The sequence below is a fragment of the Plodia interpunctella genome, chromosome 8 (assembly GCF_027563975.2).
Source record: "Plodia interpunctella isolate USDA-ARS_2022_Savannah chromosome 8, ilPloInte3.2, whole genome shotgun sequence".
Lineage (NCBI taxonomy): Eukaryota > Metazoa > Arthropoda > Insecta > Lepidoptera > Pyralidae > Plodia > Plodia interpunctella.
The window spans coordinates 7,933,046-8,005,134 of NC_071301.1; the positions used below are offsets into that span (position 1 = coordinate 7,933,046).

The window sequence follows — 72,089 nt, forward strand, 5'->3', positions numbered from 1 at the left end:
ATTGACATTCTTAAACAACAGCGCCAAACACATGTTTGTCTCTATTCATTGCTAGTTTATTCGAAAACTTGGAAGCAATTCTGTCCCACTTTGCTCGTAAATCATTGAAGTACTCCTGTTGCTTGCTACCGAACTTAAATCGTTCGTTTTATGATTCTTTTGTTTAAAACTTTTATTGGCTCGGACCGAACCGAAAACTAATTTATTCAGGATCTCAACGGTCGCAGCCTTGAAACTTGCCTACTTCCGAACCAGTCCATTTATTTTTTTCTTTGTTTTACGATATTTTCGGACTTTGTGTTAACTGCCTACTTGTATTCAATAAGTGCCTTTTGAGGACATCTGTTTGGTAAAAGGCCCTGGTTTACCGACTCCCCTTAAAATATAAATTATGAAGCAATAAAGTAGGTACCTACCTAATTTTGAAAAACACATGCGTAACCTAAAAATCTCTTCAAAATGTCTTACTGTATGTAAAATGCACCGTCATAATATTTCGAAAATTATTTTATTGCGTTTAATAGCTTGGTGTTTTATGTTATAAAATTTACCAATTATAACCAGACGCATGTGGCACAGAGTAAAAAAAGCGTTTAATTAAATTGGAATGTTGAAAATTTGTCACTGACCAAAATTTTATCACTGTTCTATGGACACTAATAAAATTTTATGTGACAATTGCTCAATGTCTAAACCTTCCAGCAGTGTTATTTGAAGTGACTTTATGTTATAACTTCAACGTGATGCTCTGGAGCTATTTAAAACGTGTCTAATGACTTTTTAAAGTTATTAAGGTAAATTACCGTGGTGTTAGCGGATCGATGTTGTGTTTAAAGGGGAGTCTACACTTAGATTCAGTTGTTCTAACATTTGATTTAGAAAAAAGACTGTGTCTGTGGATACAAATTTTTTTACACTTTTATAACTATTTTCTCCATTTAAATCCATTGCTTGTCAATTTATTCCGTACCTTAAATTACAATATGTTTGTTGTGCTATTTCTTTGAAATTCTAAAAGACTCAATAAAATGGAGCTATTGTGTCAATGATATTTTAGGAACAAGTACTAATTTGTACCTTAGCACTAAAGCAATATATTAATGAATCTCAGCCTGTCTATTTTTTTTTAATTACACAGCGTCAGCAATTAACACACTCGAAAAGAAAGAAATAATTATATAGCGTACCATTTTTTCAACCGTTCGGGTACACCATATTGTAATTTTTTTCTATATCGAAAGCTAGTGAGAATGCCAGATATCTAAAAACACTATCTTAGATTTTTTTTATTACTTACATACATACCGCACACGACTTTATCTTTTACATAAAGGGCCAATAGTCGCGAGACTTGAACGTTTTTTCTTTAATTTAAAAGGTGATTCCGTCTATGCTCCACTTTATCGAATAGTGATGGGTAGGCGTTTCAACCCGGTTGCTATATAGCTCCTGTGCAGTCGATTAGTGATGATTTATACACGTTTTTGGTGTTCTGACTACAAGATCCGGTTACAGTTTTGATACTTTCAACATAGTTAATTCTTTTTACGGTGGCTATGGTCTGACAAATGTTGATGCCGAAAATCGTGTGAAGATTGCCGAAAATATTGGAGAAGAAAAAATAAGGAACTGGTAACTCGCATTGTAGTTTGCTCACAATACTATATATAAAAAAAGGAAAAGTTTATATGAATCACAAGCTTCCAATCCCAATAGTAGGTACTAGACAAACCTGCTAGTAAGTAGGTACTATATTTGAGTGGAAGTAAGATCTGGAAGCTAATAAAGTATTCTGAGCTGCTTTTGACTTGATTGTATCAAATAACTAGTAACCGATGAAATACGATGAACAGCACTAAAATCTACACAAATTCGTTGTAAATTTGCCGCTATAACAACTATATAAAGGTCTATGCGGTAAACTGTACTTAAGTTATAATATTTAATAGATTAATAGGTTAAAAATACTATAATTACATTTCGATCAATAGAGAAATTTTAAAACAAAGTTTCTCTGAACTAAAAACAGACCAATTTATTACCTGTCATGAAAATATTATCTACAACATACAAACTAGATAATAATTGAATCAATCCGGAGATAAGTCTTTAATGATTGAACCGAATACGCTAGTTTTAATCCAAACGATCATTTATAACTCAGAAAACACAAGATCACATGGAGAGTGAAAAAAAAAGTCTTTATCGATGATCGTTTAGAAGTTTTAGGCCGCTCTGCGTTCGAAATGGTTATTTAATGTGAAAAAATTAAAATCTTTTTTTATTTGGCGGTTCCGGTTATGACTGGCTTAATTACTGGTTTACTATGATTTATTATATAATGTAGGAATATTTTTTTAGTCCCTCCAATGACGTATGACTACGGTCTGGAGAACAGGTTGGCTTGCCGCCGGCGTACGACGGATCCCGATGCCACAGATTATGCTAGTCGAGTCGATATACCTGTATTCGATAATACAACAATAAATATAATAAATTTTTGTAATACCTAGATCAGCTTTTTAGTAATTACTTTAAATAATTGTATCTAGTGTATAAGAATGCCGACACAATTGTTTATAAATGGTCAATCAAACTGATACTACGGAGCCACTGCAAATTATTAAATCTTCAATCTTTTCTCCGCAAACATACACGAATCTACACGAATCTATGTAATTTAATATTATATAATAATTGTAGAATCACATGTTGTAGTAATAATTGAGTTTATATAGTGTTCGATGGTAGCGCAATTAATATCTATTGTTTTTGCCAACCTTTATACATATATTTTATTATATTTGCGCCGATCCCAAATGATGGGAATTGGTAAGGACGATGATATGATGGCATATATTTGATGAAATGAAATGATTTTCAATAGGCAACGAGGCAAAATTTTAATTTGATGTACTTAATTTTGAAGAATCACACAAATTAAAAATCACTAGTGATAGCAATAATTACTTTAAAAATTGACATCTATAACAAAAAGAATTCACATTTTTGGGAGATATTTGCTCTTATTTGTTAATATTGTTACATACTTTATTCAGAACAGTTGTGATTGTATTCAAAACTATGTGCCATCTATATGGGCATGTAAAACTTAATCTATGCTTTGCGTAGAATGGCTCCTCTGTGCTCTGCGCCCGCGCACCGGTTATAAATAATACCATAATGACAAGGAATTACCGTGCTTCGCTGCGGCACTAGACATTCTCCATAGCTCATTATAACCAACGTCCAAACATACCATTTTGAAATATCTATTATTTGATAGCTGTCTTCATACGCCTTACCAAACTGGTAAAATGCTTGGTCTATGTCAACTAATTTTATGAAGTCATTTCAAGTTATCTCTAGAACCCCTATGTACTACCATAGTTGCAGCCATGTATGAAGCGATGATTAGCTGGTTCCATTATGTCGTCAGGCTATTGAGATCGCGAAATATTTGGACTAGTCCCAAAAACTGTATTTAAGTGGGTTTATTGACATGGTAGTGGTTGGAGCGGTCCGAAAGGACCAATATATTTTTTTTGGAATGGGTTAGGTCCTTTTTTATGAGGAAAATTATTTTCACTTTTCCCCCGTGATATTAATAAAAAAACTCTATAGAAGACGTGTAATTCTAGTCTTCTCTCCAAAGGAGTGTATCGACCGATTTTAAAAAGTTTGTATGATTAGTTCCGCTGTCCAATGAATTATGATACTGTTATTGGGTGATTAGGATATTATATCTGAGTCTATGTATTAAATTATAACTAATATTATTAATGCGAAAGTAAATTTGTTTGTTACCTCTTCACGCTTTATCTACTCAACCAATATTTTTGAAATTTTGCACACATATAGTTTGAAGTATGAAGAAGGACATAGGATACTTGTCATCTCATAAAAATAATTGTTTCTATGGGAAATTTACGCGGGCGAAGCCGCAGGCAAAATCAAGTTAATAATAAAATGTAGTTGTTGTTGGTAGTTCAAGGGAAGGTACTTGACCTAACCTAAACCTAATAAAATATATGAACGGCGAAATCGATGTACTTTGAAATGCATAAGAAGCTGTTCAACAATTACCGATTGTTCTTAGTCGAGAGATCGCGTTACCATTACTGTAGGATTTATCGACGCACGCGCATTAATACAATGTTCTTAAGCACGAGTCGTTAATTACAAACAAACATGACCGTGTTATGAATATGATAGTCTAAGAGCTAGTTTCAAGTATACATTATTATTTTCTTTCTGTCTAAAGTGTATTTGATTGTTGTTTTTTTTTTTTTAATGTGTCTACAATTATTTTGACTCAGAAATTGCATTACGCCCAAATGTTTTGTTATTTCTCAAGGTCAATCAATATCTTTGATCGCAGAAAATGTCAGCCAATTGATTTTAATCTGTCTACCGAAATCTACTACTAAACTAAAATAAACAAAAAAAAAAGGTAATAAATGTAGGTACAGTTTGATAAAAATGTTATTTCCATGGATATACATACTTTTGTATTTATTATTATTATTCAGTTTTCTTGAATTTCAATAATAATTCATTTTATTCTCTTAAAACCTAAAGATCTACACATCTTTAGGTTTTAAGAGATAGATTGAAATCACCAAAATAATTTTGTACATGAAAAAATGATATAACAATGAATTTCATTAGCCATTTTATTGTCTGATGATGTACTGGCCTCCATTTTTATTTAAATTGTAAAATATCGATAGACAAAAATAGCGGTTATCAAATTTTTACTCTGAAAATGCAAACGAGCTCCTAGTCTAACATTTGACGTCGGTGCTTCTGTTCCAAAGGGCGATTGTCCATTACATCGTAATATTTTCAGCATGTGTTCCAGGTAATATCGAATTCCACCATGTGCGATCGCCAATATATCGCGATAACAATACCATATTCAGATACCACATGGTCATGATGATGGAATGTGATTTTCAAAGAAATTGTCATCAAGAACTTGACTGAGTTACTTCTTCATAGTCGTATTCCTCATGGCTGAGGGTCGTGCTCATTACGTGGAATGAAACACACACAACAACTTTCTTTGCATTATTAATGTAGTGGTTTGCCATTGCTTTCTCCATTTCACACACAAGTTAATAATAATCAACCAGTGTGCAGGTTTCCTCACGATGTTTTCCTTCACCGGAAGCAAGTGGTGGTCTATGAAAACTACTATATATGAGTCAGATTGATATATAAACTCATGTGGCACGAGTAGGATTCGAACCTGTGACCTTTCGATCCACAGGCGGGCGTCTTAACCATTACACCACCATCGCTTCTGAGTTACACATCACGCGTAACGTAAAAAGAAATATCCCAAAATTCCCCCATACTATTAATTAGTACCACTCATCCAAACTAGTGTCGCTAGTACCATTAATGGTAATTTCAGTGTACCATTATTAGGGTCAGCCTCAGTTAAAATTTATATTGTTTCGCTAGTAGGTACTAATGTTATTAGAGACCTATGAAGCTTGCTTCGGTACATATAGCTAGCATACAGTTACTTTAAAATAAAATACTTGACTTTATTTTTATTTTCGAAACATTTCACCACTAGTTCAAGGTCAGGTCAAAATGGAAAATGATCTTTATTAGATTTGAAGAATATGTAAGCAGGAATAGTCGGGAGCACAGTAAAACACGTCTGGTCACTACGGAATTTATTACGGAGACGAGTGCCTTCCAAAAATGACAATCTTGAAAGCTAATTGTTACAGCTACCCACTTATACATATGTTACAAGATTGACCTGGGTCTTGGATGTTTATCTATATATATGTATTTCTTATAGAATAAATTATCGCTGATTTATTTTGGGACTAACTCAATCTGTGTGATTTTCCCTATATGTTTAGTTTATAGAGGGCTTTATGATTCTTTTCAGGTTGGATCTTTGAAGTAAGAATTTTGTTATAAATCTTAGTGTCAACAGCTTTACCCGTTAACCCGTAATCACACTCAAATATACCAATATGTCACAATGAATTCTAAGGATTATTTGAAGTGTAAGGGTATAAAATGGTGTAAGCATTTGCACTTTGAAAACTTTATGAAGTTTGTATCAATAATGTCCTGTTAAAGTACATAATAATGAAGGCATATTGCAAGTTGACGTCTTTCAACAAAGAAATTTGTGTCGAAATACAGAAAATGCTATTAAATTTCAAAAGATTAGCACATGTTTAAGGGAAATGATCAAATATGGTCAGGTATATCTATTTAAACTAAATGGGTATTAGGATAGTAAATCCCGATATGGTATACAGCCAACTTAGAGGCTATTAAGGTGTTACAGCGTGTATCAAAGTGTTATTGTGGATGGAAGTACTATAATATGTCATTTGTATGGGTTAGCCCTTTTACATAGTGTTAGAAAGACAAGACCTGCATAGATTAGGCGTGGGTTGCACCAGTCAACTTTGACGTTAACTTTAACCTGACCGAGGTTTAGATAAAATGGCGTTGACTTTGCATTGTTCTGAACAGGTTAAGGTTAACTTAACGTCAAAGTTGACTGGTGCAACCCACCCCAAGCTTTTGTGTGTATTTTTGCATGCGGAAAATTTCAGCTTGGTTTGGCAGCTAGAAAAAGTCGCTACAGTCGCTGACAAATACAACGTGATCAATCAAAATTCCTTAGCAAAATATTTTATCAAAATAACAATTAATTAATTAGTTGCTGCACTAAATATTGCTAATTGGCAGCAATAGTATTTCAAAGGAAGGTTGACGTCAGGCAAGCGGTAGTAAAATCACAGCCGAATCTTTCAAAAAGTAAGGGTTTCTTTCTATATGCTTATCCCGAGCTTTACAGCGTCACAGCCCAGAATGCAGCCGGCAAAACGCGAAGATCATATTCTCTTGCTTTCGTGGCGTATCGTTTGCAATCGAGAATGAAAATTTTGGCCAAAACCTAGTTTGGGTAACCGCAGCACAAATGTAGGTCACTATAAAACGCCACATTTCAGTGAACGGTTGAAAAACTTTAGAAACTAACTTCTCAACATTATCCTTAATCTAGATACCTAATGATGTCGTCTGAGAATATGTGGTTATTGTGGCGATGCCCGTTATGATGCGGTCGCTTGCAATTTACAGCACTTTACATTCTGCAAAGCTCGTAATGGCGTGTTAGATACCGTTTATATAAGGAAATGGACTGTTTTATGAATATTATGGCGGAATATTAAAGCTGCTAATGTTTATATAGTCCATTTTCTAAATCATTGTCCTGGGCTAGATGTATCCGAAGACGTAATTTACAGTGCTGTAAACCACATGTAAAGCTACCTCTTATTCCGCGGTAATAACGGCTAATTTGCAATGAATTTCAATTAGGTTGATGTGTTGTCGTCTACTGTAATTCCATTGAAATATGGAGATAAAAATAATTTTAAATATAGCTACAAATATTATTAGAGAATACTTTTTGTTATTGAGTCAAATTGAAAATAATATCTATTCTTTTTTACCAATATGTGACGTTATTAATAAAGTAGGTAGGTATGTTGAGCAAAATGAGTAGAAAAGATAATCAGGTTATTAATTAAAACATCAAACAATTCATTAGAACTCAGTAATCAACATTATTTTGCCACAATTTCGTCGAACAAATAACAAGAATTGAATTATTCGTAATCGTGCTACTTGCAACTTACCAAGAAAATACGAAGTTATGAGAGTTCAGTGAATTTGTTACGGTGTTTCAAAATTTGTTGCATGTTTTTTTTTAAATCATTTAATTTTATATATTTATATATAAAATTAAATGATTTAAAAAAAAAATTAAGAATTTATTTAATATGTTATTAAAAATAATTTTATTTAAAATTTGCTGTTTAAAACGAAACAGAAGATTTGTCTGTGATTTACAACCGGCCTGGCTGACGTCCACCCTATCAGAATGCTATTGCTACTTCTCTCTCTTCTAAAATTTGGGAGAATATTGAATATTCTAGAAACATATTATGCCGCGATTAGATTTTATGCACATAATCCAAATTCGGATATATTTTAATTCAAAATAGGCGTTTCTTATCAACACAATGGACGAGAATGGACTACTGGACTGGGTAAAAAATTTAATACATAAAGATATTTAAATACGCAAACGAAAAATTAAATGTTATTTTAATTGATATGTTTTAATAATTAAGAATAAGGAAAGAATTTTAACTCCAAAAATCGTGACGTCATAGCACATCATTGTCATACGAGTACAAGCTCCATATATGTTTTTTTTTTGTTTTTGACATTAGGTAAAAGGACTAATTGGAATGTAGTCAATTTTAAGCGTCAAAATTCTACGTATTCGACAGCTAAGCAAAACTGTAGACATTGTCACACATATAAAAGTTAGCAGTCAGTGAGTTAGTACCTATCCCATAACACAAGTCTCGAACTTACTTTGGGGTTAGTTCAATTTGTGTGATTTGTCCTAATATATTTATATTTTGCAATGTAACTGTAAAGAATTGTACTTGTAATTGAATGTACTTGTAAAGTATTCTCAAAACATGACGATGTTATGACTATCGAATGTTACACTAATCACATTCCATTACATTTGGCCAAGTATCGACTTACCAAAGCAATCGTTGAAACCGATCTGGGGACCACACAAACAGTACAATAGAAATTATTTTAAAACATATTGATACAGCATACTTGCCCAATATGCAATTATAAGTATACTAGCCGCCCGTCCCGACTTCGCTCGGGTAAAACATATTAAATTATACACCTTCCAGAAATCACACTAGCTTTTGGTGAAAATCGCATGAAAATCCGTGCACCAGTTTTTGAGTTTATCGCGAACAGGCAGACGCGGCAGAGGATTTGTTTTATAATGTAAGGATAAGGATGTATATAAACTGTTGGTACCTAATAAAATAAATAGGATTTAATGTAATCTTGGGCTTTCTAGTACGTTACTTATTTATTCTTTTATTCTTTTACTTTATGTGTGGTCGGTACAGCACGTGGTGGTAGATGTAAGTATAACTAAAAATATGAAATTGTGGAAAGAACGGATATATTGCGCCTCTCCTAGTTATTGAATAAGGTAAGGCACATGATGGTGAGTGATACTACATATATAGAGAAAGTGTTTGTTAGTTTATTTGTAAATTCTGATGATACTACACATGGCAATGAAATTTCAAAAACAAAGAAAATTGAAAACCGGTTGTGTAGATCCAAAACTACTGAACCGATTTCTAAAATTCTTTACCTACATTCTCTTCATAATCGTATTCCTCATGGCTGAGGGTCGTGGTCATTAAATTAAACACACATAACAACTTTTTTGGCATTAGTATTGGAGTGGTTTGCCGTTACCTTCTCCATTTCATACACAATATAATCAACTGCAGGTTTCCTCACGATGTTTTCCTTCACCGGAAGCAAATGGTGGTTGATGAATAACACTATACATGAGTCAGATGGGTATACAAACTTATGTGACACGAGTAGGATTCGAACCTGGGACCTTTCGATCCTCAGGCGGGCGTCTTAACCATTACACCACCGCTTCCTACATTACAATATTCATTTGCTACATTATTCTCGGTTAACGTAGGTTAACGTTTTTTTTATCTCGATATTCCCACGGGAGCGAAGATTTGGGACGCTTTTAGGATATATTCAACATAAAACTTTTAAGGTAAAGCTTGTAAAATAAAATAATATTACAGGATTTCAATTTTTCTATTTTTTTATGTCCAGGACAGAGAAAAGACTCCGGGTGTAATGTTTAAGAAAATGTATGTATAGAGGATAATATAAATAAATAAATATAAATAAATATAAATAAATATACAAGGACAAATCACACAGATTGAGCAAGCCCCAAAGTAAGTTCGAGACTTGTGTTATGGGATACTAACTCAACGATACTATATTTTATAACAAATACATATATAGATAAACATCCAAGCCCCGGGCCAATCAGAAAAAGATCATTTTCCATTATGACCCGACCGGAGATCGAACCCGGGACCTCTCGGTCCAGTGGCAAGAACTTTACCACTGCGCCACTGAGGTCGTCAATATAATAATACGAGAAATCTTTGAGACTGACTCGAAAAAGCTAAATAAAAGTGAGATTACCAACTTTGATTTATATAAATATGATATACTCATTTCCATTACAAAATGAGTATAGTAAATTACCAACTACAAATATAAATCAGCAACCACGAATATCTTAGAGCAGATCACTATATAAGAAAACTAACTAATCAATAACCCTAAGGGCTCAAACTATTTAGGGTGATTGCAAACATAGTCTAGCCAAGCAATTTCGCTTAATCATAATGGGTGATTCAGTTTAATACCTTCATTGAGCACCTGCGTCAGTAGGTGGTCTATTCTGAGATAAATCTGAATGTATCTGATGTTGCCTGGAATTGCTTAGCTGTATGTTATAGGAAACTTTAAAATGAATATCCTATAATAATATCCTAGGGAAATTAATCTAGGATTAAGATCCGTATAGAAAAACATGCCGGTGGTAGATATAGTGTTTATCCACTTCTCTTGTATGGAATAAGGAAATATGAGACATTTTGCGTCGATCTCGAAATAAAAATGAATGCGGTAAGGTACATTATTGTACAGTATTGTACAGTAACTGGTCCTGTGGAGTAATTAAATACATGTACTAAAATTCTGTTATAATCAAGTCGAAAGTTTACTTTGGTGTACCTATATAATAATGTAATATATTGATTGAATAGAATCCGTATTAATCAGTGACATATGGAAGATACCATCGGATATTTGCTGTATAGTAATACTTACTGTACTTCATTAATTCATTCATTTATTTATTGTAACGCTTGGGTATTGCTAAGAAAAATTGATAGATATTTGTCTATGGATAAAAGGAATATTTATGGATGTGTTAGATAAAACATTTAAAATAACGTGTGAAAGAAAAAAAAATGTATACCTAAAGAATTAAAGAATTATTGTCAAAGATGAATTTCTAAACATCACAGATGATATGACGTCAGAGAGGTGGGGTATGTACCTACCTATCTTCGGAAGGGTTGGGTGGCACGAACCGGCACGCGACTTGTGCGAAACGACTTCGGTCCGCCTCTTGCGCATTGTTGACATAGAATAAGTCGCAGAATGGACATGAGTAGCCTCGTGTCCATTCTGCCTGTCAGTATTTTAGCTGAAAATAAGACTATACATACATATATATACATATACATCATAAATGTAATTAGATAAAGTTAAACGATTATTACGTGAAATAATACAAATAATGCTAACAGAAACATCAGACAGTTATCTTAATCAAACAAATATTATGTTTGTATTTTTTATAGATTATCGATTAAAAAATATGCACATTTTTTATGGGTTAAAATTGTATATCTATATAAAATATTTAAGAATAAAATTGTCAGGTTTCATAGAATTAACCGGACCTTAAACCGACATGGGGAGTATAAATTGTAATTTAAAAAATATGACAGACATGACAGTATTGGTGGCAAGAGCTGCTAGTGACGCACTAGTTTTTAGAAAAGTACCTGCAGTGCCCCCGATATTGCAGTTATTTCTGGACAAACCACTTACCAACAGATGATCAGCTTCCTCGTTTGCCATCCTGTATAATAAAAGAAGGAGTACCTGTGTTGCGGGTACTATTAAGTTACTAACTTTAGTTTCTGCCAAGTGTCTCTTCTACACTGCTTCATCTCCGACCTTGATTGCTTCCCCACTCCACGCGCCCGCGCACTCGACCTCATCTACATAATTACTCCAAGCTCATTGGTGACTATTAACGTTCTGATAAAAACTTAATTAAAACCGTATCACGGCGGCCGTAGATGGATTATAACTAAAAAAAAATTAAAATATATTTTGGAAAATTTTCTAGCGTTTTTTAGAAAAATGTCAATGTATAATTACAGATTTGAAAAAAAAAAGTCATATAATGTTTTTCGACAAGCGAAATTAGCAAATCTGACACCAGTGTTTGCAATAATACACACGATAAGAAGTTTTTGACAAATAATATTTTGATTGTTTAATTCTGTATGCCTTAATAAGAAATTAATATTTACTTATTTAATGAATTAATTCACACAGCATTATCTACCTAACCAAATTTATATCACACTTAACTGAATTGAACTGAATTGGCGAACCCAAAATACTTCTATGTGTTTTGTGTCGAGTGGAACATTTTAAACAATATCTATACAATATTGACGACCTCAGTGGCGAAGTGGTAAAGTGCTTGCCTCTGAACCGAGAGGTCCCGGGTTCGATCCCCGGTCGGGTGGTCGGGTGGTGATTGAAAATTATCTTTTTCTGATTGGCCCGGGTCTTGGATGTTTATCTATATATGTATATGTTATAAAATATAGTATCGTTGAGTTAGTATCCCATAACACAAGTATAGAACTTACTTTGGGGCTAGCGCAATCTGTTTGATTTGTCCTAATATATATATATATTTATTTTATTTATTTATTATTTATTTAAGCCTCTGCGCACTGGCGCTGCGTAACGGCATACTCCTCGAATTATTATTTTAATTTAATTACTCTTTTTAAAATTGTGATTATGCCATCTTAAAAGACCAAATACTTTTTGCTACAAAACGTGCCCAAGCTTATTAGAACGTGTCCAAGCATTTCACATAGAACACATACTTGCAGTCATGGCTGCAAATAGTTCTAATCCCCATAACTTAAGGATACGAGAACTACGAAATAAAGGCATTAGATACATAAGCCTAGGGTTTATATGAATCTAATACCTCTATTTAGCACACAAATGACTGCGGAGCGTGGGTTGAGTAGCGATTATGTTCCACTACAGTTCTACAGTTAATGGCGACCGTGCTGCTTCCGCACTTGCAACTAATTTGCGTTTATTTTTACTCTTGTGATTCGCACAGGCTTTGCTCAGTTTTAAAAACTCAGCGGATAGAATAAGTTTCTTTTCATCTCGAGTGTTTTGGTTATATTGGTAAATTCTCTTTCTTCCATCTTGCCGTATTCTTTGTTGATTCCACCGCCATAAAGCGTCGGAGTCTAGGGTCCGCATTTCTACATCTCCCCTCCACATTACGCGATCTTTGGATTTTATTTTTTTCAAATCATTAGCACGTATGTGTATCGTCCTTGATAACATTAAACCAGGACTTCATGAATTTGCCCCTTCTGTCAGGTCTACTCATTTATCCACACTCATAGTAGCCGCTACTAACCCCAACTCTCGCTTGTAACGATATGATTCTGTAAAATAATACGCTTTGAGGGTAAAAATATGGTATAGTGCCATACGAAAAAAGTATGTTATTAAGTAGGAGTATATCTGAAATAGAAAAATACTCATCAACATAATTAATCTCTCTCTCATTTTCTTTTTTCCATTGTTTTTCCTCAGCCGATGTCATCGGAGCTCAGGATTAGCTATCTCACTTTTTCTCCACTTCGCACGGTCGTTAGCATCCTTAGTTGTCAAACTGACTAGAAAAGACACTGAAAAATTATGTCGAAATCTCATTAAGAAAATTAAATGCTTACACAAAGCACTACTACAAGAACCATTGATGGTGAAATAATCTCAATGAATCAATGGTCGGCTGTTATATTTAATACCAGTAATCTATATGTAGAAAGTGTATAATAAGATATTGGAGCAACTATGCTATTGAAATCATTTGAACATCTGCTAGAGAAATTCAGGACACACGCGCAGTGTATAAATGCATTTGTTTTATACGTTAGATTGTGTTATGCAACGGACATGCTGGCATATACAACAGATAAGATATTTAAAAGTGAAGTGCTTTATTAAAAATCGAATGTTGTTTTTTTTTTTTTTTTATCGATTATAGCAATTTTCATACGTTATATACTAACTTATACAAGTTTTAAAAGAAATCGTTTGATATTTTAGGTTACGATTTTTGCGAGTTGTAAATATTTTTATTATAACTATACTACTGAGCGAGCAAACGCGCATGCAATCTACTTGATGGTAAGTGCAATATATATATATATATATATATATATATATATATATATATATATATATATATATATATATATATATATATATATATATATTATATATCCACTTCCGTCCCTTTCACTCCTACATCCCTCTCTCTCACTCACTCCGTTCCATTTCCCACATATATATATTTATATATATGGTAGATGGTAAAGCAGCCAAATATATAATACAACACCAGCAGTTACATACGCACGTTGCCGGCCATAAAATAAGTTAATAAACATACGAGATTTCGTTCCACCTGAAAAGACATATTGTTCCAATGCACTTTTCGCTTCAACGGAATCATAAACGTGAATTCTCTATGCATTCACACTCCATATTTGCTACGAACACATCGTAAACTCCATTCTCTCTTTACCTAGATTATCATTCTCGGGAAATGCTAGATGGAACATCCCTAACATGATTATACCACATTTCAAAGAAAATTGAACCCAAAGGCTATATAGACTTAAAGGATAAATCTGTGTGTTTTGTGGTGTATAATTTACAGATATGGTTTGCTTTTGTAGGCGGACTATTTTAATAAGAAATTTGGGCATTCTTTATTCTTCGTAATTGTTTGAATTGGGTGTGAACGGGTTTTTTGTTTGTTTATTAATAGAGGTCTCCAAATTAGATTTACCTGTTATAATAACAGAGTATTAATGATATACAACCTTTTAGTCTCATTTAATTTAAACTATGGATAAATATTGATTTTCTATAAAAAAACTTTTGTAGGTATATATACAGATTATAATTTACAAAAACCTACATAATTTTATGAGATGGATGAAAGGATTAATACTATGTATTAAATTATGATTGTGTATTAAGATGATTGTGTATAAAGTTTATGCTATATGTACCTACTTAATATGTTTCAGTCGCCAAACAGCAGTGCGTGCTTTGCTATGGTCCGAGTTGAAGGGATAAGGTATAGAGTCAGTGACAATGACAAGATTATTTGCAAACATATGCAAAACCCCGTCTTGGCTTCGATCGGGTAAAACTATAATAAATATAATATACCTAATACCTATGTAAACCTATACATTTCTCAGTAATCACGCAATCTATTAGTGGAAACTGTACAAAAATCCGGGTAATCGTTTTTTGTTTATCGCGTACAGACAGACACGACATGGAGACTTCTTTTTATAATATGTAGGGATAAGGAAGGATGTAAGGATGAGGAAACATGAGTTTGCACTAGTTACACTGTAATTACTGGACCTGTGACAAAAGACTAAGTCACAGGGTCGGCAAAAGGCAAATGCGTGTGATACCTCGCCTGCAAAGGCGAGACGTAGTAATGTGGTGACCATTTCCCATCACGTGGGACATCACGTTGCCTACTTATAAAATTATATAAACCTCTTTTATGTACTTAAGCATTTGTGCCCACGTAATTGAGCCCTATGATACTCTAGAACAACTGATTCAACAATAGAAAGACTATTAAATCGCATCATGCTTGCTACAACAGTATGAACGTTGTTTTCGTTTCTAGAGTTTCTACTTCATCGTCCATTCCTTCTTGCCAGTTTATTTGCAGTCAAGGCTCCTTCACTGGTGTATTAATTATCTAGGAATTGATCATGTCTTTCCAAATCTCATTTTGTATGTCATGTGGCTGACAGTCAGTCTGAATCCTTAGGTTATTCAAAGCAATTTAGTCTTCCAGCTCTCGAATTTATAATATTAAAAAAATGTTGTGGCCGACCGGAAAAGATTAACCAAAATCACCAGTCACGCGACCGATAGTGTCTGTCCCCCCGTCTTAAAGGCCCAAAGAATATTGGTTCTTTGTCGGTACAAAACGGCACAGGTTGTAATTTGATAAAGTCGACCCGCCTACGGATCTTTCTTTGAGGGCCCACGCAACCTTCAGTCTAGCCGAAGAGGTCAGAAAATTGTGGACGAGTCATTAAATTTGTCGCCATTATAAAAAAAAATGCCTTGCCAATGGTTTTTGTTGTCGGCTTATTAAAATATTGACATACAAATTACGCTGTTATTTATGGCTTTGCAATTTGTGACTGGATAATATTTTTACAATTCTGTTAATGCTTTCTTAATTTTAATTTATTATATTTATAATCTTTAATTATTATAATAAAGTATTTACTAATAATACAATTTAACGACAGTGTTAAAGTAATGTATTTGTTATAAAATATAGTATCTTTGTGTTAGTACCCCATAACGTAAAGTTTTTTTAGGGCTAGCTCAATCAGTATGATTTGTCCTTATATAGGGTATAGTGGCTGAAAAATATTATTAAATTTGTCATTCAAAATATCTACAAGTACATATTTTTAGTGTTTGAAATATCTTCTTCGTGCAGTGCCTCTCCATTATTGAAGGTCGGTCGTCAGATTCTTAAAAACTGTAGATAAAAGTCAAAAACCCATCTCTGTCCATCGCCAATCGAAGATGTTTAACTTTGCTGATGAGGCATCGAGTCCATTCCTTTGTGTTTGTCAGCCATGATTTTTCTGAAATCACAATATAAATAGTTGATGAAGCTCATATATCAGTCATTTCGTTGAATATGTTCTAAAGTTTTAAATTTGCGCTTTTTAACACAAAATAAGTTATAGCTTATGTTAAAATTACGAGAGAAATCTTGCTGTGATATTATAAATCTATCATATTACACTAAATATTTTCAAAAAACTACCAGTCACAACATAGAAGTTTACTATAAACCTTCTCCATCACTAGTAACTCCACGCCATCTGCCCCAAGAGCGGCCGGGTTCAAAATTATACAGGTTTAATTAAATCGACATTAATCCCTACTATCCCGGTAAAAGTCGCGTTTCAGAGACGTCTGCTGTCATTATGTCGTTACACTTTTTGGATGGGTCCCAAATTTGTTCGGAATTTGTGCCGTCATTATTAGTTACGAATTACTAAACTATGTAGGGTCAATAAAAGGGTTTTGTCCTCATAATATTTAGGATTTCATTAAGTTTTAACTTAAAAGAAGATGATCAAATGACAATGTAATCTTATAGCAACGTGAAATTTACTATTTTGATCTTGTTGATACCAAATCACTTAGGAGTAGAAGTAATTCAAAATTACTGCAACAAATAAGAAAATGTCGAAGGTAAGAAAACTTTTATTTATTTTAATACGTACATAGTCCTTGTATGCAGTGAATTATTGTTAAAAATATTTAAATAGTAATGGTAAATAATATATTTCAATACAGGACCAATCATCAATATTTTCTTCACATTAATACTTTCTACTTCATAGTCGTATTCCTCATGGCTGAGGGTCGTAGTCATTACGTGGAATGAAACACACACAACAACTTTCTTGGCATAATTAATGGAGTGGTTTGCCATTACCTTCTCCATTTCATACACAAGTTAATAATAATCAACAAGTGTGCAGGTTATCACGATGTTTTCCTTCACCGGAATCAAGTGGTGGTCTATGAAAACTTCTATACATGAGTCAAATTGGTATACAAACTCATGTGGCACGAGTAGGATTCGAACCTGGGATCTTTCGATCCACAGGCGGGCGTCTTAACCATTACACCACCACCGCTTCCTTTATATAATACTTCCATTCCATTAATACTTTAGTAGGTTGCAAATCTTTGAATAGTATTTCTTGAATTACATAGTATTATCAATTCAATAAATCTTTATGCAAATAAAATCCATACTTAGGGTTCGTATCCTATGTGGGTTTAATAGACTTTGTTAAACTAATTGTAAAGAATTATAACACCGTTTTATTAAGCCCTTTTTTTGTACCTACGTCAACCCATTACAAAAGGGATAATATTAAAATAAATTTATACTCACAATTTATCATTTTTAATCCCATGCTACTTTTTTCACAGCCAGTGAACAGTTTGTTTACAGTTTATTGAATTAATTTGCATGATTTTGGTTTTGGTTTGTAAACGAAATCTTGAATCCTAACAAAACAAAGCCTATAATAAACTACAATTTGTAAAAAAAATATACACCTGGAGTGTGTGAAAAATCTACGAAAGGTGTAGGTTCGAGTCCCGTGCTGTGTGTTTTGTTACACAAATATTGGTTTCGTGTTTATAATGTCATAATATTTCGGGCTATGCAACTGATGATGGAACACCTGTCTTGTCAACGTTAATTTTGAATCGATTCTTTGTGTTCTTGTTGATTTTGAATATAATATTCAAATATGTTATTTACATTGACATAAAGTTACAATGTGTATTATATAATATTAAAAATGTTATTTATATTGACAGTTACAACGTGTGTTCGTATAAAACTATCTAGCCGCACACTAGGGCCGCCATCACATCTCTTTATACCAACCAAAAATGTCAGATTAAATAAAGAATTTTATTTGAATGTACATATTATGGTGTTTGATTTAGCTATGTTGTAACGGTGTTTGGTTAGATAGGGCTTTCAGTGAAATTAGTTTAAAAATTTAAGAAATGATACAATACCTTAAAACTTTAATGTATACGTGTTAAAGTTATATAAAATGATATATTAAAAAAACTACATTGTAAAGTAATGACAATACAAGTTTTTTTTTTCATTACAACCAAATATTCTGCTCTAAAAAAATCATGGGAACGCAACCAAAGTGCGGTTCGAGAAGGGATTTTGTGTAAAGATGATAAAAACTTTTTCGGAGAGGATCATTAGCAAATTGAAGTCAGGTAAAGGGCGAATGTATTGGAACTGACCGAAAATTAGACTTATTATGTTAATTATAGAGCAAACACTCCAATTTTGTAATTATACTTTTTTTGGCTCCGGTTTTATTATCTGAATTATCTTCTTATTTATTCATAGAAATTGCTTAGAATTAATTGTTTCCAATTTACGTTAATGTGCGTTTATGGGACATAATGTTAACATAACGATAAAAGTTATATTTTTAAAATATTGACCTCGATTTACTACATAGAAGTATATTGCTACTACGATCACGCACGATTTTGAATAAACTTTTCGTAAGTTGTTTATTTTCTTATAATTTATAGTCATCTCTGTTCATGTTATACGTTAATACTCCTCACTAGCCTGCTACTGTTTACATATCCTCTCAACCTATCGCCGGTTGACTGAAAAGATCCCTACATGGGATAAGTCCGCCGCTGTACATGTATCTTTCCAGTATTAATTTTTGATTAATGGACTTATTTTCGTGCAATAAAGTTTTTACAAACAAACAAAACAAACTTTTCTTGTTGTACGGTCATCGTTTCTCCTGTTGCTAATTACATTACTATCGTCTATTTGTACATTAGCTCAAAAAAAATCTACGACATTTCTTTAATAAAGTTCTTAGGCATATTTCCAAGTATTATTATGTTCACAATATAAAGATTACGAGCGAGAGACTGTTGCCACTGTTGAACGAACACCAGCCTCTAGGAGAAGGACAACCATCACAACACTTGTCTACAGATTGTATTAATATAGTTTTTTTATGTTGCTATAAGGTCTCACTGCTGGGTCAAAACCTCCCGTTTCTGTTTCCATACACTTTATCTGTCTGTTTGTACACGCTAATCTTCGGAACTACTGGACGGATTTGAATGAAACTTTTTTGTTATATAGCTATTAATCCGGGGCAACATATAGGGTATACATTATTTTGAAAACTGGAACACCTGATGGAGAACAATGATGGTGCAGCTAAACTCTAGGGAATATAGAAATGACGCTCTAATAAAAGTTGTTCAGTCTGATGAGCATTTTCTGTTGAGGTATTAAAATCGAAGATCTGGAATACCTGAAGAAGAGTCATAATAATTCAGCTAAACTATAGAAAGTATACTTTTTTTTATTGCGATTAGCATCTTCTGTATATATATATAGGTATCGTTTCATTTGTCTGTATAATTCTATTTCTCTAATAGTTTTGACTCCTTACCAAAAATTGTTCGGCCACGCGAATGAAGTCGCAGGCATCAGCTAGTTAATAATATTTAGTATAATATTAAAGCTAGTAATTGATATAGAATCTAGCGAGCTAGTAATAGTATCGCAGTTCCTCCATTATATAGTTTAAGAATTAAACATAACAAATAGACAACTTACTCGTACTTCCACGAATGCACCAAAGTTAGAACTAGTCAAGTTTAAAGCCAAAACTGATATCCAGAATTACCAATTACACATTGAAATCCACAAGCCAAAGTGATAACGAGGCAGACAGGTAAGGGATTAGATTCGAACCCGGGACTTTCCTAATCGCCCTTTGACAGACTTCACTCACGTCGACCATAGGATTATAACCGTTGTTGTGGAAACTTTGGGGGTAAATTTTAATCACTTTTTGGGTCCGACTGGACTGATGTTCGGTAAAGATTGTTTTGCTGATACAGTTTGAAATGGGTTGAATCGATCTGTTTCATTTAGCCGCGCATAAATTTACGTTTAATATATTTAAAACTTTTGTAGTATTTATTAAGTTATAATTATTATATTCCAGTAAATTATTACTGGAATATGATAAATGTATCGAATGAAACATTTGGCGGTGGTGGCGTAATGGTTAAGACGACCGCCTGTGGATCGAGAGGTCCCAGATTCAAATCCTACTCGTGCCATATGAGTTTGTATACAAATCTCACTCATGTATAGTAGTTTTCATCGCCCACTACTTGCTTCCGGTGAAGGAAAACATCGTGAGGAAACCTGCACACTAGTTGATTATTAACTTGTGTGTGAAATGGAGAAGGCAATGGCAAACCACTCCATTTTCTAATGCCAAGAAAGATGTTGTATGTGTTTAATTCCACGTAATGACAATGACCCTCAGCCATGAGGAACACGACTATGATGATGATCGTATGAAACATAATCTGAGAATGTATAAGATTGTTTATTTTGGACGGGGAATAGTTTTGTTAAGTAAAATAAAGTTCAGTGACAAATTATCTACATGTAAAGTCAGTTTTAGCATTTTCCCATATGTTATCCTTGAATAAAGAAATACAGAAATTCCATTCTGATACCAATAAGATCTAAAACAAACCACTTTGCATAAGAGCTACCATATCGCTAGATCATAAAATACCAAAGATATGTACTGTTGGATACGTAAATAAGAATAATCTCGCAACGTAATGGATTTCGGTTTATGACGTGCTAAAAACGATGTGTTCATAGACTACGGAACATCGAATCGCTCTTCTAGGTAAAGCTCTAATACGTAACTTAAATATGAAGTGGCTTGGACAGTGAGAATCGATTCATTTGTGATGTTACGGTAGGTTTGTTTATGTACAATGTTGTTTATATATAATTGTTGACTATATCATGGAGGGCGTTAGGTATTTTATACAAGACAATTGTTTCTCAACATTTTTATTTGAACTCGATACTGCAATTGCCTTTATAGACGTGCACAAAAGATCGTGCTTTGCAATTTCAGGTCCAATAATGCATTTGACACATACCATTTCGTCGCCCAAAAACAAAATGATCGCCAATCACCCTTTTCTTCATTTTTACATCCCGCTGGGTGTAGTTAGCGAAAACCTTCGGAGTACAAGACACACACATCGCTGGCACAAAGCGTAGGAAACGCTTAACGCACACATTCTATAGATCAAAGACCGCGCAATCTGGGTGAAAAAAATAACGTTTTGGTCCCAAAAGGGCGGGCCCGTTTACGCGACCCAATTCACGCGAGCGGTCCCGACGTCGAAGAAATCGAATTGAAACCCAAACAACAAATTTAAACGCGTATCGAATTGTTTTACGTTTGACGAATTCTCTTTTCGAAATGTATAAATTCGCACAATAGGCTATAATGATGCAGCTTCGTTTCTTTGTCCGGCAGAATGTTGTTGGACATAAGGAATTCATGATATGTTCCACGTAAGCTTTCGTTTTTGAACTTGTCTGTTGGATGTGGGTAAAATTTAGGTATGTAGGTAACAGGTATCGCTTGGTGTAAAAAGCGAATCGAATTCTCGACTTTTCCAAGAACTAGTGTTTCTTTTCTGAATGTCGATTTTAGAAGTATTTTAGTATAATTTTGATTTAATAATAAAAAAATAGAATTAGTTTCGATAAAATATGAATCGAAATATTTTAACACATCCGATCATTAAATTGTCAAGTGGACAATTTTATTTGGTTTAAGATGACCATTGGCCTTAATAAATGGAAAAAATATACATTCAAACTTATATAAAAACTTCGTGCAAAATTTGGATTGCTGGTGTTGTAGACGCTGGCTCTTAGATAAGTTATGCAATCGATAGTATCACAAAAACACGATTGCGAGATTTCTAATTTTTTAAGTTGGGAATTGCAACATTTTATATAAAGAAAAGCAAATCATTCACAAGGGATTCCCCCGCTTCTTTATTACTTTTGATATGTAATAAGTCAGACAGTTCCTTCAGTACATTAATCATATCATAAGGAGAAAATTACCTTTCAAGATCAACGTTCATTTTCTTACATCTTGATGCTTCCAGATACCATTTGTTAGTGTCTTGTTTAGAAAATCGCATCTGCTAAACTTTATTAGCTTGCTTTTGACACCGGCGAGGTTGATGGAGCGCGTATCAAATCGCTCGATTCAGCCCGCTCCTTAGCGCAGCTGGTCGGAGCAGAACGAATTATTTTATTTATTGTTCAGAATCTTATGCGTTATTTATGAAAATCCAAAGTCATTTGCTTCGGTGCCTTTGAGATTGCAGAAAGTGTGTCACCTTGCCTAGATTTGTTACGCGTTCCCAGCTGATGTTACGGTTTTCCATCATGATTTTCGGTTGAAACTCTGATTTGATACATGAATCTTTTTATTTTATATTGTTAGCTTTTGTTACTCATACCGTTGTTGTTTCAGATCCTATGGAAGCATGTATTAATATTTTTTTTTGTCCAATATCTTGAAATTTGTAAAATAAATCAAATTAAAATTGAAGTCAACAAAGAACTGGTAGAATTAGTTTTAAGTACACGATGACATTTACAAATAAGGATTCGTATCTATCTCATTCTTGATTCGTATATCGTATAAATAAGGACCTTGGTGTATCGTTAATTAACTAAATACAACATTTTTTTATATATGAATCAAACTTTTAATGAAATGGATTCGATTCTCAGCAATCATGATTATGTATGTGTCTTAAATAAAGCGATTAAAGAATATATAAATATAAAGTGAAAGCCATTTTGAGTGGAACGACTACCTTATTACGGGGAGTTGGCCGACTCGCCGTGCATCCGAGTTTTTTGCCGGCCGGTAGCCGCACGGATTTGATTGCTCTGCTTTTTGCTTTCCTTTTCAAATAAAGCGAAGTAATTGTTTGTTTTAAGTCCGTAGATTGCGTCCGCTGTACGGATTTGTTACAGAACTTTTTAGAAAATAAAGACTTCAACAACGGTTGACTGGGTACGACTGGCAGCAGAGAATAAAATGTCCCTCGGAAAAGGTATAAGGCCGAAACGGGTCAATGTTCTAGCAAAAGGAATTAAATTTATTATGCTGTACGTCTGTATTTATTATTTAGAGTAACATTGCACATTTATTTTATTAAATTAGGCATCATTTTAGTCTCAATTTTTAAAAGAGTTTTTAAAAGCCATTGAAAAAATGATAAACTTGTCTTCTTAAGCCTATTGATTAAATAAAGTATTTGCTATTCTTTAACATTTATTTGCTTGTTGTTTAAAATACCAATTTCAGAACTCATGTTAACTTTCTCAGTATTGATCTGATCTGTACCCTTGTCTGCTTGATTACTACATTGATTTATTTCTAACTAACATTGTAAAAGTAAACAATCTCTCCGAATAGCTATATCCACTTCCAAAGGCCAGCTTTATATCTCGTTTATCTTCTAATACTCCGTGTTTTGATTTCTAATGTGAAGTTAATTCTAAATTACAGCTTTTTACTCCAGGTAAAAGGAAACAGGTCTTTTAATCCCAAAGGCAGCGAGCGTTCAGTAAGCTTACATGATGGAGTATGTCATTTAGTTTTTATAAGAGTGTCTGGCTCCAGGGTATCGAGTATCGGTCAACTAATCATATTATCTTCTGTCTCTTTTATGCAAGCACTATTAACTTGAGATAGAATAATCTGCACGGTATTTTCTTTATAGTTGCACCCGTTGATCAGTCTTGGGATGTTAGAATGAAATTTTATGATTGGAATCCCTGGAGGGCTGTAACAAGGAGGTTCTCAGGGTACTACCGCGGTACTGACACGACTGGTTTGTTTCCGTCATCGCTAAATAAGGCGTTCGCATTTGCACCTTACATTCGAGAGCAAGAAATAACGACTAGGCCGGTGATATTTCATTCTATTCAGTGGGCTGGCAAACTTGGCGCGAATTTACTTTGTTTTTACTATGTTAACTGTAAATAATGTTTATTTTCTATGGTGGGTTGCACTGATGACTTTGACTTTAACATTTGACTTTAAAATTAGCACCCAATTTAGTCTAAACATCAGTGGCGCGTCGGTTAAAGTCAATGTCAAATTTTATGGTGCAACTCACCGTATGTGTTTTGTTTGTTTAAAATATTCTTTTTCATTTTTCGTTTTTATCATGAATAATTAAAAACGTACTTCTTTAAATAAACGTTATTTTGTTATAGCTTTGAATGCTTTTTGAAAGTAGATTTTAAGTCCATAAATATTGTTTGTAAGCCCGACAGATTGTTGTGAAATTGACGTTTCGTGGTAAATTTTTACAACCAAACTTTATCTTAGAAATACGTACAAAGTTCGTGCCAAGAAACCGTTTCAGTTACTACGTCTGTATGCATTGTAGCACCTCGTAAACCTGCAAACCTATTACACCTCTGAAGTTATGTACTAGGTATTTTAGTCACGCACTATGTACTTTGCTCTATTTGGATTAGAACATATTCATTGTTTCAATTAAAACTAGGTCGCTATTTCCAACGTTTGTTGAATATGAAATATTAATACTTTTAAAGACGACTTAATTTAAGACTTTTTTTTTTAATTTAATAAAGAATAATAATCAAGTAACCTTAATTTCGTTAAAAACATTTAACATGAATTTCCTTAAACAGGAACCGCGCTCCATCTTAACGGAACAAAAGTTGATGTAAAATTTATAAATAAATTTTAATTAATTACTTGTAACACGAGCCCGTACGCATGTACTGTATACCGACAAGTCTTTAGAGATAAATAACATCCACCAGATACAAAGATCGTAAATAATTACCAAAACATCGTAATTCACAATTATAAGGTGAGGTACGGACATAAAAAGTATCCTTGGTGGCCCTACGTTCCCGTGGGTCCGTGGCGGAGTACAATATTTTATACAGTGAATGAATGCTTTAGACTTCGGGGGACCAAAATACGCATTTTTGTGCCTTGTGCGGTCTTTCGGCTCAGGTGACACTGCGTTACTAATTCGGACATTGATTGTAAAAAAATCCCATAATACTGAAAGGGAAACGTGTCAAGCAGAACAGATGAAACCTCTTGGAGCCGACAGTTTTGTTTCATAGACGACTTGCTGTGCGTCCGTTTTGCGCCGCCGCGGGGTTAAGATTCAACAAAGGATACACCGTTACGAATGTCAGAAGTGTAAAAATTAATGGCGACAGCCTTTTATTTGGTCGCATTGTCTCGAACAAAGTTGCTTTGTCTAGTTTGGAAGTAATAATGGCAGTGTTTAGCGTCATCGCTTTTGTTGTGCTTCGGAAAAATATCAACGGTGATGGATTGGTCGCGTGTCATGCTTAGACATTCGCTTGATTTTCCTCGCATATTAGTTACTTGAATACTGAGGGACATTGCACTCATTTGTCAAGTACCTTTGAAATAGCTTTGTTACAATTACCGTTACCTCGTAATCATCTATTTAAATTAGTGTTTACGAAAGTTGCTGCTTGCTAAATTAAAAAATTAAATCTTAAAAATAAATATATGTAGTAACGTAGTTTTAACTTTTGTAATCAACTCATCAAGCATCAGTTTTGTAAAGCTTTCTTTATTTAAACTGTTCTAAGCGAAATCAATGTTAAATTTACTTTTAATAATATAATCAACACAGATTCCACATATACATATTTATTTTAAACTAAACAATACGGTAAAAAAAGGCGGACTTAATGTTATTGACATATTTATGTGGTTTTCTAGAAACTACTTTTACCGCAACTGCTATTTCATCGCCTAAATATAAGGATAAAACTATAACGAAATTATTCTTTACCATATCTGTCAACCTTATCTTTAAACACTAGATTTCTACAAAAACACCATTCTAGATAAAACAAGTTCTGAGGTAGCGAAGTTAACATCAGATCGAGAAATATCTCTGTTATGGTGAAACCGGTCGGATAAAGACCAGGGTACACGAGTAGAGGAACCTTGTTCGTATCCTTGCTTAGTACACCCAATATTTCTGAGATGAAACAACAGAAAAAAAAAACTGCCCTTGTGACTCCTGACTGGACTAATTAGGTGGACCATGGGTTAGTGCCTGATTTTAAGGATACAAAGAATAATCGAAAAATAGAATAGAATTGCGACGAAAACTGCCACGGGTTAAACGTAAAGTTCATAGTGGTTTTATTGTGTATCTTGAATCTGAAGTAATATCAGCTAACAATCAAATAAGTATGTCAACAATAGGTATATTATATAAAATTAAAAGATTTTTTTTTAAGTCTACTGTTAATAAGTTATTCACCTCGTGTAAACAAGGTGTAAAGGAAATGCGTGCAGAAAATGATAAAGATTTACTTTCCAGTCTGTCGTGTGATCTAGTTCGACGGAACCATTTCTAGGAACAAGAAGGTTGCTATAAAACCTTTATAGCTTATAACTATTCATCGATTTATTGCCAATTTAACTGTTGTTTTCAATTAAATAAACTATATTCATACCTAAACCTTGTACAGTGAATCGCAAGTCATGTTACCCTGTATCCACCGTAATGCGGCTGTGATAGCGGAGAAATTGCAATGCATTTGGGTAGTATAATGTCGAACGACTGCACATGCAATGATTAAACCTTCAATATAAATTCAATCGATTTTAGACCTAGCTGCATTGCTTTAAATATTAATTTGTATTGGACCTAGTCTTACAATCATAATCCAGTATATACAACATGGCTATTAAATAAGTTATATTATAACCATTCAATAATATTTTTTAAATTTGTTTTTGATGATAGGTATCCATAATAAAGGTATTTCTGTTTCCTCCTATCAACAACAAAAATATTCCAATTGAATTCCAATAACGTGGACGTAAAATTAATATAATAGTTACAGAAACCCATAAATTAAGTGACGTTTCTTAAATAATCTTGAACAAAGATTAACAATCAAAAAGCAATTAATGACTAATCGGGGTTTAAAGGAATTTTTTTAGAGCGACCGAGATTTAAATATTTAATATCCTTAAATCATTCGAAAGGTTTGGATTCTTAGAAGATTATATTACCAACATAATTTAGGGACCTATCTAAATTATATTTTGACATTAGGAACTTAACGTATTCGACTATCGAATGCGAAAAATATGCATTCTTAGAAAGGTGCCTATTTTGAAAACGAGATTCCTAAATCACTTATCGCCATGCTATGAATTCGGCATTTCGAATAGTTTAAGAGCTAACAGGAAATCACTGGATTAGCATAATGTATTCTGATATTTATCTTTAAACTCTCGACGATTGTTTTGTTATTTTAAAATCGTGTTTTCGTACCGAACCAAATAAAATTTTGTAATACTACAAATGTTTGACAAAAGGTTTCGAACATTCAACTGTACATTAATTCAACTAATACCCATCGCATATTCACCATTATTACAACATCACTGAAGAGAAGTATAAAAAATATAATATATTTTGTCAGGTTAATTATATTAGGTACAAGTAGCTAAGCAATATTGTATTAGCTGCGTTGTAACTCTTGCATGGGTACGTAACAAACCTGTGTGGTTTTAGCCTAATGCAATATATGTATTGTTTTTTATTGTATTGTCTTTATATGATAACAAATAAATAACGTAATAATGACTTTCTGGTATGATAGATATCAATAATACTAATTTTAGATCAATAATAATAATTCTTTTTGGTAATAGTAATTCCGAAATGCTATGTGATTTGTATAGGTATCGATATAAATTAAAATATGGAATTTGATATAACAAATGGCGTATAAAAGTTTGATTTCTTCACAGATTTCGATGACTAATATATAGATCTGTGGATTTATATATAAAGCTTTTTTTTTCAATGCAACTGTACTGCATCCTCGTGACTTTTGGCAAACAGATGTCAAAGTCTCCATTGTGGGTCTCACATATTAGAAGTGTGATCAGTCACCATCAGGAAGTGTAATTAACATTGTGGTAATTTGTGATTGTAATTTACACTTTGTGCTTTTTATTTTTATTTTTTTTATTATATTGTAATACACTTGTGATTTAAAACACATACTTATGATAGAAAAAAAAACTTTAATTTTTGATTTATCAGGCAGATCCAGAACGAGATGGCGGGACGACATTGACAAATTTCTGAATGGCCAGATCTTGCTATGGAGAGAGTTAAGTGGAAAAATAATTAGTAGGCTTTTGCCCAGCAGTTGGACACAATGCCTACAGGCTAGAAAAAAAAAAGATTTAATTTAATTTTGTACCATTTTTTTCACAATGTGCTGCAAAATAACGTTTTGTTTGAAAAAAGAATAAAATATTTATCTGATAATGGTCTCTAGGAAATGCTACTGCGCAGCTTTATGTAAATATCGACAGTCAATGGTATTCGTTATTTGCGTCATAAATATTTTACATCGACCATAAACAATGACACAAAAACTCTTGATTGGTCGATAGTCTGAGACTCGCGGTGAAATGTGCTAATGAAGGTCTAGATGATTGTAAAGTGCTAAAATATTTTAGCACGTCTCGTTAAACTTGAGAACAAAAGATTTAGTCATAGTTTAAAGCAATACCTAACGGTACAAAAGTATAAATATGTAACATTACAATAAGTATTGAAAAAATGTTGTGGTCTGCGCATTTCTTTTTTAGCGTAGCTTCTAATGTGGCATCTAATTCTTTCCATGATTGTAATGCAATGAATGAAAATTGGTAATTGTTAAAAATTTTAATTTAGATTTGAGATCCTGGAAATAAATAAAAGACAACCCTGGAAATAAATAAAAGATCCTGGAAACAATAAAAAAAATTATTCCGGTACCGGGAATCGAACCCGAGCCTCCTGGGTGAGAGCCAGGTATCCTAGCCACTAGACCATACCGGAGATATTCAGAATGACGAAAATATAGAACACTTTATGCAAGTTTTCTCTATTCAGTATTGAAGTATTTCTAAATGTAGAATAAAGTTTTTTGACTGTGTTCATTTGTGCATCCGATATATTTTAACGTCAATCGAAAATTGATTAATTTTTACAGAATTTAGCTTTGTATCATTGAAAATAACATTATGAATTTAACTTCCTATTTCTTTGTAGTCATTTTTTACAAGCCGATAATAATTACAATCTTTATTTACACATGCACGCCTCACAACAATCTATTGTATTAATTTTATCGGCGAACCATAAAGATACGATGCACAACATTATATTCATTTCAGTAAAAAAATATGACTTTTATAACAATAGTGCTATTGGGTACATGCAGTACATAAAGTTCTTTGTGCAAGGTGCATGTTGGCCACCCACGGCGCTGTAGAAACTTGTGTGACCTATTGTATTGCTACTTGAGTGAGCAACGCAACGCTTCTGTGAGAAATGCGTGATTGAATTAAGTTTGAGTGACTGATTCTGTTACTAAAATCCGTTTTGAAATTAGAATAATATTTTTCTTTGGGTGATTAAAAAAATATATGCGTTTGGTATAAATCCTGGTCATAGATTTTTTCTACTATAATAACGTGTATTCTAATTTAAAATGAGTTAAACCAGGCATCAACAATGCATACTAATAAATTTCGAGTAATTAAAGAGAAATACTTAGGTACTATGTATCAAATATTATAGCTTCTTCTTTCTACCTTTGTGTGTCTCGAATTGCATTCGGAGCTGCAATGCCGCGAAGTCCGGGGTCAGTGTAAAAGAACCTTACAATTTTTAACATTCGACTGCAATTTTACGACCGATCGCCTGCCCGACGGCAATCCTCCTTGGGATTGCTATGTTGCATAGTCCGCATACGCACATAGTCTTGACAGTTGACAGCAACTGCCGATATTATATGTCCCTCAGTCGCCTCGTACGACATCTACTCTATATCCTCATATTTCTATTACGGTAAACACACGTTCAAATATTATAGCGTAAGTAGCAGTAGGTATTCTGAAATACTCCGTGAAGTGAAACACAGTGGCTCTAAAACTATAAATCTCATTGCCTCTGTTTTTGCTATTATTATTTTTATTAGCCCTAATGAATAACCAAGTGTAATAACTGAACATATGTGTATACTACTCAAAATTAAAAAAAATATCTAGTTTACAGAAACAATACACTGGCCTTTCATACATTATAAGATTGATAAATTGACAAATAAAATAAAAATAAATAAATAAAATTGATCTTTTATATTTTTGGAACTGTTAAGTTCTATTTGAAGTATATATTTCTAATTTTGTAAAACCAGTAAAACCATAAGTAAGCCTATGTTACTACAGAAGGTTTCGTCTGTCTGTATAGCAAATCTCAAGTTCAGTTAGCCTTTGAGATTATTTTTACAAACAAAAAACTTAAAATACAAATCTTTTTTTATAATACTATTAAGGATAGCATGGAAGTATTGAATGGAGGACGAAAATTAAGGATTATGGATAAGTTATTACATATTCTGGATAAAATACATACCAAGGATAAAATGTACTTTTACGACGGTACAAAAAAATAATAAGCATACCTATATAGTAAAATAAAAGTAATAATAGTTTAAGTAAAAGCTAGTTATTCACAAGATGCAGAAGGTAACCTTCTGTCTATTGGATAATTTACCACAGAGTAAGAAAGCAGACGGCCCGTCAATCAATCCGAACTCCAACATTAAACACATGCTACAGTCGTGGATAACCACATCAGTGAGGAATTACTGTCGTCTCACGACGTGTTGATTATCGACTGGATTTATTGTTAGACTGTATTCGAGGATACATATTTCAATAAATATTATCAGGTTCAAAAATCGAACTAAGAAATACAGGATAAAAAAATAACAAAAAAATAAATAATGTAATATCTAATAACAATTAAATAACAAATTTAAGATACCCCCGACTCCGAAATTGCTGGCTTCCTCTTATCCGCTGGCTGAACAGACATTTTCCAAACATAGCTAACAATTTCGATTAAATTCTCTTTTACATAAAAAAGACTAGATCAAATTCGGTTCAGCCGTTTGGCTGCTATGATGCCACGGACAGACATATACATTTAACATTCAGCTACATATTCATAGATGCGTTAAACTTATAACTCCTAAACTTATCCTTCTGTAGTCGGGGTTACAGAGAAAACTACGTGAAGAAACCTGCACACTGGTTGATTATTAACTTACATGTGAAACGGAGTAGGCAATGGCGAACCATTCCACTTATAGTGCCAAGAAAATTGTTGTGTATGTTTCATTACACGTAATGGCCACGACCCTCAGCCATGATGAATACGACTATGAAGACATGACAATCGTTTTGAGAGAAAAAACTAGTACCTAATTAATATATTTGGAATTCACAGTTCATACAATTCTAATATTATAAATAATCTCTCTCCTTCTCTCTCTCTTATCTATATTATATGTAATGTAAGGCGCTATTCATCACAATCAAATTATAGGGTGACTTTGAGGTGTAAAACATGTGGCATATTAATAATATTTGTGTTGGTTGGTTCACCTATATCTTGCGACTGCTATGTCATTATATCAAAATTAGGTGTTAAGTAAATTACACGGATTGTATATTTTATGTCATATCACAGGCCATATGTTTCATTTGAGAGTCGTGATGACGACATATGTCGTGAATTGGACTTTATGTTAAGTATCTGTGCGACCTGTCGCTCTTTTACGTGATTAAAGGTATAGGTAAAATGAATTTGACCCAGTGAGAGTTTGAGGTTGACTGGTAGATATTTTGTGATAAAATTTGCATTTCGGGAGAAAATAATTTTCACTAATTAAATCATGATAACCCTTTGATTTTGTTGTCAAAATTATATTTTAAAAAAACATTACCTTCTCCAAATACAATTTGTAACTTAATTGGAATCGTATTAATTATTTTCTTGTGACCTGTGTATCTATTATTGTGAAGTTGGTATTTAAATAACCTAGTAGATGTAATCCAAAAACAATCTATTTCAAGAACAATTCGATTATGGACAGAACTAAAACAGTCAAATTACACAAGTGACCCAAAATCGTACAACATCAACAACGTCCATGACTTCAGTGTAATTTAGTCCTTATTCCCTCAGCATAAAGTTTATTTGTGAAACATTGACAATAAAGAGGAGTTATTTTTAATGCATCGGCGTCATAGAAGAATCGATTACATAAATTATTCAGTTGTTTCAAAAAGTTCTATATAGTAAGTTGGGTTTTACTGTATACAAAAAACCACACAAACAAATTTACTTTATACTTGCTTTATATGACCGTAGCCTTGGTAGGTACCTAAATTAGTAAAGTAATTTACTTTGGATAGAAATAGTAGGCCATCTACACTTACTAAAAATAAAAAAGTTCTAATTTTAAACTTGGTGTTTATAGACTACTAATAGAGATGTTAGTTCTTAAACTGAAATTGCTTTTTATATATTTTTTTTAACGAGGCAGGTTCATTTAACTAAAAACAACGAGGACACGGCCTCCCAATGCCAAGCCCTAAATCACCGCCCTCCAATGACACCAATAAATTCCCATTCTAATTATTCTTAAAAGACACGCCGACAAATAAAATACCATCGCCCGAAGTGTTCCGAAATTGAGTCACACAAACTTTATTAACCTCTAAATTAGTTTATCGATACCAAACAAAATTAACACTTTTTTCCGTAAAAAAGAAATTAATCAAACACAATTTATTCAATGTAAATTTAAGGACCAAATTGGAATTATTAGCGGAAGGAAATGTAAAGGAAAATTAACGTCCCAATTATAATTTTAATTATAGAAAAATAAATATCAAAGACTAAAGATGTTGCTTGAATTTATCCGCGAGCATTTCGGTTTTATGCGTTTAATTTGTTCTCCATTGTATCCGAAAAAAGAGACTGGCCGAATTAATTACAGTTTTCTTATTTTTTAATTAAAATTAGATTTCGTCTGCGTAATCCTTAATATTTCATAAAAGATGGAAATTCTAGTGGCGCCATATTGCGAGAAAAGGCATCCATTTCGGCTGTATTTTGCATCTTCAAGTGAATTTATTTCACGGTTAATTTGACCCACTTCAGCTTTTGTTACAATTGTTTCGTTTTTTTTTCCGCGATCTATATTATATTCATTAGCATTTCATTCATGATTTTTCAATGCAATGAAGCCTTTTTTCTATTACTCTTAACAATTAAGTTTTATTCGCATCACGAATACATTATACAACAACTTTAATATTTTTAGACATTACAGGTTCTTTGTCTGCACTAAGTATGTATTGTGTGCACGCAACCAAGTGAGAGGTGTAAAACAATACAAGACAAAAATGAGAGCGGAGAGAGTTTCCGATAGATAAAAAAATATATATTTCACACGGATTAGTTAATTACCTACTATTAAATTAATGGCTTACTTTTTTGGCTAAAATTTATAAGCCGTGATACAAAGTATCCTACTACATATCTGTGTATCTCTGTGATCAATTTGATCCATCTTCAATTTTATTTATACCAGTAAGTAGCCACAGTAATTGCCTTGTCATTGGGATCATACAAGTCGCATCTATGGAACCGGTGGAGGGCAAAGTTTAGGCGTAACAACAGATGAGCCATGGGTTTGATCGATTTGTAAAATAAATTCGCAGTCCAACTTCTGATGATAAAATCTTTTATAAGCAAAGTAAATTCTTATCCGTTTCGAACCCATTTTTGTTTTTCAATTTATCCTCAATTCGTAAACATTGGTTCGCGTTAAAGCAGCTCGTGGCACTACGAATTCTAAGCACGCCAACGCATCAGAAACCCAATCACTTAGTAGGTCATATCGGTTCCCTCGGAGTGGTTGAATTAACATATTTTCCCTTATCGACAAATATGGAGGTCCAACCCGGGTTATCACTGATGCTTTAAACGAAAATACGCGATAAGGGTGTATCAGGTCCATTCTACGTTTTGTACAAATGCTCACGCCCACGGGAGAAATATTACAGAATGTTTAGATAAATCTTGAAGGACAATGTTGTATGTTTCATAACTAGCAGTTCCGTAGACGCATAGGCTGCGCATAAAGCAAGGCATTATAGGATTTGTTTGGTTGAAATTAACTAAGAATTAAACAATGGATGTGGTAGAAATAAAAGTAAATGTCTTCAGTAAGTAACAAAAATGATATACTGAACATGTATGTTTGTGTTTAAAATTTTTATAAATTGGGATGTTCTACAAAATAAATAATTCAGCTTACAAAATAATAATATAAAGAGCTAATTGCAAGTCTTTATAATAACAATCTAAAAAATATTTAAAAATACGAGAATACCAATCAACAACAATTTACAACAATCTTAAAATGAAATCATATTAGATACAAAATTGGACTATCAAAAATTGTTTGTGTAGCAGCTATGCAATTATACCTTAATCTTTTGGGTTCGTAGAATATGTACGTTACGTGGCTAGTGTCACTTCCCCAGTTTTGGAATCACCCCACGCCGTCTGCGACTAGTACAGAACCATTTGTTAAACTCGAGATTGTTTTGTTAGATTTCACTTGCACTCTGTAGCGACAACGAGCATAACAAATATAGTTTGACATACGGGTCAACATTGTGATAATTCTTTTTGTCTGGTGTCTTGCTTATTATTACATTAAGGGTTAAATCTTGTAATAATTTCGCACTACACCAAGATCTATCTCATCATGTTACTTTAATTTTCTATTTTTGGTTTACTTTTAAAGTTCGTTGTCTTTATCTTCATTCTTACAACAAAAACATTTGGTTCGTTTTACAGTTTCTAATTTATTAACTATTAATTTTAATTCATTGATCTCAGCACCCCTGTTGTTATAAAGATTATTTATACTGACCTCTGCCCGCAGACAGAAATGGAATTATCATTGAATAGTGACTATAACAATAATTTGGTCGTGGCCAATGCAATTATGTTCCGTTTTACACCCCAAAATCTCATTCACGATGATTGCATCAATTGTCTCCGATGCGGGTGGCGACAGCTTGTTGGTTTGATATGAATTGTGGTGTTATTGAAATATCATCGGATAATGATCAAACTTCACGCGATTGACTGAGCAATGCAATTTTATGCCATATTAGTTCAATTGTGCAATCGTGGAAAATTGAGTCTTCGAAATCGTGCGATGTTAGGTTGTCTAAATTTGCATACTTGGTAAAAAATCAATTTCAAAATCAACTCGACCACAGCTTGTTATAGATTGCCATTTTGGACAAAAAATAAAAGTAGTCAGTAGCGTAAATTTACAAGTCCAATTAAATGTAGCGTGCTGGTCAAATTTGTAACAGATAAAGACAGGTAAAAAGTAAAAACTTCAGACAAGACAACACAAAGTAACGCATTAGGCGTCCGTTCCTACTTTTAATGTCTTTATAAGTGCTGTCAAACATTAACCTAATGAAACATCCGTTTTTATTGATCTACCTGCGGGGTGACACGGAATCTCCCGCTTCTAACCCTGTATTATGTTTTTCTACAAATTATTTTCTAAACTCTTCTAACACATTTGATCAGAGGAGCTAGAAGAAGACAGGTACATTAAAATAACCAGCGTGGTAAGACATTTCATTTGGACAATACGACCCCCATCATTTGATAAGCCGATGATGCATTTTTGTGTTAATCCATTAGAACTACGACGTAGAAATTCAATTATTTTCGAATTTGTTTTGTTTTGTACATATTTGGTGACAGTTATGGGATTGGAATTTCAGTTGAGCAATGTGAGACCATGCAAATTAGCTGACACTGCTTAAAAATATTTTCAACTAGCTTTGGCACTGGGCTTCGCCCGCGTTTGTTTCGTGCTCATAACTTATTATTGTCAAACGTATCATAATGAAACCTATACAGATACAGGTTTTAAGTCAGACTATCCGTTAATTATTTTTCTTTAATATCTCTTATGTACATACATAGGTCACTTACAGTTTTTATATATATACATCAAAACAGTATTTAAATAAAAAAATATTTTTATACAATAACGATAAAATTATTATCGATAAAAACGATATACCAAGCTTCCATCATTTCGTATCAGTAAGTCAGCTCCAAGTAACGATCGCCGATGCGCGATGCGATCTGCCTGTTGTACTATCTCGAAGATGATCACAAAGAACACAAGATACGCTATGTAGCACTAATGAGACACTACTGTGCCCTAAGTAATGTATCAGACGAAGTGTAATAAATATGAGCAAACAAAACGTTTGTAGAGGAAGTTGTTCGTTGCATAGATAAACGGCCAGTGTTGGACTCATAAATAGGAAGGTAGTTCTCAAGCTTCGCATGTTGTGTGTACGTTAGGTACGTAATTGGCTAGCTGTTGTGCGCCGGTTGTGCTGTCACTAGAGGTAATTTCAAACGGAGAAATATTACACACTAGTTTTTACGCTGGAAGTGTAATGGTTTCAAGGTAAAATGTAATTTTGAACCACAACATTATAATAGTTCTTTGTAAACTCATTTTTTGAGTACTCACTTGTGTATCAACACTTAAAGTCAGATCAGATTTTTAACTGATGAAAAGACGTGGGCTCATTTAGATAATAGGTACCATTCAAGCATAAGCCAAAATAAAATTTCTCTGTATATTTCTCAAGACTTCGACTTGAATTAATTTATTTATTTAATATACTACTTTAGATATTATACTATTTATTTACAGTTGACTGTTGCAGCCCACTCATAATTGGTACTATGAATTTTTAATGATTTTTAATATCCGGGAGACATATGTTGCCGGTTTATTATTGTAAAAAAGTAATTACTTGATCGACAGGATTCTCCCACGTTAGTCTGTTAATTGAGAATTTTAGGTTCAATGCACTGTTATAAAACGGATAAGGTACACATGGAGGTATTTTTTTTAAATGATAGAACTTTTCTATACCTAATTTAATTATTATAACTAAATATAACATGTTAGTTTTATATTGTTATTATTTTCATTTGGTTACAGTTTCATCATTCAATTAATTTATGCTTCAAAAATAATTACGGCCAAAGACTTTCAAAAAAATTAAGTACATACACTTTAAATTATGGTGCCATAGACACTTGAGATGAGGCTTGTGTAAATTATTTTCTTATCTGTTAAATCGTTTTCATAAGCCAAAACCTCTTCATTGAAGCGGATCTTCTTGAGATACGCCGTTGTTTCCACTGAATTACGAAGTGAATGGCGATGACGTTGAGTGTTTTCACCTTTGTACAGAGTGGGTACTGTTTTGAGCACCAATTTGAGTTCAAGGTCAAGATTTTTATTAGATTGAGTATTATCAATGATATAACTGTTTGTATTGTTGATTTTCCTAGTATCTGTATTTATTTATATCTCTTTGAATTATTCATATATGTAATAAGATTTAAAATGTGTTTTTAGATAAACATTTCCTGTCTTAATTACTAAATGTGTATCAGTGTCGGGCATTTTTGCCGCTGTCATTACGATCCGTCAATGTTTTTGAGGAAGGAATCATTTCCAATATTGACATTACTACATAACAGATTAATTATTTCAAAGTCAGATAGTAAAACTAATGCTTGCCTTTGTTAAAATGTGTAAAACCGTCGCAGCTGTCGAAACTCTGAGAATGACTCAGTACCTTAAGTTGTTTATATATAAGTGTATATGTGGATGCTCATAATAAAGACTATTATATTTTAAAACTAAGTAAGCTAAGTAAACTAAGTAACTTTCCTCACCAAGATTTCAGTAGGTACTAAAAAAAATTCAAATTGAAAAAATGGTATAGCTTGTTTGACTAAACATATCAACGTAATGTGAGAATTCTCGTATCAACATATTGATTTTCGTTCATACGATATCTTCATCTTGTATTAAGTATGCACGGATCTTGTAAATTTATAGCCAGGAACTCTAGGTGCACTGTACTTTATCATGTCAGGTTATCAGATAACATCGCGGTCTCGGATATTTAGACGGTAAAATGAAATAAATCAACGGATTTCCTTCTGCTTTATGACTGAGTTTTGCATTTGTGTTGTCATAATTTATAATGTATTACTAAAAGGTGATAAAAATGTGTAAGTTATTAAAGAAATATCAAAAAAATCTTTCATTGGTATAAGGTTTATTGACATGCATAAAAAAATGGCACAACTAGAAAAGATCTGATGATAAAATCCTACAAAGGAAATCAGTACGTATACCTAGGTATTATAGTAAATATTAGAAAAAGGAAATTGATATTTTTGTTATCCAGCTAAAATAGAAAGGCCTAGTTTAAATAACTATTCCTATAATAATAAATATAATGCAATATCATTTAATGAAATATTGTGAGCTGTTTGAAAGATCAGTGATTATAATTTAAAGAATATGACTGAATTTTCCATTGTATTACTTTTATTGGATCAAAAAGCAGTCTTGATATAAAATGCCACTCTCCTTTAACATTGTCTAGACATTCCAATTGAAATTCTTGAATATAAAACTTTGATGTTTGAAAGAAACTGCTGACTTCTTTTATTTTCAAGTGATCATTTTGGAAATCTTTGAAATTTTTATATTATTTGAAATTGTGTTCATTACAATAGCTTTTTATATATTACCATTGCTTTTATTTAGATGCTGACGAGTCATCTTCAAAGTGAAGATGATATGGTAATACAAGCATACTTTATTCTGTTTTCAAGAAAATTTATATTCTTTAAAACACAAACAATCTTTTTTTCTTTAGTATCGGGCAAACGAGCATACGCTTTGCTTGATGGTAAGCAAAAACTGCCATGGCTCATATACACCAGAAACCAGATACAGTCACGCGGATACGTTGCCGACTTTTTGAGAAAGCGATAGACTGTTTTCTTGAACCAAACGAAACTATTCGAAAATTTGTATTATTGTAATGAATGGACTCAAACTGATTTTACAGTCAAATTCGGAAGATGCTACGGGCGGCCTCTGGTTAGTTTAAAAACTGTGTATAGCGAACTGGAACTCGTGTCATTAATAATCGGTAAAAGTGGCAAATTTACAATGAATGTGAATATGCTGAAAATGCATGAAGTCTAATTAATATTATATTACGTTGGGTACGAATCTGTCTTAATGGCATACGACTTAAACAATAAACAAAAAAAAAGAATATCTTCTATTTTTGAAAAAGGAAAAATAACCTATTTCATTACTTATTCGAATCGCAGAGAGCTCGTTTGCGGCCATCTTTTATCGATTCCTATTGGAATCTCACCGTCCCTCTTATTAAAAGGCCATTAGTCACTCATACCTTGCCACAACAGAATGATATAGTAAAAAACATACAAAAACCAATTTATGTCTCCCAAAGGACAGTCTCGGATGGCGTGGTGTCCATTACATGATATCCTGGTTGATTTATTAACGGGATGTCTTGTTGCGAATAATATAAATACTCTGTGGTCTTACGCGTAGTATATTAGTATATGTTAGCAAGAAAATCAGCGGCACCATTTTTCAAATAAAAATATTCCTATGCCAGTTGTATGATTCAATTTTGTAACATTTGTTAAAAAAGTGGTGGAATTAATTTCTTTTTTTTAATTAGTAAGGAACAATACACGTTGTTCCTTTTAAGACACTAAGGAATAAAAATTCTTAACGGTGTCATTATAAGTATAAAGTTTTTAAATTAAAAAAAAAACATTTGTATGTACTTAAGTACATACAAATGTTTTTTTGAAAATTTCGATGGTGTTAATTTGTTATTTGTTTTTTCAATGAATGCCATAAGAGACTTTGACATTGACAGTTCAGAAAAAAATAAAGCCATGAAGTAGGTAATTTAAGTCAATTCAATAAATATCTTAATACACTTAAAATTGACGATAAATATTTAAAGAATCTCCTAACAACCGGGTAGAGTGGGGAAGACGATACAAACCATGGACCGCATTCTTATGGCACCAAATTGGTAGGAGACATACCGAACTGTTAGCCGCTTGTGATTAATACGGTGCTCTCAGCTATTTCTTCCAATTTATGTGGTTATTACGTAGAATTAAGAATATTTGTAAGAATACGAAGAGACATATAATTATTAAAAGAGTTCTGATTTTTTTTGTCACGGATATAATAATGAGTGAACTCCTTAGGATGTCCAACATCAAATAAATTTTGAAAATATTGTGAGCTTTATTTTTAAATTTTGAATTTAATTTAGATTCAAATCACAATTTTATTTGCGTACGAGTATTTACTATAGTTTTCATTAGCAAGAAGCCTACATTTTTATGACAGGCGTATACATTAGCAATTCTTGTGGACATATAATTCCGATTTCTGTGGTTATTTCAATCGAGCTAATTTTACCCGGAACGTAGACTATAAATAAGGACACGCCGGTATTTGTCATCTTGAGAGATTGCGATCTGATTCAGTAGTTCCTGCTATCTCGGGATGAAATGGACCGGTTTCAAATGCACATAGAATTTGTATTAGATGTTTGAAACTTAGTTGATCGATATAGTTCAAATGAATATTCACCATAATAAAACTTGTCTGTAAAGGTATTTTAAATTTAAAATAATACTCTCAGAATTACACTTAATAAAACAAATATCCAATACCATAACACCGGCTACAAAAATAACGCGAACGTATAAAACGGTTACAATATCAGTTTTATTATTTCCCATTCGGTTACCGGGTCTGAGTTAGCCGCAATAAATATAAGAGTTATAGCTTGCAGGAGCCCTAACCCTTTGCTTAAGGCCCACCGCAAGCGGATTACCGTCATTACTCACTCCACCGTCTGGCTTGAGGCGATAGACGAAAAATGTTAATGCGCTTTTTCTTCGGCATTTTTAGCATCTAGATTTAGGTTAATGCAACGAACGTTTGAGGTTCGTTTGATTCGAATTGATACTGAATCGATTCAATGACTTTATGATACGGCATATTTGGATTTAAGATACGGCATAAGAAACATTTTTCTTTTAATATGTTCAATTTTGTTTCATTCTTCTGCAACTGTTTAGTTAGTTAAACATAACATATACTGATAGTGATTGGCAATAAAAAATCTTTCATAAAATTAAGAAATCGTCAAGATATACAAGCTGATCCAGAACTATACAGATATTCCAAATTTATCAGTTCACAATTTTCAATTTTTTTTAATTGGTATACCTCTTAAGATTTAAATATCCATATACAAATATTTTGTAAGAGGTATATTATATATATCAAAAAACAAATACTTATACTTACACAATAGATCTTTTCCTCTCTCATTTCCATTCATACATCAGTTTCCTAAACAGAGTGGTTTATTGATCACAACCACCGTATTACCGTAAAAGCGTATAAAACGAAATGTGTTAGTAAGTAGATTTACTTACCCTTTGATTGTATGCTATATTTTAGGAACAACTTAAACGTGCTATTTTTTTAATACAGACTTACATCACTTTTTCTCATATTTGAAATTTTATTAGCGTTAAGTTTTAATTCTTATTTTTTATTTTATAACTGCCAGCCAGTATGGCTTCTGGAACTTTCCTTTTTTTAAAAGACTTGTATATACTGCCCACCAAAACACCTACTTATTACAAATTATGTTTTTACATGTTTTTACGTTTAGCTTTAGCTATCACGCTATTCGCCATCAGCAACCGATATATCAATGACTAACTGCTTATAGGATTGAATGGATTTAGTGGCAAATGCAGACAGGAAGCAGGAATTAGATGTAAAAAATGAGATTAAAAGTAAACCGTAAATTTATGTATATCCTGACGTTGTCCTTTCTGCTACAGAATATTTAAATAAAAAATGAGTTTTAACAAATTACAACATTTTTTTACTAAATACCTACGTACGCGAAATATAATATTACGGTCGATAATAAAGTAGCACGTCTACTAAAGATCAACCCCAAACTTTGCGAAAAGTTTCCTTTTCTGTATGATTTATTTATTTCTATTGTATTCGATGTAATCTTTCGGATGAAAACGAAACGATATTGGTGCTAAAGTTCAGACGGGGAATCAATTTAGCGCGCTATTTGGGGAACATTGGTCGTTGTTCAATCTAGTTTTCTTGTTAATATTAGGTATTTAAAGTTTTTTGGCACATAGACATATCAATATCAAATTTTCTATGCAATGAATTTAACATGTCGTCGTATAAAAAATAATGAAGGATTTTGTGTATGAAATTCCAAAAATATTTGTACGAAAACGAATAAGCAGCTACGTAGAATGTTAGACTTGATGTGATCTGACAACGAAAATAATAATATATGAGATCTGCTGAGACGTATGCGCTGGTTCGTGAATAAAATCTATTTATTTTGGAGATTACAAAATAACACAAAACATTTTGTGAGAACGCGACAATCGACGCAACACAAAAGGCAAATTGCAAAGGATTGTTTACACAGGTCTGTGCAAATCTTTCTAGGGATTAACATAAGCAAAAGTAAATGACACAAAAGCTTAGTGTTTATTCAGAAGTGAGGTACCTATGCCTAAAAAAACACGAAATACCTCGCAACGTTTAGAACAAAATTACTACGTTTTGTTAAAATGTTAATAACCTTTATATCTTACCAATTAAGATTCATTTTTCAATGATAAATAACAAAATAAGTCGAAATTTAAAATAATCCTTTTTGTCGTTTGTGACGCCTGTCAAAGTTGCCAAGTGTTTAGCTCCTTTTAGAATAAAGAGACTGTAAATGACAGTCTTTTGTGTTATTCTTTGCGAAGATAAACACCATAAATCTCAAGTTCCGCACTTTTGTCTAGCTAGTAATGCCACACAAATCGATTCTGGAACTAAAGTGACAATGATGGACGTTCGTAATGATTTGCGCGGGAATATAAAAGAAATGGTGACAATCTAGCCGTTACAACTAAATCCGTTACACGTGTAAGCTTTTGAACAAGAAAGTCTTCAGATACAGTATCACGTTTATCTCTTGTAGGGTGGTAAAGCCAAGAGCTACAAAAATTAGCAGCATAGCAGAATGGAATTGAAATTTTAAAATAATAGTATTTCAACCACATACGGGTAGTTACAACGTAGTCCATTTTTATCTGTAGCCATTGATATTTATTCGACAATTTTTTTTTAATTATCTAATTCATATGTTGTATTTATATCTAAAACATATAATAATTTGAGACTTGATAAGAACGAAAGTCTTTAAGTTAAAAATAAAGGACACAGAAAAATTTTAACCGAATACAAGTAGCTCTTAAATGTGAAGACTGTCTTACCTCATATGGAATTCTCGAACCGTTACCCATCTTGAAATAACAAGCGTGTTATTCTTATATTTGTCTTTGAAGGAGACGCCAAACATGCACATGGGAGCCCTCCAATCCACGGTACCACTTGGAAGTACTTTCTGTAATATAACGATAGAACAGAAATTAAGACTGGTAAGCTATGTATAAAGTTTGCAGAATACTGCAAAAAATGGCGCCATAAAAACAAAACAATCCACATGTTTTATGACATTTCACATCATAAGAGAATGTATGAAAATGTATTTATGTACAAAATGCCATAATTTAATAATTTGATAATTTTACTTATGATGCTTTTGACCCTAAAAATATTTCAGGGATAACACCACTATAGCACAAGTTCCACATAAATTATTATTTTAAAAATTGATGATTTCCACAATGTTTTCATTTGTGGAAAGCATATCCAGGTCATTCCGGTTTTATAAACTAAAAAAATGTCATTAATCATTTCTATGTCTGCTTTACTTTATGATCATACGGACATGAAAACTATTTGTCTTTGAAATAACTTGCCTTTTCTAGATGATTTATTACAGTGTCCCCTTGACTGCAAGTCACGAATATAAGTATGTGCATCAACACCTTTGTATTATTTGTTGCGATGCACTGACAAGGACAGCAATCGTGGTTGTTACTTTCTTATAAGAAATGTGAATTTTAATATTTTAAATGGATTTTTTTTTTCATCGGGTGTATTTTTTCATATAAGCCAGCCAGACATATCTGAGAGTCATTCGTAACTTGAACGTTAATTTTTCTGTACTAATAATGGCCACAATTTAGAGGACAAATAAATTCGAAAAATAAAAGAAATTCTAAATTGGTTAGGTTCCGATAGACGCAAACAATCTGTAGGTGTAATTTTTCTCACTATTCACTTTTCAATTGCTTCATTTACACAATCGAACGTTTACTGATAAACACTTAGGTATTGTGGGAATACGTCGGGAATGAGTCTGTAATTACCCTATTATTTCCGCGTTCACACGCAACAAAACATCATACAATTAAAGCGCGAAGTCTTAATTATTACGCTACTTTCAACCGAAATTAGCACTCGATCTTAAGCGACGTTAAATAAAAATGCACTCTGAGATAAATTATTGTAAAATTCTCGCCGTGGGCTACGACCGTCGGTCTACTGTTATTAACTACACTATGTCATTATTCTCGAAACAAAAAAAAGAGTGAATTGTAACATGCGCGCTACATATCATCGGGAACTGGTACTTATGCTCGCAGTTTCTATCGTAAATCAAAGATATTAAACGGAACGGCAGAACCTCTTTCCAGTTCACAGTATAAATCACTGAGACCTTTGCTGCCACCAATAGGGTCTTTGCATTCGCGCCGTCTACGTAAATCATGTACAAAAAAACAACTTCACTATACGTACTCTTACTTATGCAAATATAATGCTTTCAACTCAATTATAGTTATTTTTTGGTTCAGTGAAATCTTAATGTAAGGTTTTTTTAGTCAGTCTACCTGTTTGTTCATATTTTTAGACGGATGTAATTTAGATTTTTAGAAATACTTAACAATTTTACAGCTTGAATCATTTAGAATAGACATAAACCGACCGTCCCTATCAAACACATCAATTGATTGTATTTTTAGCTAAAGATAATATTAGATAGAAAAACAAAGAAATGAACAATAATAAAGATATCTATCATGAGACAAGTTGAACTATAAAAACTTGCCACAACATTATTATGTCACATGACAGTTCGAAGAGAATCCACGATCCGAACCGCGCCTACTAATACGTAATACTCCGAAGTAGATTACAATACACTTGATCATAAGTTTCAATCAGACTCCATTGAGATACTATGACATAACTATTGGATATAACACAATTAGTAAACGATAGTTTTACACGAAATATCGAGAGTACAGAAGTGCTCAAAGTTTGCAAACTTAAATGTGTAATATGTTAGTAAACTAACTTGATAACATTTTTTTGATTTTGAATTTGACAACAAAGACGTATGAGCCTTTACGAAAAATCATAAAAGTACGGGCTTCACAAAGAAGTAGCTTATAAGAAGAAGAAATATAGAAACTAATAAAAGTAAGATAGAACTAGACAATAATGTTTTTGAAAGGCCGGCAACGTTTCTGTATTCAGTTGTTTCTGTGCAGTAGCCAGCAGGTGGGATAGGGCGATCCAGCTTGTTTGACATTCCTAAAAAAATAGAAACAAACCATAATTATCTATATGTAATATTTTATATTTAGTTAAATGTATATCTCATGTCACTTCTATGAAACGTCAAGAAAAAAATAGCCATTTCGTAAACAGAACTACTATATACTATACGGAAGTAACCTGGAATACGCTCTAGATAAATGAGACTACTAACATAGCGCAGATTAATTTGAAATTAAATATTTAAATTTACAAGTATTTAAATTAAATTGTAACTTGTATAAAATGATCCATCTATCGTCTTTTTAATTTTGGATCATATTTATCAAGCAAAACACTTTCACCCACCACGCGCCATTTTGTACGTGACCAAATTGTCTATTCCAAAGTTCGTGGCAATAACTATGGCTTCATTGACTCTCGGTTTCGTCTTAGACTTTTTGAAATTGCTTTCTTTGTGTGAATCGAATTCCAAGATCCGATCCAAGACGTAAAGATAGAAGACAATTGTAAGCCGATGTTCCACAAATTAAATTTTAGTAGCCGAAATAACAAATAATCGTAGCTATATTTAAAAGAAGTATTAAACAAAAATCGCCTTTCTGTCGGTAAATTTAAAAACATACAGCATTATTTTCTTGAAAAATATGAATTTCTATATTTAAATAAATCAAGCAGATAATAAAACTTCTTTGGCAACAGATTCGCTGTGAATATTACATATTTACAACGAAATTATGACCAACTGTTTTCAAAATATAATATTTATACAGTTTTGTATATGTATCTTTTTATGGAGGATTGACTCAAACTTCACTTTCATATTCACGTTTTGCAACAAAGGTACTTATAGGTAAGCATTAGGTGTTGTCACGTCAACATAATAAGGTATATGGTTTGTCAAGTTGTTGTTTAGGAGAAAAGGCAGAGCTATAAACTTTAACTGTATAATTTTCAGCTACATTGGTAAGTAGTTATTTATGTACGTGAGAATTCAATTTCCTTATACATTTTGGATAAATTACCAATCAGTATCAGAGAGCAGTTGGTGTAATGGAGCAAAGTGAAATACATATTTTATCATTGTTCATTATTTTATCTTCAATTGTTTCTCTATTTTTAATTTGTAGATATTTTTATTATTCTTTATTGGTTCTATTATCGTTTACTTTCATTTTTTACAAGGCTCAATGGTCGTGACAAGATTTGTGATAAGTTTCCGATCACGATACCTTTTATCTTATCGCTAACTGAACATTGACACTATCGGCATAAACAAAGACAGATGCAAAGATTTGACTGCGGATACGTGAAACTTCAAAAAATCGCTACCTTCTAATTTAGATTATCCTTAACTTTGAAAAGGCTAAATATTTTTGATATTAATTATTATGTATTTACAAAGCTGACGTTAGATTATTTATTAATGTGAGTTTCACTGCTGTACTAAATATTATTTCTATCGATAAATATGTTAACATTTGTAACGAAATCAAAATGTAAATGGTTACTTCGCCTTGGCGTAGCTACAACATCACCGAAGATTTATTTATACGCCGCCGCGCCATTCCCCGTTTCCAAATGAAAAATATGTGAACGGTGATATTCTGTATCGTATGGAAATATGAAGCTGTCATTTTAACGTGCGGCAGGCGCTAACGTAGATAAATCTCTCGGAAGACTTCGGTACATTGCCTTCCTTAACGACCCCGCAGAATCAGTTCAGACGGTAGGACGCCTCTTCATAGTGTAGGTAGGACAGCCAAGCCCCACGAGGGTTTTTTATACTATAGTGACGAATTCAAATATAAGTCAGCTAGACTAGAGGAGTATAAATAGTACAATAAATGAATGCCAATGAATTCAATGGAATTCTGCTTAAGACAAGTAATTTATTTCGTAAGACAATTGTACTTTAATCAAATTATGAATTTACTCTCTCTTAACTTTACGTGTTTCTGTAGCATTTTTGGCTGTGATGCCAAGATACTGGAGTCGTCAGCTATCAAGACTTTCGATCCCTTAATTGTTTTTCACGGAAGTATAATTTTGCTTAGTGTTGTCTAGTGGTCTAAAGGGCCAGAGCAACACGCCGCGAATTATGAATCTTGCTCTCCTTTCAGTTCTTAATTTTGTTCGAATATACAACTGATTTCGATTTTAACTTTATTTTGAGAGTGAACCTTCTGCAAATTGGTTACATGTTTATCTTTGATTCAGGTTAAGGTGACTTCGCGTGTACCTAAAGATGATTGTGATAAGATTCAGTGAAAATTTGTTCGGTTAAAGGTTAACGTAAATACGCATGTTTTTCATTTACAGTTAAAGATGTGAAATTTTAGGAATATAGTTATAAGTAATACTTAAATGCAATCAGACACCAGTATTGACATTAACAGAATCGAAAAGAAAGAAAGAAGTAATGAAAATATAGATCTATGAACTGCATTTTCTGGTAGATGTTAAAGGTTTAATATATTTCACGGTTTACTCGGATTGAATTTCTTCTAAAGTTTGTCTTTGTATTTGTCATGTAATAATATATTTAATCCCGTTAGATACGGACTTTTAAACCCTGTTCCCAACCGCATACCTGAAATGAATGCAGCTCAATCTAAATAGTGATGACGTATAATCAGTGCCGTTACAAAGGGAAATGGATAAAGTTGTTAAGGGAGTAACAATGGGACATGTGAAGGCGTAGGTACTCATGTTATATGCGACTGTTACCTAGATTAATGTGCATGCCATCGACGTGAAGAAAGATCTTTGTGGGAACCGCTTTTGGATATGGAGTAAGATTTTGGGACACACAATTTTGATGCGTAGACAACACAAATTTGAATTTGTGTTGGAAATATGCCATATGTGTGATGTGGGTACTTAGCCAAGTACTATTTTCTAAGTCTATCACATTTGATATAGATAGTAATTATTTATATCAACTTAGAATAATTTTACTGAAAGACTCATATTACTATAACAATTATTTAGTTGACGATGGTGTTAAATTTCAAAGAGAAGCTCTGTTGGCTTTTACCACAAATAATGTAAAAATATTATTGAAAGCAATTGCTGTATTAACGTTTAATATTTGACACGTAATATGCTGTGATATACTTCACCGATCTGTATAATAACACTACAGAAATTCATATTCATAATATTATTTGTTGTTTATCTTGTATGTACCTGTGAATTCTTAGAGCAAAATATTTTTACTTTTTTATACGCTCCATTAGCAAATTACATAAAAAACAACAACGATGCTATTCGCGTACATACAGCTATGTTGACTAATTTGTAACACCGTGTGTATCAGCCACGTCGTCATGCCATCGTCCTTTTGTCTCTGACACTCCCTCACTATTTGATTTATAGATTTGAGCGCTGACTTGTCTCTAGCCAGGCTTATTAATGAATTTATTTAAACGCTAATGAACTACTTACGTTCAGGACAAGTGAAACCAATTTATCTGGATCCCAAATAAAATGTTATTTTGAGATCATAATTAACTCTTGCCTTACCAATTCTCATTATAAATAAGATTCTAAGAGTAATGTTCATTTACCTTTTAGGATTAACTTCAGAATGGTTTATGTGGCTGGGAAAAATAACGGCAAATTTCAGCGGTTCAGTTGATTAATGTCGAATTTTATTACTCCTTGGATACGTGGTCTTTTACTTTATACCTTTTAGAGATGAATGTAATAGGTGATTCTCTTTTTGAGTTGGTATACAGAGAGACACTAATATCGAGTGAAGACATCGTCGCTTTTATTGAATAAAGCCAAGAAAATAACTTATTAAACGTACTCGATACTCGTCGGACTCACTTGAAATGGGTATCCATAGGTTTCATCGCGATACATTGTTTAAAACCCGAAATATTGACAATAAGAAGATATGAGAGGACGCACGAAATAAATGCGAGCGAAGCCGCTGGCAAAAGCTAGTTTAATATAAATATATATAATGATCTTTAATATAATAAGGAAACTGCAATACCGAGACATCTTGTAGCTTCATCAATTTTAAACATACTCGTGTCGACGGAGCTTTGAAAAGGCTCTTTTTACTAATGCTTTCAGAGCCTTAATTAACATCCTCTGGTGAATAGAGAGTACTTAATTCAAGAGTAACTGAAGCTCTGTCTGTATTACTCGCTGTTGAACTGACTGCATTCATTTTACGATTTGAGGTGGAAACGTTGAGTCAGTATTTAGCTAACCGTAATTCTTTGGAGTTTAGTCTAAAGCAGACATAAAACTTTACTCTTTATTTTGGGTAGTTGTGTAAAAATCGAAAACGACTTTCTGTTATTTGAAACAAAAATAATTTTAATTTTTATAAAAACAATCAGCCTTTTTTCTTGCAACTTGTAAGAGGGAGTAGAGAGAGAGAGTACAAGATTACAACCTTGTTATTAAATCAACAGTAAACAGTTAACAAGATCTAAAATAATGTCCAATGTGTGACACATTCAATTTTAATTCAGCATTCTTATGATAGAAAAAGAATATAGTATGACCACAGCGTTACATTAGTGGTGTTCAAATATTATAAGGACATAATTATGTCTTAAAGGGCAAGTGGACAATTTTAATTTAGTCAGTTGGAACCATTGCCAGACATCATTGGTTATTCTGAACACAAAAAGCATGTATGAGCGAATTCGATTCCTGGCGCGGCGCGGCCCATCCACCCGGCAAGATTTAAAGCTCGTTCTCGAACTAAGTTATTTGTTCCTGAACATCTGCACCCACTGATTTTACATTGAAATTGTTACTGGAATTGAAAGTCTGATTTACATACTCTAATGTTAGATTTTGTGTTTGTGGCAATTGTTTTTAATCACCGACGCAAAAAGAGGGGTGTTATAAGTCTGACCGCATGTTGTTGATAGCATGCGTTTTTTCTATTTGATAGCTAATTTTTATACGGTGGTTCTTAGATAATCAAAATTAGTTCAGCCTTTCAAAAATTGTATTTACTGATCAACTTTTCTCAGATTTATTGATCAATTGCTCCTCGAATCGTAACTGTAAATTAACAACTCTTGCTCTAAACGGAACCGATGGGTATGATTCAAACCAGTAGTGCTTTTGGAATTGGTGCGCTGCACTAAACGGGATACTCGAATCATTGGTTCGACGATAAGCGTCAGCAGTACCTACTTTAGCAAGTAACTACATCAAAAACTTGTGGATAGCTTACTTACTAATCTTAAAGATTTGTATTTTTGTGTCAGATCAAATTGTAATAAAATTTAGGACCGCTTAAAACAAAAACTCATAGTCGCGGGTTACCATCACCAAATAGATCATGAAGATCATTAAAAGTAAAATTATGTCGTTAAATTTAGACGTCTCTTTCTAAACCGGTTGAAACAAAACATTACTTTATTAAGATATGCCGTATTATGCATCTTAACTTTACATAAAACAAAGCCATTCCCATCTATGATTTACTATTCCGTTCCACATCTTCCTTTCATTATATGCAAAACAGTCGGTCACTTATTATTTCTGACTGTTATATTTGATTTAAATAGCTTGTTATTCGATATTCAAATGTTCCAATAATACGACTACTTTTTATTAATTCATGCTTCGTTGGTCGTAATTTTTTTTAAAATGAAAACTTCTTTAGCGGCGTGGCGGCAAGCACTTTTTGTGGTGGTTAAAAAAATGTTAAACTCGCGTCAGGACACGTGACCCTGATCGAAAATTCGTAAGATGTCAAAAATGCACAACGTTAATATTCAAGTTTTCACTTCTGCCGGCACCCCTGGAGTACAACCCGGTTTTTATTGTATATAATATATAGATTTTGACACAAAGAACAAACATTTAAACAAATACTTAACTGGGCTATTTTTAGAATGATATAAATATTAAATTGAAGTCGTTCGTGCAAAAAAATCTCACAATTTTACTCATTTATTTCAAAAGAAAAATTGCCAAAGAGATTTCAAGGAAACGCCAACTCGGCAGTAACCATTTCGAAGGGTTTCATCTAATTAAAAATTGAATGTAGCTCTAATAGCGATATTGTAATAAGTTGAATGGCTCTTAATGAATTCCTGTTCTGCGAAGTAGGTCAGAAAGTCTAATCGTTGAGTTAATAGGTCATAGAAGCGACATTGTTGGAAAAGAAAAGGATTTCCTGACATCAAACGACCTAATTTTTTGATAACTTTTGAATTTTGAAGTCCCATTAATGTTTTCAAATAGTCATGTTTCGTGGCATTTTTTTCAGCAATACTCTTTCCATATTATTTAATTCCATCGCTTTAGATGAAAGACATAAAGAGATTTCCATCTCTTTATGTCTTTCTTCTACGCTTTTTTCTTCTCTCCCAAATCGCAAACTTAGTCTTTGGGATAGCTCCTTAGTTATATGACCTATTTGAACTCTTCTTTATAAATTGAAATATTTGTATTATTCTGAATTTACTGTTTAAACACTGAAATTGCTCAACTGGCTTAGATTGTTCAATATTACGGTTTTGAAAGCATGATAATCTTTTAGAAATCATTGATTAGATATATATATATTTTAAAATCATTGATTTGATATACAAGCGTTTTTTTTAAATACTATATCACTGTATTTAGAAGAAAAAATATATATAAAAATTCCAGTCTAGTCCTGTCATTTAGTTCCAATGAAGAATTGGCGGAAAGTAGAGTCGTTGACCGCCGTTACACTTTACAGGACGCTGCAATTTTAGGTATTGTTTCGATAATTGCTTCAGGAAAATTGGCGATGGTTTTATCTGAGTTTGCTAGAATTAACTTTTTATTGAAAATCGCAGCTCCAGAAAAATGTCTCTTTTAATTATTTATCATACTAATTGTCACCACCATTTCAGTCAACAATAGCACATAATTAGAGTAGAATTTTGAAGAATTAATTTATGTATGAAATCTATTTATTAAACTTAAAATATGCTGTAGTATTAAAGTAGTTTTATATTTCATTTGTTATATTTTAATGTACAAAACATGATGTGTTATCTAATAATGTTAATGTTAACAAAACATACATTTTATTAATTTTCTAAGTAGCGACTTGTAAATATCTAGGTTTCAAAATTCAAATTTACGTGAGATAAATTTGATCGATCAAAAACTTATAATTGATTGCTAGATCAATCTTATAATACCTAAATTCTGTTTGCAAATGAGTTTTTTTTTAGAAATAGCTACTTTATGCTTCTGAAATTTGATACGTTGCATACAAGTATACAAATCAATAAAATACAGAAATAAGCTAAAATGTGGCTACTAATAAATCAATATAACGAGAAATATCGGACTCAAATGAGAAGGATTAATTGAAGGACTATTTCTATTTGATGTATTTTTAGTCCTGTAACGATTTCTAATGTACTGCCGCAGCCACAAGCCAAGGTTCCTCACACAAAAACACCAGGAACCTGGACTTTGTACGATTTTGCATACTAAGAACGAGTCTATTTGGCACTTTCTTATAATAGCTACCAATAAAACAATCAGTAATACGGCCCACTTGATGGTGTGGTCACCACAGCATATGAACGCCTGGTACTACCAGTAAGTAGTAGTGTAATGGTTAAGACGCCCGCCTGTGGATTGAAAGGTCTCAGGTTCGTATCCTACTCGTGCCATATGAGTTTGCATACATAGTAGTTTTCATAGATCACCACTTGCTTCCGGTGAAGGAAAACATCGTGTATGCGACTACCTGCCGCTAGATGGAGGTAAGTAGTCGTAAAAGTCATGTCAGACGCCTTTAGGCGACTTGAATAAAATCTGACTTCAGTGTTAGCAATAACACACTCGATATGATGATGAGTACCAAGGGTGTCACAGCATTGCCTACTTTGTAGCAACGGATTTTTTGCCCCAGTATCCCGTAATTACGGACCGGACCACAGCAATGTGAGCACTGGTGTTTGGCGACAGAAAATTAATTTGAGGTGAGGTACCTGTGTATAGATCACTTTTACACCAAGTTCTACACTCGTCTTTCCGGTATAACACTTATCTGTGTAAGATACAAGTAAGCAACCAAAATAATGTTGCGTGAGCGGGCGTCGTATGAAGACTTTAATTCTATAGTTTTTTTATTCTATGCAAGCAATTTCTCGAACTTGTTTGGAACGACAAACTGGTTGTTATAAACGACTTCGGTTTATCGGTGATCTTACTGCTATTACTATGAAATATCGTTGCGAAAACTATTATTGTAATATTTCTGGGTAGTTCTGACGATTCAATATGAGATAGTGCGTTTTGTGCCTTATTACTGTGATTTTAGTGATGATAAAATCATAGAGAAATGTTATAGTCAATATAATATTGGTATAGTTATACAGTCAGCACTTCAAGCAACCTAAATTCATTACAATTTCGTCCCTATTACCACCTCATAGAAATCCATACACGGAACCTAACTCGAAATGTAAAATCAAAATCAAATCATTTATTCAGAAATTAGGCCTTCACAGGCACTTTTTCACGTCATATTCTTAATTAAATGATATTTACCAAAGCTACAAACTACTAGCATTTCGGAACGCCCACTGCTAAGAACAAATGCCGAAAGAAACTCATTCAAACAGTGTTAGTCCCTAATACGCCAGAAGGGCTTACCATTTTTTAAATATATTATTAATATATAATTATTTTTTATCAGTAATATAACAATGTAAGTTATTATTGTGTATAAAGTACATGGTCAAAAGGTATACCGAAACATATTATGATTGTGATCAAGTGCTGATGAAAGGAAAAAAAATATATATATAATTAACCAAACAAAAAAAACTTTTAACAAAAGATCGAGCTGACCAGTTCCCCCCGGCAACACCCGTTCACGAGTTGACGCGTGCGTCATAAGATAAATTACAATCAAAAGTAATAAGTAGCGCATTTCTAAAACCACGTGATCAATTTAAAGATAACTCATTTCTACTAATCTTAGATTAATATTTCCTAAAGACAAATTTTCACCTTTAACCTTTTTTGGAGGAGAAAAATTGGCTTGATGTCGGAAGGCTAATCTAGAGGAACGACTAAGATATTTTTATATTTCTCGGTAATTTTGAACCTCAATTCCTAGGCAATAAGTATCAACATCATTTGATATACACATGAGTTAGATTTTTAAATTTATAATGATAAATGGTATGTAGTTATTTTCATAATAACATTGACCATTGCTTAATTTCCTATTAGAGACATTTAGTATTTGATATAGAAGTTAAAATAGCTTATAGGCAGCAAAGTGAAAGCCAAATCACGGTACTATATATACTTGACCACCATAATACACTGTCTAAGTTTCATTTACTATACTGGCGATATTAAAAGAAAATTAAAAACGAACTTCAAGTAACCGCACTTTAACTACAGGATTGGTTTGAAGGGGCAAACTTGGCAGGTTATAATCAGCAGATTCACTTTATTACTGTGACTAATTACTGATCTATTAACATATTTTGTTCGCTTTTTCGACTGGAAAAGAAGAAGAGAAACACTTCCAAATACACTTGATGTAACCATTATTCGCCAACGTGTTAAAAGGTTATGGAATAGTTTTATTAACGTTATCATTGTCACTGTCTGTTTGTCTCTATGTGATGATTAGATCTTTAAAACTGCGCAACGGATTTTGATGAGAATTTTTTTTAGATAGAAAGATTCAAGAGGCGTTCCTCTTGACTCCTTCTATCTAGGTGTATTATATGTACTCTATCTAGTTTTATCCGAGTGAAGCTGGAACGGGCCGCTAGTATATTATCCTAACTAATATTATAAATGCGAAAGTAAGTTTGTTTGTTACCTTTTTTGAAATTTTGTACGGAGAAGGACATAAGGACACCTTTCATCCCGAAAAAATAACTGCTCCCGTGGGAAATCACGCGGGCGAAACCACGGGCAAAATCTAGTAAATAATAAACTTGAAACTCGGGCGGCTAAAGCGGTACTTCTAAAAGCAAGCAGACAAGTGTGACATATCCTAACGAAGCGTCCCTTTCCACCATACCATACTATCTTGCGACATTACGTGCCCATTTAACAGTCAAAGATAAATTCTGTCCAGTTAATAATCTAGCCAATCATTCATTACCTTAATATATTTTCTGTAGATTTACTTCAGGGAGATTACGGGTACGGACACCCACATGTTTTATCAATAATCCATTATGTGTACCAAACAATGACTAACGTTATCAGGGAATTGGATATCGGTTGAATGATTAATAACCGAGGTGGTACATTAGAAAATGTCAATAAATAAAAAGTGAATATCTCAGTCCTCATCTGGCCGGTCGGGGAACTTGAGATGAGATGGGAGGTGAGAAAGTTGATGTTGGCAACTTGTGGATATGCACTATATAAAAAGTAATTTTCAATCTTATCATAGAGATGATATGACGTTTGTGTTGATTAATATTGCAAATATATCAAAGAAAAGGAAAGGAGTATCAGTGATAGGATTTCGTATTTCAACCTTTAGATAATAAAAACAATTGAACAACAATAGGATTGCGTCAGATCGAGCCGCTCGGTGATTTAAAAGATAAATATTATGTTTTTTTTTTCTTTTAAGAAAATATGTTCTAAGATGATGTTGCTTCTATCTGGTCCTCGCTAAATCCTGAACACTAAGGACACCGAAGGCCGTGTGAAATGGAGGAGAAAAAGTAGAAAATGCTAGGCGAGAGAGTAAGACAGAGAGATAAAATTTATTGAATTTGCATTACAGAACTGTAGCAGAAGCCATTATGCAACTACGCTAATAATTAGTTTCATCATTTTAATGAATCATATAGCAGATTGCAGCCGAGATTTTTATGTTTTATTATCTTTTCTCGACTCCGAGTTCGTTATATCGTAACTTTGCGCGAAGCTAAAAATTAAACAACATATTTTATTAGGATTAATAAAAAGTAAGAGTATGTCCACACAACGGAACATCCTAGAACCGGTAGCAGCGCGCGAGATAAGTGAAGTTATGCGCTTAAGCCAGTTCAATACACGCTCCTACGCGCTCAATTTGCCTGTACAAACTAAACGCTGCGCATTTCCTGAGATAACTCACATCTTTGGAGCTTAACTTTATTCCAGCTAATGATCTAATAATCTATATGCAAGTGTTTTACATTAATTTTTTTGGTTACAAGTCATATTTAAGAAGTGCATTATTAACCGAAATTAACCGTAGTGATTTACATTATGGTTTTTGGCTATGGCGAACGAAATTCAGGCCTTATTGATCTATAAAGATCAGAAGACGGATGTTGATAAGCTATATTTTTGTCATTACAACAATATTAACTTCAATGATCATGATTGGTCGATAAACACCCAGTATTGCCAGCCAAGGGAACATAGCGCCCTCATTTAGCTATTTTGATGACACTTGACACAGATATAAATTTGGCCTTTAGGATTAAAATGAGCTTTTTTACCGCGGATAAATTCGCGGGTTGCAAAAAGTTTAACAAATTAATAAAGGAAGTTAAATCTGAAGCGAAATACCCTGTCGCGGGTATCTGTGTGTTACTTTATGGCTTGGAGAAAGCCAATCATGACGGCTATCGAGTTTGATGGATTGCTCTGCAAAATGCTCTCGATATCTCGATACTTTATAATAAATTTCTTAACTGCTGTTCGTAATTGTTTTGATTCAAATAAAATGTTTACGTCAAACAGCTGAACAGATTTATTTGATCACAGCAAAATGGTACAATTATAGGTATTACAACAAATTTTGTGACATGTGGTGAATAACCTTGAGGATGATTTAAAAAACGTGACGTATGGTCCCGTCCTGGAATAGACCAACACTATATCCCTAGATGTCGTACGAAACTAAAGGACACAGCCTTGGCAGCTTATTTCAGGGTTGACGTCAGGAAGGTCGCTGATCGTAAAATTACAGCCAAATCATGACCACTTTTTAAAACTAACCCCGGACTTATAGTCGGGAACATGCAAGGTCGAGAGAAATTTGAGGTTCGGAAATAACATAAGATTCGCCTTTTTTCCATATCAGCGCAGTATTCTTCAGAATTGCAATTTTAATCAAGTTATCGTGGATTCAATTTAAAAAATAATAGTCGCTATAAAACCATTGAAAACTTTATTCAACACCTCACCCATAAAAAGCAAAACGTACTGAAACAAAGCTAATATAAAAGCATAAAACACTAAAATTTCCCAACAGTCGATGGTAATTCATTATTTATCGTCAGGATTGATGATAAATCAATTAAAAAGGACGCTTAAAACAAACAACCGGGTCGTTACGCTGGCAACATTGTTGCGGACCGACTAATTAGGCGTAACTAAAAATACTTATTTTTAAATATAACTAAGCACGATTAAATTCGATTTGGAGGATTCCGTGGTACAAGGATCGTTTTTTACAAGTTTTTATTTAGTTTTACCTGTTTTGATGTTTTTCTGCAATCAAATCTTCACATACATTTTACTTACTTCTTGAATGTAATGAAAGCTTGTAGCAAAAATGCTATTTTCAGATTGTTTATGTAGTCAATGGACTTTGTGCTCCGATATTCAACAGCAGTGGAAGAAACCAGGAAATTGCAAATATGAGAGAAAGAGAGAGGTGATATACTCAAACAGCTGAATTAAAACGAGATGAAATTGATACGTACGTTTCGTATTTGGTTAAATAACTTTTGTGATCCATCAATAATTAAAACTTTATTTATTTTCATTATTTTCCAAAATCATAAAAATAATTATGTGTAAAATATAAGAAACAATAATGTTACTAGTTATAGGTACATTATTGAAAAAAGACAAAACTAATAATAACAATATCGGGATCATTATTAAAATCACAGAACCCTAAAAGTGCTCCGTAAAAGAAAATTTTATGGTAAATGAAGACATCCGTTTACACTGGAAATAATTAAGAGAAATAAAATTGGGATCTTATTGCTTTTCGGTCGTTTTGTTAGCTTTGATTGTTAACAGTTTTTAATTAGGCCCCGAACTTGTATTTTTCTTATCTTTTTAACTCCACTAATTGAAACTGGTACAATCATTGGTTACAGAAAAAGAAATATTTAATAACATTTCCTTTAATAATATAACTTATTTCTGTAGACATAAGTACCTGTATCTGCGCCTGGTGATAATGCTATTGCTGCATTTCGGGAAAAAAATTACTTGTTTTATTCTGGATTCTACAATCTCTCATGTTAACGTTGTCCCGGTTCCTCGCTCAGCCATTCCATATTCTAGGTCCAAATTTTATCACATACTATTTTAGTATACAATATAATACTAAATATCTTTATTGGGAACTAGCTTTTACCCGCGGCTTCGCCCGGGTTAATTTTTCCAGGATAAAAGGATCCACATACTTTACGCACGCAAGCACGTTGATAAATAACGTAGTGTCTCATTTCGGTGCACACATTGATACATTTGGAACATCTCATTAAGTTGTTGGATCTAGTCTTAATACAACGGTCTGGTGATCCTAGATTTAATTTCAAATTACTTCTACACTAATCTCGGAAACAATTTGAATGGATGCCAAGCCGGAGACTAAACTTCCAGTTTGTATCTTATACACGAAACTATGTTGATTAGAATGCGAAGTTCCTATTGCATATTATCTTCCAATAAGAAAGGATACGTTTAGTATGAATAATACACAAGCACGATAATATGAAATTGGAACTTCGATAAAAAGAATAAAAAAATATTTTTAGAAATAAACTAATACTTGTATACGTTTATAGAATTGAAACGCCAGCCGCCTATTAAACGTATCCTTTCTTTAGTATTTATTAAACTTAATCAAATACTGTTAGGTTACATTTTTTGAGCATTGGAGTCCAGGATCCCCTACTTTTTCGTCACCACTTCGCACGGTCGTCGGCAACCCTAGTTAGCATTGGTAGGCTTAACCTGACGAACTGAACTTTTTTCTTTTACTAATTATTGTTAATGACAAAAAGTGATTGATTGGCTCAGATTGTTCACTGAGCAATAACCATGCTATCCAATCATCGACGTAATGCTACCTGTAGAAAATCGAAAGTTATACTCCTTATCGATGAAGATTGTAGCCATTAAGCAGAATGAAACAAAATATCCTATGATATTCTAAACAGAGTGGACAAAAAAGACCAAAGACAGGAATGCGAGGAAGAAATTAGGGTAGGCTTTTGCCCAGTTGTGGGACAGAAATAGCTTGAAAGAATACGTTATAGTAGTAGACAGAAATAATGTTGACGTAGAAATGCTTGCTGGCACCATTATTACTACTCTTAACCTTTAGCGTATTAAATTATTCAATATACTTTCAAACTATATGAAGTTCAAAACATAAGTGATTTTTCATGCAACCCATTCACCATGTTTGATTATAATTCTCCAACAATACGCCAGTAAGCTACTTTATAGATGGCTCTCATGTTCTTATCAACCAAATCTATATGAAGAATGATTCTACCTACCGTTGCGTGGCACATCGTTAAGATTTTATCCCCTCCAGCCTAACTAATCTGGGACCTTTGATAGTACAATGGAAGGGTTGTATAATGGGACATTTTTTACTATTTTATTTGTATGGGAAGGGTCGTATGACGGATTGAGGTTGTTGTCGTAAAAAAATGTCGCGGCAGTTGGATCCGTGTAGTGTATTGTGTTTTTAAGAACTATATGTCAAATAATATTTTGCTCTCGGCCCCTTGAGTATTAGATAAAAATGAAAAATTTGTTTTAACCAATATAGTAAATATGATTTCGTAGAGATTTGAAATAGGACCTCCAAAAACATGAAAAGCAATGATCGTATTCAGTTCCATATGTTAGTTTGTTATTTTAATAAAAAAGCTCAACAAAATATGACTACGATTTTTTTATCTTATAGGTATTCAATAAATCCGTCTAAATCCATCCATCCATCTAAATATTTAAAATGAATAATGCTCATTAAATGATCACTTCAATGAACAGGATAGAATATTTGAGAAAACTTTACTTACTTCATTTGAACATCATTAATTCAATACAAAACTTCACATTAGCATTATAAAAATGATAACTATGCTCAAAATAGCTCACTACATAAACAAAATGACAAGAAGCCTTGTTTGTAAACCAATACCACACATGGAAGAGGCTTTTAACATCAAACTGACTATGATAGCTATAGCTAATTTAAGTAGCATTGTGGGCTCACAAGAGGCGAGTTTGAATAAGATTATCAAGAGACGAAACCCGTTGGGAGTCATCGGTCATAAATCATAACCTATAACGCGACTGACAATAACCTTTTTCCATCGCATCGCTTCCTAGACTCAAATGTCAGCACGCAGAAATGTATCTAAAGACTATAACCAGAAGATTGAAATTTGGATGATGATGAACATGTGGAAGAAAGAGAAAGATGTATCGTTAAAGTGACAGGCGGACTTAATATTCCGTTTGATCGGACCAATTGTTGGTATTGTGTTTACAGTCGGTTTTTAGAAAGCGAAAAGAACAAGTTTAATAAGCATAGAGTTTGTACCCGGAATGTGAGGTTGGAGGACAAGCATCAATCATACATGGACGTCAAGTCATTTTCGGCTAATCCATCGATTTTAAAGCGTATATGATCAATGAGAATTGTTTGTAATGAGGTATTTTCCATTTTATCCATCAAATTGACGGTGTTTTAGTAATAGACGTTTGTAAAGTAAAATTTGCTGATCATAATATAAAAATTACATGATTTATTCAAAAAGTTAAGATAAAGCGTTTAATAAAAATTATGTTTAAGTTATGCGCACGATAATATCTCGTGTTTTGACAACAAAATAATTTGCAAAAGGCAGGTGTGTAAATGTCAACCATTTCTCCCGACATTCATGCGAATAGGATATCAGTAAAACCGTGAGCATTTCTAACCGATCCGACATTAAAAGTAACAACACTCTATAACGAAACACGATTTCGACTACAATGAAAGTGCTATCAAAATGTTCTGATAAGTCAGATAACAAAATCTTTTTCTTTTCGATGTCCCGACTAAATTGGAATTCGTGTGCGTTATTGTGGCCAAGGGAATTAGATCCTACGCATTCAAAACTCAGCTATCCTATTGAGACCTCTCGGAAGGGAACTGGATCTGATAAGGTAGATCGTCGATAGGGCCCTTTTTCTTTCGCGCGACACCTTTGTCATCACAAAGGGCTGTTTGGTCTGCGTTGTGGCATGTGAATGGGCTTGCAATAACACGTCCTGGCTGGGGCCAAAGCATCGCGATCGTCCTCAGATATACTCTGAAAAGATTTATTAATCTCTCTTCACTGGAACAATGAGGTCTTGGTAGGCACCTGGTGTTTTTTTTTCGCGTTGAAGTATGCTGGTTTTTGCTCATATAAGTGGGGTCTGGAAAGTGATTGCGGATTTTGCGGTCGCTTGAGCAACCTCAACGTTTTTGAAGCTTAAAAATACTAAAAAGATTTTTGAGAATGTCGAACTACTAATTTCATAAGTTTTGATAAGTGAAAAATCTAAACATCTTGATAAAGCAATGTTACATATATATAAAAATTACATTATAAATCCATTTCATTCTCAGAATATAAACTTGGTCCTTCCAAAAGCCATGAGCGATCAAGTTACGCGTTTAATTTGTTTAGATCGCGTGTTAGTCAGCCGTGGCCATAAATAATGTTTTTTATCTCGACACTTGGCTCTAGGCAGAAATTCTTCCACGTTCGTTCGCTGAATCAAAACTTCTCAGCGCTCTTATCTTCATATGTGGTGTGAGATTTACTAAACGCAATATAAACAGAGATAATAATTTCTTTAAACGTTGGCTTTCAGAATTAATATGATAATGAGTTGGGGTTGGTCACGTTAGCTTCAAAAGATTGTTTAACTAAAATATTATCTGTGTTCAACAGAAATAGTGATAAAAATGTGATGCTTTTTATAAATTTAATGACCAGATTAAAAAGTGTTTGATAATTACCACCACCGAACAACTCAACCATTGATCCAGCCCTCGAAATAAAATTTAATAACGGTTATTGAATAGCCAATAATTTTAAAACTGCCGCGAGGTTTATAAATGATAAATGACTACTATTGTTACTATTTTATGAGAATTCTAAACATTGAGTACAAACATTGGGAGTGCAATGTGCGTTTTATATGCTGACAATGACATCAGCTGCGTTCGTTGTCGATGTCATCTTGATAAGATACCCACATTTGGCAAATATATCACAGCGGGATACCGTCACAATATTTTAGTATCTACGACTGTATCTATGTGGTGGGTATTGATATTTTTTGTGGCTTTTGGACAGTTTGTCTTATTCGACAAGATTTTGCCTTTTCTAAATAATGTTGTTGCCTGTTGAATTTTGAAATGACACTTTAATATAGTAACCATCCTTAAAAATTTGACTTTTGTCATGATAGACACAACAGAGTAAAGTGAGCGAGTTTTATTGATTTATTCATTTAAACATATTTATATAATATTCTATTATGAAGTTGCAATATTGAAGAGAGCTGATAGGATTATGTTTTGTTATTTAATTATCCAAAGTCTACATGGATATTATTTATGAAATTTAATTAATTATATGATTAAAGTACATACATTACATACACAGTATATATTTTTGAAATTGATCGGGCCAGAAATATTTCCAAGTAAATCGTTAATTGCCAACGGATACTATCTGCAATTTTAAGAAAAAAGTTTTATGTCATTCTCAACACACCCAAATACAAGAGTCATTATCGTACTTTTATTCCAACTCTTTCAAGATTCCCCCATTTTTCCATACGCTTAATACTAACTTGAGGAAAATAATTCCTTTTCTCATACTTTTCACCCTTCGGGAAACTCATAAATTACGAACTTAAAACTTGTGTTCGTGTTTTGATCACTCCTCTTCTTCCCAGAACATTGTACAAAAGGAAATCACTCAAAAAATTCTGTTTGATCCGACGTTTTAGGTAAGCGACAAACGCCGTAATGCAGCGTAATGCTGGCGATTTCTCTATACCAAATGTATATGTGTTTTGTTTACGTTACAATATTCCTGAACTTAGAAGTTTCAATCCATCTACAATAACTAATATAAATGCGAAAGTTTGTTTATCTGTCTGTTACTCTTTCACGGCTAAACTGCTGGGCCGTTATATAGTTATAGAATCAAGGTCAAATATAGGTTACCGCAAGCGGAGCTGCAAACAACAGCTAGTGTAAATTGACAGTTTTGAAGAAAAGGCTATGGTAAAATTTATTCGCTTCTTATGCACCTGTGCAGCTTTGGAAGTAGAGTATTACCAATTTGATTTTGTGTCGTCAAAATAAATAAAAACAAATCCAATGTCAAAGATAAATAATTTGAATTTAAAACAATGTACCTAGGTTTCCGTAAATGTGCCCGTATATTTATAAATATACGTCTTACGCATTGCGTCGTGCAGCATGTGATCGCTCGCCTAGGACGCCGGGTCAGTTCCCAACCACCATCTTTTGTGTATTATATCAAACCGCCCTTTCTAAATTTATTGTCAAGGAATGATATGATGTCTTTATGTCTTGGTTCCATTGTGATACACTTATCTGATCGTCTCTCGCGTTATTTATAATGGATTTTGGTGGTACTACTTTAGAATCGTGGTATTGTGTTTTGGGCCAAAGTTGGTTTTGTAAAAAAAAAACATTAAGGGTGTTTTTATTGCTTTATAAGACAGAAGCTACGTTATCAAAAATTCGATCTTTCTGAGATTTTCTTCGATGAGTAAGTAATACCTTTTGATTTTTATGATCTAAACTTAAGTTAAAAACACGAATATTATTTTCATCCAGCATTAAAAATATATGTTAAAATGGAGCTCAAAATAGTAAAACGGGAATGTTATGTTTAAGATTTTGTTATACGGTTGAAGAAATAATTAAAACAGCCACATTGCTCACACCATTAAACGAACCCGCAGCATCTGAGCTCGATCAAGTCGCATTTCTCCTGCGGTTTGGAGCAAATCTGCCGATTTGTATTCTGTGGTCGGCAACAATGTCATTGGTTCATCTTGCTCACAGAAATCAGAATTACGAAACTTAAGAAATGTCACCGTTGGAAGATTATCGGTTAAGTAACGTTAGCAAAAATAGTAACTAAATACCATTTAAAAAACATTAATAGAACCGCCATATAGCTAAATTTTAGACTTAATCTAAGGGTAAATTAAACTTACATTTACACCTACCATATATTAAGTAACTAACACAAAGAAAGAAAAACTAATGAGTAGTTATAAGTAACTTGATAAAGCTGAGAGAAGGATTACATTAACCACAAGAGGTTACTTAGAAAACAAGACATTACTTATATATTAACCACAAGAGGATGCATTAGACTGTGAAAAATTTATTATTATGCTATCAATAAGGAAAATTCCTTACTGATAACTGTTAAATTAAGCCTCAAACTCCAATGAATCACTCACTCTCATTCAGTCAGTGGTTAAAATGCCATATTGCTCGTCTCTGATCGAAAGGTCCTAGGAATTATATTCATACTACATCAGTTTGTTTACTAATCTGTGTTTTTTGCCACGTTCGGTAGGTGTGGTTGTAAACTTTATGTCAGCCGCCTTTAGGGGCCTTGAATTTAATTGGACACCGGTGTTGCAATAACAAATAGGAAACGATGAAGAAGAGGTAAAAAACATATCCTGCACTCTGGTCACTTTATTTTGTTTACTAGTGTATCTGCAACTACTTGCCACTAGAATGGGTTCGTGGTGGCCACTGAACCCCCATCACTTTATTAAGGATTGGACAGCGCTTCGATTTACTGTATTATTCAAAATTCTATGTTTTCGACGAAGTTTTTCAATAGAAATATCTTTTTAGAGCCATTTGTTTACTCATTTTGCGGTTACAGTTGACCCACTGACGTGTAATTCAATAATGTTGGTTTCATTTTGTTTTTGTGCTGTGGCTTTTATTATTATGAATTGTTGAAAGAGATTGTCGCAAAAACTTATCAGAAAATACATCTTATTGCAGTTGTCGTTTTTTATAGGTTCTCGTTTATTAAGGTTGAATTTCGCTATTGGTTTTTATGTTGTTAATCTTTGTAATTGTAATCATAGCTATATCGTATTTCATATAATACATGATCTATCATATTCACTAACAAGTTCGTCATTAATGACAATTCTACAAACATTATTTGAAATAATTTGAAAGAAAAATTACAAATAAATATTTTTCCTTATTTTACTTATACTTAGGTATTATTATGCATAATACCTGTTTAAGTTAAGGTATATTTAGTATGTACTTGGCTTAATTTAACAGTTAACCTACGGCAGTCTAATCTTGGGTTAAGCGTTCACAATCTCGGCTTATCTGCTTTACGGCAATATAAGAAATTGCTCCGTCAATTATACGTTGGCGATTCAGCGAGGGCGCTACTTGCGTTTTAAAAGTAGTTTTGATAGTTCAGACCCTAGTTCCTCTTTCTGTCGCGTGATAATTAAGTATGTTTTTAATGTATTGGACAATTTAATTCAGAATCGAGACTATTCTAATGAAGGTGTTTATTGTACTATTTAAACGGCGGCACTGCATCCGTTTTGAATTTTATAAATTTAATATGGAGATAAAGTTATCTGGAATGACGGGTTAAAGGTTCTTGGGTTAGTGATAATCTTCCGAAGTATGTGGTATTCAAACTAATAGTTATTAAAATGTACTCTGTGGTTATTATAAAGTAAACTCTTGAATGTGTGATGAAATGTTATGATATTGTGTTATGCTAGCGCCATCTAGTTAGTTCTTTATATCGATATTTCGACGACCTCTGTGGCCTAATCACGCTGGACTGCTACACTGGAGGTCAGGTCAGGTCAGATGAAAAATGATCCTTTTCAGAACTCAATCTGTATGATTTATCCACATACATATATTTTAATTTATATCTGTTTACGTGGAACAATTCAAACATAGAATCTATTTTCTGTGTGAAATGTTTACGGAATTTGTAGTTATTCATCAAACCTCCTATCTTTGATAGGTAGACGCATTTGCGGACACAAGTCCCGAATGGATTCCTAGAATTCCCGCTTAAGCCTAGACTGCTTATTGAGAACTGCCTGTCCTGGAATTGGGTTTCAATTGTAGGGTTTAGTGCAGTAAATAACACATCAGGTAAATAAATGCATCAAGTAAATAGTGCAGCAGCAGCCTATAGACGCATTAAGCGAATCTACCCTACAGTGAGTGACAGAATCAATAGCATTTAGAATTATAATGTACGTAATATTATTACAAATCTAGACTTTCACGGATTTTCTCCTTACATTGTCGTGTACTTGATGACATTAACATAAGCTAAACACTACCTTCTTGCTAATGCTGTGTTTCAACACACAACTTTTGTTATGAGACCGGTCCATGAGCAAACTTAACTCATAGGTAACAACTACTGTATGTTACGCGATAATGATCTTAAACATCAAGAGCTAAGGTGAAGAAAGCATTTTTTTTTACAGTTGATGATTTATGTTTATGTTGATAGATTTGAATAATGTAAACCTGTCTCGATGCAGACTGAATGACTTGACATAATACTGCATTGGGAATCGTACAGTATTGTTGTTTAGTAGGTCTAACTCTATATGGATATACCTATATATTTTTAGATTTTTAGTCCCAGGAGGAGCTAATAAATTTTGTTATAGTTTGACTGAAGTTATTATTTAAATATGTGTTTGATCAAGTTAATAAATTATTAGTATATATATCAAAATAGTCTGGTCAAGAAGGAATAAGTGTACCATTGATCTAAGAACCAACCTTGTCAAACCATGCGTAGCGTAGAGGAAAAATTAGGACCGAATCATAGTGTCATAGACCGAATCATGACAACACATGATTATATTACATTAATAATTAGTCAGCCCAACTTGGTAGTATGTATGAAAATCATGTATAGCGATTATTCGACGAATTTATTCGACAGTAGCATTACGCTACTGTCGAATAAATTCTAGTGATTTCAAAATGTTTCTAATTTTGGTATCCATATAATTTTGTAGCTGATCTTGGTCCACGTTAACCTTGACGTCCACTAGAACTTTCCATCCCAGAAGCGCAGGTTACAAATTATATTCCTCCCCCATAGTTATGTAAGTGCACCTGAATCAATCACAACACGTTTGTTCCGCCCTTTATACGCTTGCCGTGCTTTATTGATTTAATGTTCAACGGAATAGCGCGGTCCGACATGTTATATTGTTTATAGGTACTCGAGTTATCAAATCGATACATTTTGTATGAGCCGAAGGAATACATCTCAATATGTTAACCGAGATTCAAGAACTTGTTTACGCAGCCGGTAAATTTTGGATTTTATTGAATTTAAATTTTGCTGAAACGCCGCTTTGTGTTCGATAAGTGACCAATAAAGCGCTCAAATGAGAGAGAAAGAGAAAGAAAGAGATAAAATAAGTATCAATTATTGTTTTACACAAGATATACTAACACCACATAAAATGTGATACTATTAGGCAAATGTTGATGATGATGGAAATGGCCATTATGCCTAACTTTAAATGGTAATAAACATGTATAATTTTCTATTCAATCGTAAAACTAATACTCAAAATTCTTTTGATTCCATTCTAGATTATATCAATTTAGTCACTAAAATAGTCGTAATTACGTAAAAGAAAATTGGTGACTTCAAAGTAACGTGTATTTGAAGCAAGTTTGATGAAAACCCGTCCTTGTTAATTATTCAAAGATCAACTTTCAGTAGTTATGTGTCGCATAGCCTTCATTTCAAGTCGTTAAACATGATTGCCGATCAGAATAAAATACAAACTGAATGGAATTACCACATTATATTTAAGTACACTAAACTGGGATGGCTAAATATGGATTGCCAGTACTAGATTAATATAACTACATATTATTAGAAGCATTCCAAGAGGTTTCTTAGTAATAATGTAATGAATCTTTTTTATAAACGGCACTAGACTAGACGAACTGTGATTTTTGTATATCTAAATATGTAATAATGTTTAGAGTTATATTTAAATCCATTACAAGTCTGGCCGAGTAAGTAGTAATATATATCATATTATCAGATATTTCTATATCTATATAAGATTTCTCTAACGACAACAAAAGCTTGTGGCAAAAATGTTACTTTTGGAAAAAAAAACTTATTACATAGCAGTGTAGGTACAGTCAACAGCACAACCTACCCAAATTCATTGCAAGCTCACTGCTATTATCGCGCCATAGAGGTTCATGCAGGGTAACTTAATGTGCTGTTGACTGTACAAGAAGCTTGTCGTTTCATTTGTCGAGGACAAACGTAATATCGCGACTTGTAAACAAACATATTGAAAAAGAGACAAAATAAGAGACAGATTGTATATAAATATTTGCTTCATGTTGCCGTAAGCAAATAGGGGAAAGTTGAGACATGTCGTCGATTGTATAGTGCACAACTGAGACAGATAAGTATGTTTAAAAAAAAAATATATATGGCTCATTGAAGTGTCTTTCGTGGCGACTTTTATATGTGATGCCATGAAGACAAAATTCTTCGATGAAATAAAAACGTGATTTTGTAGGTTCGGCTGTGATATGATTTGACTGACAGCCTGCTTGTGGTCTACACTCTTGGGAATGCTGATGTTGCGTCAAAGTTGCTTTTTATCTCCGCTTCGTACCCATGATAACTACAGGAGAACATGGAGATATCTTATACTGGGATAAAATCATACAACAATTTATTTTTATGACCAATAATAGTACTAAGAGGATAGCGTATGTAGTACTTATATAAAAACGATATAACTTGCGCACAACCAACCAATTATGTTGATGGATGGATGGATGGATAATTTTAAATTTATTCAGTGCAATTACAACCAGAATTTATAATTCACAATTTTGTCTGCCACAAACACAAGTAAATAATTAATTAAAAATAGTTCTCACGTAAGTACAGTTCCGAAGTCAAATTGGGGAACTGTCAAACAAAGGGTTGACACAAAAAGTCTTCGAATTATCCATTGATGAGGGCTTGACATTTCGACGTTCTATTCTTGGCTCGTATAATAAAAATTCATAAGCTACTGTTAAGGTGTCAATGTTTACCCATCTTTACAAATATATTTTGTTTTTAATTTATTCCGTTGTTTATTATGTGCATAATTTGGGACTAATCCGATGCATTAGGTCGCTTTAAAGTTAACTTTTATCCTAAGGTAGCTTAAAAAAAAAGTATAATTATGTAATTTTATAACAAGAACATAATAATCTGTGTACTTACTGAATATTTGCGTGGACGAAATCGTATCTACAAACTCAAAATTTATGAGTGTTGGGCGACATTTCCACAAGGATGTTTTCATAAACATTTAATTCTACTGTAGTTTCATAAAATAATAGAAATACATACTAATACACAGCTAATAATAATATACAGCTAAATGTAGCCTTAGAGTTCCACAACTCCTGGCTCTGTCTACCTCGCAAAGGATAAAGGTGTGATATTGTATGTTTTCTATACATACCGCAAGAAACTTTGTTCGTGATAGTGTACAGTGTGGCGGGTGACAGGTCGTCAAATGATAATTAAAATTTTAAAGCAGCAAACTCGAAATGACAGACACATACTATTCACAAGTCATCTTTTACAAAATCCATATGTAGCTAATTATATGTTTTAAACTAGCTAACAGGTATGAGTACCTCATAGTACCATAAAGTCAACGAAAAACTGATTCAACAATTTTATATATAACGTATTCAAATGAAATAATTTGTGCAATGTATTAAGGCAGATAATTATCTTCTGTAGTTATAGAGATTTTTTTATCTTAGCATTGGGACCAAATAACCACATTATTCTAATTTAGGGCTTTAAAATATCGTTGTTCAAATCTATGCTTGGGCAAACGTATATTGCGGGTAAAAACAATAATTTTATACTCTTAAACTAACTTCATGAATCACATTGTCTATTGCATATTGGGGAAAACTGACTTTTGAAAGGACTTTGTTATAATATGTAAGAAGTAAGTTTGATACTATAAAAATAAATAAATGAAATTTTTACAACAGTGTTTGTCATTTTGCCGATTTTTACCATAATTTTAAAACATCTGTTTCATCAGTCGATTTATACTATTTCATAGATATAGAATTGTTAAAACTCATCGATATTCACATGAAGCGTGTAATTAAATTGCCCAAAGATTAATTATGAAGCAAAAACTTTGGAGACGCTTTGAAAGTTGTGTACAAAATTGCTGACATCATAAACTCGTTTCTTAATTAATGTCCCCGTAAAAAATGAATGAAAATTTTACGTACCTACCTACTAGCGTTTTAGCCATTTTTCGTATTGTTTGTGAGTTTTTAGTTAATAATGGCCAAATGAGTCATATGGGATGTTGAAAATGTAATAATTATCTCTAGTTGGTAGCGTTTGATTTTCTCACGACTTGGTTAAATCTAATCTATGAGCTTTGGGGCCGTGAACTTATTAGTAAATCCCTTTTACGATATCATTTTCCTTACTAAACTTCATTATGTTCACTCAGTTAACACCCACCCACATTTTTCTTAGTTTTTACAGAGTAGATTTCATAGCAAATTTTAGAGGAAAAGGTCTCTGTACAAATCACTGCGTATTCACTCTCAATACGTTGCAATCTTGAAGATGAAGAAGCCTTTCCTGACTATTCACGACTACAAGAATTTAAAATTAAACGATTGAAAGTGGCTTATGTCTATCGTCTTCCTGCAAACTTTGATGGTATATTAATACATATAGAAGAAAAATTAGGACCGAATCATAGTCATGTCATAGACCGAATCATGACAACACATGATTATATTACATTAATAATTAGTCAGCCCAACTTGGTAGTATGTATGAAAATCATAAATAGAGAAACAAATTTGCACTGCTCGGTAAAAACGTTACGCTACTGTTGAATAAATTCTAGTGATTTCAAAATGTTTCTAATTTTGGTATCCATATAATTTTATATAATGCTTATTGCGTCAGTCGTCATAATTTTGTCGTGAAAAGTAGGCAATCAATCGCATTGCGAC

At 33.0% G+C, this 72,089-nt stretch overlaps 1 long non-coding RNA gene and 1 other non-coding gene across 2 annotated transcripts; both read right to left on the bottom strand.

Moving 5' to 3' along the window:
* Positions 1–16,222: 16,222 nt before the first annotated feature.
* Positions 16,223–55,907, bottom strand: LOC128671903 (uncharacterized). Its single transcript, XR_008404888.1, has 3 exons — positions 55,767–55,907; positions 43,738–43,868; positions 16,223–16,574 (listed from the first exon to the last, which is right to left on the bottom strand). It is a non-coding gene; the product is annotated as an uncharacterized LOC128671903 (long non-coding RNA).
* TRNAE-CUC (transfer RNA glutamic acid (anticodon CUC)) lies at positions 29,299–29,370 on the bottom strand. Its single transcript has one exon. It is a non-coding gene; the product is annotated as a tRNA-Glu (tRNA).
* Positions 55,908–72,089: the final 16,182 nt, after the last annotated feature.